The sequence below is a fragment of the Oryza brachyantha genome, chromosome 3, assembly GCF_000231095.2.
Source record: "Oryza brachyantha chromosome 3, ObraRS2, whole genome shotgun sequence".
Classification (NCBI taxonomy): Eukaryota; Viridiplantae; Streptophyta; class Magnoliopsida; order Poales; family Poaceae; genus Oryza; species Oryza brachyantha.
In genome coordinates, this window is record NC_023165.2 from 17,881,487 (window position 1) to 17,943,064 (window position 61,578).

Consider the following 61,578-nt stretch of genomic DNA (forward strand, 5'->3'; position numbering starts at 1 on the left):
CGGCCCGGGGCGGGAGAGAGGGGAGGAGGGAGAAGAAGTGGAGACAGGGCGACAGCTGGGCCTGCGGCCTGCTGGCCAGGAGGAGAGGGAAAAGGAGAGGTGAGCCGAAGGAGGCGATGGAGACTTCGAGCGCGGGTTGGGCGGCAGCTCGTGAAATTGCGAACAGAACGTGTACTCGCGAAACAGAACTAAAACATGCGCGAATATAGATTCGCACGACGAATTAGATCTGAAACGCGAAACCGTGCACTGTTAGCGAAACAACGACGGGAATTAACGACCCGTTAAATTGAGATTTAACGACTCGCTAAACTAGAAACTAAACGACTTTAACGTAAAACCATTCTACGTGTACGAAATTAAAGTCCGCACTGTAGATCAATCTCACGTTAGCTAATAGATTGGAAACCCTAAGCAATTACACGGTAGATCAAAAATAGATTGATTCGCATGAGTAAAACGTATACGAACCTGAGATTTGGTGGTGAGATCGACGATGGATTGCTGCTGTTCCTCGTTGTTCGGCTAGAAAACCTAAACAAATAAACGGTAGATAAGTTTGGATTGATTCGCAAGAATAAAATATATGCGAACCTGAAGATCGGGGGAAGGAAACCGGCGGACGGCTGCACTGCTGCTGGACAGGAGGTGGCAGGAGGTGCACGAGAGAGGGAGACGGGGAAAAGAGGCAAGGCTATAGGGGGGTATTTATAGGGAGGAGCTAGAGATAAATCTAGTTATCCATCCCCTATTAAAAAGGAATAGATAAGGTTTCAAAGGGATAAAAATTGTAGTCCTAATAATTGGAATTAGTTTTGAGAGAGGTGGAGATCGGCTCACGGCTGGAAGGAGGAGTTGGGGTGATCGCACAGGGAGGAGGGCAGGGAGGGAGTACGATAGGGGGAGGTGGAGGTGGAGTTCGGCCAGGGAGGGGGAAAAGAAAAGAGAAAAAGAAAAGGGAAAAGGGGAAAAAGGGAGAAGGGAAAAAGAAAAGAAAAAGGAAGGAGGGGAAAAAAAGAAATTGCCTCCAATTTTGCTGATTGTTATTAAGTTTATTTAAGCAAATTTTATTGACTGCAATTCAAATTTAAATCCTGTTAATGATTTAAAATGCTTTTCGGGACGTTTTAGAACATTCCGAAAAGCTTCCAATTAAATTAAATTAATTTATTACACTGGGTTTTCTCCTGAATATTAATTAACAAATTATTTTTAATGCATTGTTTTATTGAGTTTTAGCTAGAGTAAAACTCAGGGCGTGACAATTTATCCCCAAGATCTCTTTGCTAGCTTGTTACTTTTGGTGGTTGAGGACACCTAGACAGCTAGGCGTCGTTCCTCGAGCCACCGAAGCTCTTGTGGTGCGCTGGGAAAAGGTTTGTGAAGGTTGGATCTCACCTCCGAAAGGGAAGAGATACCTCGAATGAGGGAGAGTGCACGAGTGCAACCCCGAGGAAAGGGTTGTGGAACCCGGCTCAAGTTTGAGCTCCTCAACAGAGAGTACAATCCCCTCAAGGATTGGAACTTCGGTAAAAAGTCTCCGTCTACACTTGTGTTGAAATCTCTCTAACTTGTGATTTAAGCTTTGCTTTTGGTTGCCGCGCGTACTCTAATTGCTGTTTGTGCAAAGCTTGGAGGTGGTTTGCTTATTTTAGGTTTGGTTGGCTAGATCTACTCCTTTCTCGTTCTAGATCTGGTGCTGTCGGAAGTTCTGAAGATCAACGGAACTTCCGAAGGCCGGAAGTTCCGAAGCCACTGACCGGAACTTCCGAAAGTCTCAGCTTCCGTTTTTTAGGTTTAATTTTTAAATCGCCTATTCACCCCCCTCTAGGCCTTGATATACTCTTTCAATTGGTATCAGAGCCTAATCTCCTTATTAGGCTTAACCGCTTGGAGAGATCATGTTGGGAGAGAGGAAGGGTGATGATGCGATTATTCCTCATGGCCGAAGCGGTGATTACTCCGCCGTCGGGCATAAATACTCTACATCTACATCATATTCCTCTTATAGCGGTAGAGCACCGTACTTAAATGGTACGGAGTATGCCGCTTGGAAGCATAGGATGAAGATGCAGTTAAAGTCTATTAACCCATATATTTGGAGGATATTCGAAATGACTATGTTTTGCAGAATCCAACTGCGCCCACCGAAGAAGATGACAAGAATGAGCATAAGAATGCTCAAGCCACCAATGCATTGCTTAGTGCATTGAGTTCAAGTGAGTTCAACCGGGTCGATGGGATCGAGAGCGCCAAGAAAATTTGGGACACCATCCGCAATGTCCATGAAGGCACCGACGGGGTGCGTGAATCCAAGGTGGAAATCTTGAAGGGACAATTGGAGAGGTTCGTGTTGAAGCCGGAGGAGACCCCAAGTGAGATGTACGACCGGTTGAGCAAGATCATCAACGAGATCAAGGGACTTGGGTGCAAGGACATGACGGATAGTTATGTTGTGAAGAAGATGCTCCGGGCCATCACACCAAGGAACTCAACCTTGGTAACTCTCATACGTGAGCTTGCCGACTTCAACACTTGACACCTCATGATGTGCTTGGGCGAATCCTCGCTCATGACTTGATGGAGCAAGAATCCAAGGATGCTTGCAACTTCATCTCTCAAGGCTCAACACCGAAGAAACAAGACATAGCCTTGAAAGCCGTCAAGCAGGCCGAGGTTGATGAAGAGTGTACTTCTCAAGCCGAGGATGACATGGCATTGTTCGTCCAGCGGCTTGGGAAGTACATGAGGAGAAGCGGCTTCTTCAAGGGAGGCGCCTCCAAGTCAAGCTTCGGTAAGTCAAGGGGAAAGCACTCATCACGTAAGTGTTTCGAGTGTGGTGAAACCAGGCACTTCATCACCGAGTGCCCTAAGCTCGATGATGACAAGAAGAAGAAGAAGGAGAGGCACTTCAAGAAGAACAAGGGCACGCATGGGAAGGAGGAAAGGGGGCAAGCTCATATCGGTGATGAGTGGACCTCTGACTCCGAGAGCAACTCAATCTCAAGTGATGAAGATGGAATGGCAATTGTCGCCATCAAGTCTTCACCACCACTGCCAGCAATCCTCTTCAACTATGATAGCGATAATGACGCTCCTCTTTGTCTTATGGCAAAAGAGCGCAAGGTATCACCTTTCTCAAAATTATTTAGTAATGACTTGATTGATGAAATTTGTGGGAGTGAAGATGATAAGGTTGAAGATGAGTTGGTCGATGAGCTAAGCAAGGAGTCCTTGCCAACCATGTGCGAATTGCTTGACACTATTGAGGGTCAAGAGTCCCTTCTTGAGAAGCAAGAGGATATGCTCATTCATGAGAAAGAGCGTAACCTTGAACTCAAGAGTGAGCTCACTAAGGAGAGAAAGAGATATGAGACACTTGTGCATCTTTACAAAGACACCAATGACTCATGCTCACTACTTGAGAAGTCAAATGCGAAGCTTCTAGAGAAGGTGGAAAGCTTGAAAAAGGCATACCACTCTCTAGAGGATAAGCTTGACACACTCAACAAGTGCTCTCCCTCCCTTAGTGAGATATCTAAAAACTCAAAGGAGTCAAGCAATGAGCCATGTGTTAAATGCAAGGACCATGACCTTGATGCTTGCACCTCAAACGCCAAGGCCATGAAAGCCTTGACCGCTCAAAATGAGAAGCTCATGGGGTTACTCAAAAACGGACTTCTCAAGTACCACATGGGTAGTAATGCCCTAAAGGAGTACCTCGGGTGCCAACGTGACAACCACAACTGTGAAGGCCTTGGATACATTCCTCCACCTAAGGGAAGAGTTGATAGGAGTGTGATGATCAAGAAGATCAAAGGGCTTGACAACTTTGTCAAGACCAAAAGTATCCTCCCTATTACTCATATGCCTCATTGTTCATTTGACACATCCTATGTTCTTAAGAGGAATGCCAATAGTCGTGTTGTGGCTCGCTATGTTGGTCCTCGAGGCAAACATATTTCTATCAAGAGAGCTATTTGGGTGCCAAAAGCACTTGTCACTAACATGAAAGGACCCATGCAAGTGTGGGTACCTAAAGCAAGAAGTTGAACTCTTGTAGGAATATGTCTCTGGTGGAAGGAGTTGGGTGATCGATAGCCGTTGCACCAACCACATGACCGGAGAAAAGTCGATGTTCTCATCTCTTGATGAAAATGGATCCTCTCAAGAGAACATCGTCTTTGGAGACAATGGTAAGGGAAAGGTCGTTGGATCGGGTAAGATTGCAATTTCCAGTGACCTCTCTATCTCAAACGTTCTTTTAGTAAAATCTCTAAGTACAATCTTTTTTTCGTTTCTCAATTATGCAAGCTTGGATATAATTGTCTATTTACCGATGTGGATGTGACCGTTTTTAGAAGGAATGATTCCTCCGTGGCTTTTAGAGGTGTTCTCAAGGGCAAGCTTTATCTTGTGACTTCTCTTCAAAATAAGCGAACCTTGAGACATGTCTAGTGGCCAAGTCCAACATGGGGTGGTTACGACATCGGAGACTAGCCCATGTTGGAATGAGGAATCTTCACAAACTTCTAAAAGGGGATCACATTGAAGGACTAACAATTGTATATTTTGAGAAAGATAGGGTGTGTAGTGCATGTCAAGCCGGGAAACAAGTTGGAACGTGACACCCCGTCAATAATGTGATGACCACCACAAGACTTTTGAAGCTTCTACACATGGACCTCTTCAGACGGATTGCTTACATAAGCATCGGAGGTAACAAATATGACCTTGTAGTGGTAGATGATTTTTCACGTTACACTTGGGTTTTCTTTTTGCATGACAAGAGTGAGACACAAGAAATATTCAAGAAGTTTGCAAGAAGAGCCCAAAATGAGTTTGATGTCAAGATCAAGCAAATCCGAAGTGACAATGGTGATGAATTTAAAAACACCAACATTGAAGAATATCTTGATCATGAAGGCATCAAGCATGAGTTCTCTGCTCCCTACTCCCCACAACAAAATGGTGTAGTAGAGCGGAAGAATATAACACTTATAGAGATGGCAAGGACCATGTTAAATGAGTACAAGACGTCGGATCGGTTTTGGGCCAAAGCCGTCAACACCGCGTGTCACGCCATCAACCGGTTGTATCTCCATCGCCTTGTAAAGAAGACTTCCTATGAGCTTCTTACCGGTAACAAACCGAACATCTCATACTTTCGAGTTTTCGGTAATAAGTGTTTTATTCTTAACAAGAAGGCAAGAGCATCCAAATTTGCGCCTAAAGTGGATGAGGGGTTCTTGCTTGGCTACGCGTCAAATTCGTGTGCATACCGTGTTTTCAACAAGACCTCTGGTGTTGTTGAGATCGCGCGTGATGTGACGTTTGACGAAACTAATGGCTCCCCAGAGAAGCAAGTTGATTCTCATGTGCTAGATGAAAAGAAATACCCTACGAAGCTATATGGAGGATGGCTATTGGGGATGTACGTCCTCAAGTGTCAAATAGAGATGACCCTTCTTCATCAACACATGTTGAGCCATCAACATCACAAGTGCAAGAACCACCGTCATCAACAATCCATGAGCAAGATGAAGAAAGCCGTGAAGATGTACCACAAGTACCACATCCAAGAGTTCATCAAAGCATCCATCGTGACCACCCCACCGACAACATCCTTGGTGATATAAATAAAGGGGTAACAACTCAATCTCGTGTCGCAATTTTTTGTGAACATTACTCGTTTGTTTCCTCTATTGAGCCACTTAGGGTGGAAGAGGCACTTGAAGACACCGATTGGGTGATGGCCATGCAAGAAGAACTCAACAACTTCACGCGCAATCAAGTGTGGTCGCTAGTAGAACAACCACAACAAAACGTGATTGGTACAAAATGGGTCTTCCGCAACAAACAAGATGAAAACGGCGTTGTTACATGAAATAAGGCAAGGTTAGTGGCGCAAGGTTTCACACAAATCGAGGGACTCGATTTTGGTGAAACTTTCACGCCGGTTGCTAGACTTGAGTCAATTCGGATATTACTTGCTTATGCAACTAACCATGACTTCAAGCTATACCACATGGATGTGAAGAATGCCTTTCTTAATGGGCTTATTAATGAGTTGGTATATGTAGAATAACCGCCGGGCTTTAATGACCCCAAGTACCCAAATCACGTGTACAAGCTTCACAAGGTGCTCTATGGGCTTAAGCAAGCTCCTAGAGCATGGTATGAATGCCTTCGTGATTTCTTGTGAAAAATGGCTTTGAAATAGGCAAAACCGACACTACTCTCTTTACTAAAGACATGGGAAAGATTTGTTTGTGTGCCAAATATATGTCGATGACATTATATTTGGTTCTACTAACCAAGCTTTTAGTGATGAGTTTAGTAGGATGATGACTAAGCATTTTGAGATGTCCATGATGGGCGAATTGAAGTTCTTCCTCGGTCTTCAAATCAAGCAATTAAAGGAGAGAACATTCATTTGCCAAACCAAATATGCTAAGGACATGCTCAAGAAGTTTGACATGGAGAATGCCAAACCGGCCCGTACACCCATGCCTTCAAATGGGCATCTTGACCTCAACGAGCAAGGTAAAGACGTCGACCAAAAGGTATACCGTTCCATCATTGGATCCTTGCTTTATCTTTGTGCATCTAGACCGGACATTATGCTTAGCATATGTATGTGTGCAAGATTTCAAGCCGCTCCCAAGGAATATCACCTTGTGGCCGTTAAGAGAATCCTTAGGTATATAGTTCATACTCCTAATCTTGGTCTTTGGTATCCTAAGGGCGCACGGTTTAATCTCATTGGTTATTCCGATGTGGATTATGCCGGGTGCAAGGTGGATAGGAAGAGCACATCGGAAACTTGCCAATTCTTGGGTCCCTTGTTTCTTGGTCTTCCAAGAAGCAAAACTCCGTCGCCCTATCCACTGCCGAGGCGGAATACGTTTCGGCGGGCAGTTGTTGTGCTCAATTGCTTTCGATAAAACAAACTTTGCAAGACTACGGCCTAAATGTGAGCAAAGTGGCCCTTCTATGTGACAATGAGAGTGCCATCAAAATTGCCAACAATCCCATCCAGCACTCTCGCACAAAACACATAGATATCCGCCACCACTTCCTAAGAGATCACTCTACCAAGGGCGGACATAGAAATTTCTCATGTGGGAACCGAAAAACAATTGGCGGATATTTTTACCAAGCCCTTAGATGAAAATAGGTTTTGTGCCTTAAGGGGTAAGCTAAATATCTTGGATTCTCAAAATGTGGCTTGATATGTTGCATGCATGCATAGCACATTGTGACAAATTGCTTATTCAATTCATGAATGATCACTAGTCACTCTTGTGTGCATAAATTGAATCTATGTGCTTTTGGAGCTTCACTTTGTGTAAATGTTGGTTCTAGCACAATTTATATGGATTCATACATGCCCTTCCTAGGAAGGGTAATATGCATGTGCATATTTTATCTCAGGCTTCAATATGATAAATTGCAACTTGATATAAATGTTTGTGGTTTAGCTAGTTGCATTCTCATAATGGATCAATGTGTTTCAATCTTACTCATCCAAGTCATCAAAATGTCTTTGGTTGAGTCTTCCTTTTGAAAAATAAGTTTTTAGAGTCCTCCTGGAATCTTCAGAAGTTCCAGTCAGGATGACCGGAAGTTCCGGAGATCTTACCGAATGGAATTCCACTTCATCGAAAGTTCCGGTCAGCCTGACCAGAAGTTCCGAAGCCTCCAAATTTGGTTCTGTACCTTTGACGGAAGTTCCGGTGAAGGGGAACGGAACTTCCGAAGGGGCCTCCAAGTATATAAAGGGGGAGGCCGTGGGGAGGGTAAAAGTTTTTCACTTTTTACCTCTCCCCCATGGTTCTAACCCTAGTTCTTGACCCTTCACCAAAAACTAGGACTAGATCCAAGTTCTTTGGAGGCTTCCTTCACTCCACGTGGTGTGGAGGCGGATTTGAGGCCTTCAAGGGACGATCCCCATCAAGTTCTTCACAAGTTCATCGTCTCAAGGTATTTTCTTCTATTTTTCTTTGGTTCTTCCTCAGATCTACATGCCTTGGGAAAATGCCTTTGGATTTCGCTTGGTAGAACCATAGATCCGTGGTTATAGAGTACTTTTCTAGAGTTTATTCACAGTTTCCACGGTTGAATCATGCAAATCTTGGGTTTTGGGGTTCGGGTTTGAACTTCTTCGGAAGTTCCGAAGGGCTGATCGGAACTTCCGGTCATCGGAAGTTCCGACGGCTGCTTCGGAAGTTCCGAAGAGGATTCAACCCCGAGCACCATCCCATGCTTTGCATTCCTAGAGTCCTCCAATCCTTATTTTGTTGTTCTTGTTTGTGTGAAAGGATCATGGCTCCAACAAAGAAGTTTTCCAGCAGGCAATAGGGAAAGAGGGTTCGCACTCCCACCTCATCCTCAGAGAATGCCACTAACAGTGATTGGTCTCCCAACGACCATGAGCACGTCCCTCAAACAGAGAGGGTGAATCTTGGAGGAAGGTTGCCAGAAAGAAGGGCCACAGACAAGGTGCCAGCAGGGTGCTTTGATCCAGCGAGACATGGTTTTTGTACTGGGGACGTGGTTGGTCCCCTGTACATTCATAGGCCAGTTGGCAATAGAGGCAGTGTGACCAACTACAACAAGAAGGTGGAAGATCTTGTGAGGGCCAGATCTCAAAGTGGGCCAGATGCGACAAGGTCTGCCTCAGATAGTCGCTTCTGGACCAGGTTTCAGCAGGACTTCTATGAGATAGTGATCATGGCAAAGCAACACAAGACTGTCCCCATACAGTGGATAGACTAGGATGGTCTGCGCTAGCTAGATGTTCCCGTGGTCAATGAGATCATCAGCATCTGCAGGCGTATGTACCTCTTAGAGATCATGGAACTTGAGCATGATTGGTGTGAGGAAATAATAGCTCAGTTCTATGCCACAGTGTACTTTGGAGGACCTGAGGGGAACACCATGTTCTGGATGACACAGGGAAGGTGGTACAATATCACCTACAATAACTTTGTGGTCCTGTTCGGCTTTGATAAGTACACTGTCAATATCTACAACAAAGTACATAGCGAAGATGTTCTTCCTGATGGGATGTTGTCCCGCATGTATATTCCTGGAGGCAGTCCAGACTTGGGGCAGTAAAAGGACTCAAGCCTACCTTTGTCTATCTCAACAGGATGTTGAGGAAGACCATTACTCCCAAGGATGGTGATGCTAGCCACACCAACTCCTACACTCGCAACATTCCTCGCAGGATGAGGCTCCGAGATCCCTTCAATGTGCCTAGGTTCATTTGGGATGAAATATGCAATACCTCTGTCTCTCACAGAAAGGGTCTAGGCTACTCTCCTTACATCATGCTTATAATTGAGACTGTCATTGGGACCACCTTTGTCAAGGAAGTCAAGCACACCAAACTTGGTCTTCGCCTAGATCAACCAATCTATGAGTCTGGAGGAGAAGGGGAGCAAAGAGGCACCAGTCGAGCTGGTGGTTCTAGCCAGGCTAGCGCATCCCGACAGCGTGACATTCCTAGTTCTTCCCAGGGTCACGCTAGAGCTTCGAGTCAGCAGAAGTCCTCCTCCCCAACCAAGTTCTTAAAGAAGATTTTCAACATCTGTTCCTCCAACCACAGCATTCTTATCAAAGAAAGGAATGCAGGAAAGAAAAACACTCAGAGGTTGAAGGAGATCCAGAAGCATCTCAACTTGCCACATTGTGACTCTAGATCTGATGGCCAAGTGAGTGAGCCAGAGGTGTGGCAGTGGGAGTCTGAAGAGGAGTTTGATCCCGACATGTCACGCCCAGAAATTTACACCAAATTTCTGAACAATAGCATGCATTAAATCTCGGTCCAGGAATCAGCCCGAGTACACACTATGACAAATTAATACACAGTTCCACGACTTAAAAACAAATAAAATAATTATCTATCGAAATGCAGTGGAAAGAAAAACAAGACTAGACCATCTAATCTTCAGCTTCAGCTAGCGATGACGGCTCCACACCACAGGCATTCTTGACGGCGGACTGAACCTCACTTCAACCTTAGGAACAACCTTCTTTCGACTTCTGACTCAGGCTCTGGCACTTGCTCTGGTGGGGGAAAAATTAAGCAAGGATGAGTACAAACCCCCGTACTCAACAAGTAACACCCAAGAGAGGAAGAATAATGAATACAATAGGGTATCAAGGATTGGCTAAGGTTAAATTACACAAAAGCAACAGTAATTTAGCAAAACAGGTAAATAAAATAGACCGAATAAAAAAGTAAAGTAAAGAGTTAAAATAACCATCCACTGTTCAACGTTACACCACGTTGCAACAAGCCCAGACGCTGTCGAATGTTACACCATGTAGCGACAGGGTCAACCCTCTACCCAACGTTACACCACGTTGCGATAGACCCAAACTACTGCCAACGTTACACCACGTTGACAAGGTCAAACCAGTTCCAAGATTAATAAAATTATTAAAGGGGTTCAACTAATCCCAATGAATCTGTCAGTTCGCCCAATAACCGCGAGCACGGCTATTCGAATAGTTTTACTCTGCAGAGGTGTACAACTTTACCCACAAGACATGGCTCCCAAGCATGTTACCATGCCCTAATGTATCACCACGATACCTCAGTACGGAAACTATGATAAGACCTTTCACCTAACCCTCTCTAGATAATCACACCACACTTGTGCCTTGGTGAATCCGGAAGCAGCAGAGGCTTTCGTTACACCACGATTGCCCGTCCATACTCCATCACGCTCACCCTTGCCTTGGTACGTCGAATAGGGACAAGCTAGATTACGAGTCTCACCGTTGCCCATTCTAGCTTGTGGTTAGTACGTGTAAGACTTCTAAGGTTTCCTGAGAACCGGTCCTTAATTGCTATAGGCATGACTCTCAAAACCATGCACCCACAGCCCACCATAAGCAATATTTTAGTTGTATTCAATCCACATCAGGAGATTAATAATGATTACAACCATTAAAGGTCTATCAAAGTGTAACAGTAATTAAATGATAATTGGTGAGCTAGTTGAACTAAGCATGGCTAAGCATTGCCTAACCCTAAGTCTAGTCAAATTAACCCTGGGATGACAATAATATTAAATGGGAATCAACGGGTATATAAAGGTATTGCTCAATAGGTAAATAAAGTAAATACCTTTGAATACAATGCATGTTTGAATGTAAAGCGGGGAATTTTATAATCATCGGTTCAATATGATCAAATAAGAGTGCCACTTGCCTTTCTAAGACCCACGAGGAACTTCGGCGACGACTTCAAGAACAAACGGCGCCGCGACGGGGTCAAAACCTACGACAAACAAGGCAAAACAAGAAAAACAAGCTATAAAACTACTGAAACAGAGAAAGGAACTATTTTTAATGGATTCTTGGCATTTTTCTGGATTTAATGAAACTTGAATGGACCTAAAGGGAGACTAGATGAATTAGCTATGAATTTTACAAGATTTATTGGTTTTTTAACTAAACAGAAAAGTCCTAAATCAATTATTGCGCAATTAATAGGACTACTGACGTCAGCGAGGAGAGAGGAGGCGCGCCGACAGGTGAGGTCCACCTGTCGATGAGGGAGAGAGGGGAGGAGAGGCTGACGGGTGGACCCGAGGAGAGAGAGAGGGAGAGAGCGATGGGTCGGCCGACCAGTGGGCCGGCCGAAAGGGAGAGAGGGAGGAGCTGGCGGGTGGGACCCGCTGGCCGGTGAGAGGGAAACAGAGAGGGGGAGGAGAGCGTGGCCGGCAGTGAGCGACTCGAGCGGCACGGCGGTGGTGGCGACAGCGCGATTCGACGGCATCCAGCGACGCGAGGGCGACAACGGCAACGGCGTCGGTCGGTGGCGGGAGGGCGACGACGACGACAGCGACGGCTGGCGCAAGGCGACGGGTGACGGCGCATGGTGCCAAGGGCGACGGCGACAGCACGCGGGAGGGAGAGACAACGGCGGCAACGGCAGCGGCGGCTTGGCGACCGCATGGCGACGACGACGTCGGGCGGAGATGCGGCGGCGAGCGCCGGCAACGCACGGCACCCGGCGACGGCGCGGGTGCGAGAGGACCCGGCGGCGATGGAGGGCGGCAGCAAATCGGCGAGGAGGAGGGACGGGTGACGGCGAACGGAGCGGAGGCAGCGACGACCGGGGCGCGGACGACGGCGCGTTGGCGACGACGTCAAGCGCGGCGGCGAAGAGGGCGAGGAGGTGACGAGGGCGCTCGGGTGTCCTCCGGCGGTGACGGGGGCGGCGGAAGGTTGGCGAGACGGCGGGACACGGGGTGATGGCCGGCGGCGAGGGTGGCGAGGCACAAGCGACGAGATCGACTGCAGCGGCGGAGGAGGACAGCGCGGCGGCGGTTCAGGCGAACGGGAAAAGGGTGGCGGCGGCGCTCGTGTGAGGGGGTTTTAAAGGGGGAGAGACGCCGGCTAGGGCGGGACGGCCGTTGGGGAGGAGACCGAGTCGGCGTCGGCCGGATTCGGTGGTGGCGGTTGCGGGCGGCGGGCGGAGTCCGGCTCAGTGGCGAGGAGGACTCGACGCGGCCGGTGCGGTGAGGCACGGCGGACTTCAGCGGCGTGAGCGGGCTGGCGCGGAGGCTGGGCCAAGGCGGCCCGGCCGGGAGGAGGGGAGGGCGCGCGGGAGAAGGGCGGCCGGGAGGAAGGTGGGCCGGCTCGGCTAGGCCGGCCTGGGAAGGAGGAGAGGAAAAAGAAAAAGGAAAAAGAAAAGGTAGGGGAGGCAAATTGGACTTCGGCCTAATTTGGGAAGGAAGGGAAAAAGAAAGAAAAAAAGGAGGGAAAAAGAAAAGCCCCACTTTTGCCGAGTTTTAAATTAATTTGTTTGGCCAAATTTTATACTTCTTCAATTTGAGTTTAAATCCAGTTAATCGATTTGCGTACCTCGATTTAATTAAATTAATTTCTTTTAGAGGGATTTTTCCTGAGTTGATTAAGCTAATTATTATTTACGAATTTCTTTTACGAATTTAGGCTTGGGATAAACTCCGGGTGTGACACGACACACATGCATGCCACAACTGAGTTCTCACCATGTTCCTTCACTTTTTCTATTTTTGGTGTCTTGATGCCAAAGGGGGAGAAGTGGTCTATCTTCTTTAGTGTCGAGTTGGTTGGAACACTTGAACTATTTGCATTGCATAGCATTCATCGAACCATCTGCATCACATGTTTAACTTGCATTGTCTACGTAGTGGAACACTTGCTAGTTTCTATTCGTCTAAGACTATGTGATGTGATGTAATATCATTTGTGAGCTTGCTATTTCTATTGCTATATCTATGCTTGTTCACATTTGTGCTTACTGTGAGATGCAAGGTGTAAGGGGGAGTTATTCTATGCGTATAATGCATACCTTAAGGGGGAGCTCAATCTTTACCTTGTGTCAAAATGTCGTCAAATTTATTCAAATATCTCTTGTGAATCAAATGGTTGTCATCAATCACCAAAAAGGGGGAGATTGAAAGTGCATCTAGGCCCCTAATTTGTTTTGGTGATTGATGACAATCAAATGATGAGGACTAATGACGTGTGTGAGAATGTGAAGGTATAAATAGTCCTCATGAAAAAGTTGTTATTGTGCCGCCCACGTGAAAAGAGAAGTAAAGTCAGTATATTCGTGTTAGCGTGTGTATTTACTTTGAATTTGAGTCAACTAGGAATGTCGTACTATAAAGAGGGGTGTGCAAATGAAATCTAGGAATGAATCCGGTGCTCGGAAATATTTTTGAAGTGCATCTTTTGCTATCTTTTTGAAGTTGTACTGGAATTTACGGAAGTTCCGAAGGTACTGTCGGAACTTCCGAAGGGGTCAGAATCGGTTCTGTATGTTTGGCGGAAGTTCCGAAGGAGACCTTCGGACGTTCCGAAGGAGCCAAAATCGGTTCTGTATGTTTGGCGGAAGTTCCGAAGGAGCCAAAATCGGTTCTGTAAGATTCACGGAAGTTCCGAAGGTCTTGACCGGAACTTCCGTTGACTTGACTTTTCGCAGTTGACTTTAAATTTTCTAAGTGTTGGGGGCTGCTATTTTGAACTGACCGGAAGTTTCAAAGGAGACCTCCGAAAGTTCCGAAGAAGGAATCTTTTGCCCCCAACGGGCAGAAATTGAGAGGGGTGTATAAATACCCCCCAACCCCTCAAGCTAGGGTTGCTGCTTCACTTGTTCATCTCTATGCCCTTGGCTTGCATTTCTTGAGATTCACTTTGAGCCTTGCTTTCTCACTTCCTCCTCTCCACGGATCTAAGTGATTTGGATTTTGTGTGTGTGAGAGTTGGTTGGTTTGAGTGCTTGGTGTTGACTTCGTGAAAAATTTCGTAAGCACTAGATTCATCCTCAAGATCTCTTTGCTAGCTTGTTACTCTTGGTGGTTGAGGACAGCTAGACGGCTAGGCGTCGTTCCTCAAGCCACCGAAGCTCTTGTGGCGCGCCGGGAAAAGGTTTGTGAAGGTTGGATCTCACCTCCAAAAGGGAAGAGATACCTTGAGTGAGGGGGAGTGCACGAGTGCAACCCTGAGGAAAGGGTTGTGGAACCCAGCTCAAGTTTGAGCTCCTCAACGGAGAGTACAATCCCCTCAAGGATTGGAACTTCGGTAAAAAGTTTTCGTCTACACTTGTGGTGAAATCTCTCTAACTTGTGATTTAAGCTTTGCTTTTGGTTGCCGCGCTAGTTGTTGTTTGTGCAAAGCTTGGAGGTGGTTTGCTTATTTGAGGTTTGGTTGGCTAGATCTACTCCTTTCTCGTTCTAGATCTGGTGCTGTCGGAAGTTCCGAAGATCAACGGAACTTCCGAAGGCCGAAAGTTCCGAAGCCACTGACCGGAACTTTCGAAAGTCTCAGCTTCCGCTTTTTATGTTTAATTTTTAAATCGCCTATTCACCCCCCTCTAGGCCTGGATATACTCTTTCACGGACCACACAAACTCCTCGTCGGTGTCTCCTCCTCCTGGTGGTGGTTCCTCTCTTCGGTAGCTGCTTCGGCTTTGATGACTCGTCCTCCTGCTGGCCCTCCTCCCGTGACCGTGAGTGGCGAGCCGGCGAGCTTGCTCCGACTCTAGTGGCTGCTCCGACTCCAGTGGCTTGTCCTCCTGCTCCTCCTCCCGCAAGTGGTGCCCATAGATGGTGCCTACTAATGAAGGTGGTTCTGCTCCTAAAACGAGGACCAAGGGCAAGACTCCGGCGTGTCTAATGCCTCGCACGTGCTCCGGCAAGCCTGCCCTGCCCGTCCTTCAGCTTGGCGAGGCATTGCTCGTGGAGGTCAGCGACGCACCCGGTCGCCGGGCACCTCGACGCCGACGCCACTCTAGCACCTCCGGCAGGTTGTACCATTCACCACACTCACGTCAACGTAGTTTCCAGCCGCTATTTATTTCTAGACAGCGTAAGAAAAAAAGGATGAGTACATGTGGATCGGTGGTGGATCGTCGGAGGAGGCAGAGTGGTTTTCGCCAAAGCAGGTCGTCGTGACGAGGGAGAAGTCAGAGTGGTCCGGGAAAGTGAAAGTCCAAAGAAAGGCTCTAATACAACTTGTGAAAGTCCAGCCACAGAAGCATCAGTGGTAATGCCTTCTGTTCCAATTCCAAGTCATGGCACTAGTAGTGGTGCTGGTGCACCAGCGACAACTACAACAGCAGCCCCACAGATTGATGTCGAAGATGATGACTAAGTGGCTGATAAGGATGAAGATCAGACTCATCATGTTGGCAAGAGGTTTAAGAAATGCACATCAAAAGCCTGGGTGTATTTCACCAAGAAAACAGAGACTATAGAGGTGGATGGAAAGCAATACGATCAGAAGTGGGGATACTGCAATTTCCCTAATTACAAACAGAAGTACATAGCTGAGGGCACATGTGGGACAATTGCATTCAAGAACCATCTCAAGTCAAAGCATAGTGTTGTGGTGGGACTACAACTACTTAATGTTGGTAACAACCCTAGTATTGAAGTTGCTATTGTTCAGCCTTACAAATATGACCAAAAAATTAGCTTGAAGAAACTGAATTTGGCAATAATCATGCATGAATATCCATTAAATATAGTTGAGCATGAGTATTTTCTTGATTTCATAAAGTCTCTCCATCCTACCTTTCCCATAAAGTCACGTGTCACTGTTAGGAAAGAAATAATGGACATATATCTTGAAGAAAATGAGACTTTGTACGAACACTTGAAAACTTTCAAATGGCGCTTTAGTGCAGCAATGGATATGTGGACCTCATGCCAAAATAAAGGATACATATGTGTTACTATTCATTGGATAGATGATAATTGGCATATGAAAAAAAGAAATATTGGTTTCTTCAATGTAAAATGAAGGCATACCGGTGCAAAGTTGTCTGAGACATTCAGTGAAGTTATGGTTAAATGGTACATTGAGAATACGTTGTTTGCTTTGACTTTGGATAATGCTAGTTCAAATGAAGTGGTTGTCCATGATATAATTTCAAATCTGAAAGAGAATGGTAATGGTTCCCTTGTTTGTGATGGGACATTTTTTCATGTTAGATGTGCTTGTCATATTCTCAAATTGGTTGCTAGAGATGAGCTGAAACTAATTTCAGCAAAAATTAGTAAAGTCAAAAAACTTGTTCTAGTTGTGAAAGGGTCTTCATTGTAGTGGGAAGAGCTTATGAAGTGTGCCAATGAAGCTAGGTTGGACACAAAGAGGGATATCTTGATGGATGTTTCAACCAGGTGGAATTCTACCTACCTAATGCTAAGAGATGTATTGTACTAGAAGGATGTATTTATTAGGTTGAAGTCTTCAAATCGTCGTAAGTATGCCAAGATTTTTCCATCTCCTAATAAATGGCAGAATGCATCGACAATTTATAGTTGCTTGAAAAAAATTATGATCTCACTGAAATTCTCTCTAGCACTTCATATCCTACTACAAACTTATTTTATAGAGCTTTCTGGGATATAAAGCTCTTGCTAGATGATTGGTGTTGGAGTGAATGAGAAATTTGAGAAATATTGGAACCAATCAAACATTGCTCTAGTTGTAGCCTGTGTTTCTTGATCCTAGGTATAAGAAAAGGCTCATAGAGTACTACATGAAGAAGTTCTATGTTAATCATTACCAATCTGAACTTGATGAGTTTGTTAGTGTGGTAAAGAAATTGTACAACTTCTATGTTAGCTCTGCTCCAGCACCAACAAAGATAAATAGTAAAGAAGCTTCACTTGGACCTAGTAGCACTGCTGATATATTAATGGGAAATGTAGACCATGACCTTGAAGATTTATCATATGACTAGCAATGTGCCCGTGCTAATGCTACGGTGTCAACTATATCAATTGTTAAATTTATTATCATATAAAATACAATCATGCTTAAAATCGATCCAAGTTATATATATATATATATATATCAAATATTACAATGTAAAGTGTAAACAATATGATGTGCATATATAAATATTAAAATGTAAAGTAATTGACTCTATGAACAAAATATTCACCTTATAAACCATAATCTACTCCCAGTTTCACCTCAAAGAATTTTTGGATCTAGAGATACCAAGAGTCAAGAATTCTTGGAGCTCTACTAATCAAACTCTCAATGGAAGAAAAGTATAAAACTGGAAATGTAAGATCTGCAAAATGCAGTCAGAACAAAAACGAATGAAAGATAAGTAGGAAATACAATGCTCAACCCATAAACCAGAATAGTACTCCGCACTCCCAATTTAAACCAGAAAAGGCAAGCACAAAAACTCCCCCTCCACATCAACAAAAATCCGAAAAAACCAAACTGTACAAAATCTAAAAAAACCAAACTGTACTACATACTCCAGGTAAATATCTCGTATTAGTAGTACAGACTACTACATACTCCAGGTAAATCATGGTTATTGGACGGTAACCGCAGTTTGCGAACCCTACCCATAGGCCTAGAGTAGTTGTTGCTGGTGGCCTTGTCGGGCCTGAGGCTGAGCACTGAGCAACATGGTTCATATTACCGAAATTCCCTCCCATGCCACGGTACCACGGGAGCACCGTGGATGTCACAAAAAACATGATGAATTTGAAAATAAAAATTTGAATTCAAACCTTGCCGGTAAATTGGGTAACCGAGCGGTTTCTCGCGGTAACCACGGTTCTCGTAGCCGAAACCGCACGGTTTCGCACGGTAACCGCGGCTAATGCGTGCTGAAACAACGCATGAGAACGGCGGAAAGCGTGCAAAACCGCGTGGTTTCGGCTGCGAAAACCGCGGTTACCGCAAGAAACCGCGGAGAGAAGAATATTTAAAACCAAGAAAATTTGTGAGATGTTAAATAAAAAACTTTAAAAAATCTGAAAAAATACAGAAAAATAACAAAAAATATTTTGTGACTATATCTGTAACATTTAGGACATGTTATAGGAAAAACAAGAAAATTTTAGCATGACATTTTCTAAATTCTTGACATTGCGTCACAAATGTATTTTAATGAGTAACAACAACTTCATTTTAATGAATTTTTGTGTCACAAATATACCTACTACCCATTATTATGTGGAACAAAACTATTATGTATGTACTAACATGCACATATAATTTTCCTCCATGCATATTTTCCCTATATCCATTATTGTATATTTGTATTTCAACGTTATATACCACGTGTGTCTAGTATAAATTAATAATGACTCAACAACAAAATATTATTAACCATCTTCTTACGAAATATTATTTGTAATAGGCTATTTTTTATTTTTTTCCTCCGAAATTTTTTGTTATGATTTTTAATTGCGCTGAAAATACACTTTTTTTATGAATTTTTTTAATAAAACTATATTATATATCAACCTATATAACATATATTTTTTCATTAAATTTTCTTAAAAATTTTAAATACTCCTTAAATTTAAACTCAAAACCGCGTTACAGCCTCCACGGACGGCCGGTACCCGGCTGAGCAGTCTCACTCTCGAATGGTCAACAAAACCCGGCACCAGCTTCACGCCTTGCCGGGTCTGAGTGCATTTAGGCGAGAGAAAAGAGCCCTTCGAAACCGGAGAGATCTCCGGAGAAAATGGAGCAGCTGGTGGGAGTTCACCACCACCACCACCACCACCACCATTCTTCTTCCTCCTCCTCCCTGTCCCCGAGGACCCCGACCCACCCGCACCCGCACCTCCTGCGCCTCCCCTCCAACCGCCTCCGGCCGCCGGATCACCACCCCCACACCCACCCCCACGCCGCCGTCTCCAAGGTCCTCCGCGTCACCCCTCCCTTCTTCCTCGTCCTCCTCGCCGCCGTCTACCTCCTCGCCTCCTTCACCATCTTCTCCTCGCCGGCGGCCTCGCTCCGCCCCTCCTCCAGGAGCCGCGCCAAGCTCCTCCTCCCGATGCACCACCAGCCGTCGCCCCCGGTTTCGTCGTCCTCGTCCCCCGCTTCTCCCGAGCTGTTTGAGCTCGACGGTGGCGGGATCCGGGCCTGGATCAGCAATGTCGGCGCCACCGTCACGTCGCTCCTGGTCCCGGACAAGAATGGTGCGTGTGCGTGTGCGTGTGCGCTGCGTTGGCTGGCTCTCTGGGTAGTTGCTGTTGCGTTCTTTGTTGCGGTTCTTGGGATTTGTCTGACTGTGTTGTTTGTGTTTTTGTCAGGGGTTCTTGGTGATGTGGTGCTTGGATTCGACTCTCTGGATCCTTATCTGGTGAGTGCTTGATGCATATGCTTGGATTCCAATCTGTTTATTAGCGTGCTCAAGGCATACGTTTTGAGATTCCAATCTGTTTATTAGCGTGCTCAAGGCATACGTTTTGAGATCTTTGTGGTAGATGACTGTGAAGACTAGGGTGGTGTTTGTTTCAAAGCCCCTAGTCATATCGGGTGTTTGAACACTTGTTATAAATAGTAAACGTAGACTATTAATAAAACCCATCTATAATCTTGGGCTAATTCACGAGACGAATCTAATGAGCCTAATTAATCCATGATTACCTTATGTGATGCTATAGTAAATATTTGTTAATTATGGATTAATTAGGCTTAAAAAATTCATCTCGTGGATTAGCTCTCATTTATGAAATTAGTTTTTTTATTAGTCTATGTTTAGTCTTCAAATTAGTGTCCAAACATCCGAGGTGACATGGGGCTAAAAAGTTTAGCCCCATCTAAACAACCCCTAGATTGGACATATTTCTCCTCTGACATGTGGATACCTAGTGGAAGTAACAGTAATCATAGGGTACATGAGATTTTGCAGTAGAAATGCATCTCATTTAATGATGCATGTCTGCATAACTCTCAGCTGGTTAGTAATTACTGTTGGACATAGAGTAATTTACTTTCCAATATTGCCACCAGTAGTTTTCTGATGAAATTTTATTTTTTCAGATAACTGAAGCTTTATTGAAACTCAGCCAATTACATCAAGATGACGATGAAATTATATTTTTATTAGCTTTATTGGCGTCTTTGTTTTCTTTTCATTCAAAGCTATTTTGTGTGTGTTTTTTTGGCTGTGTGCAGCTTAGTTGTGCAGAGGTCAGGAGTATTCTCCGTATGGGTGTATCACCTTAATGTAATTGGCTGAGAGTTCAATAAAGCTTCCATTATCTAAGAAAATGACAGTAGCACTTGTACCAGTCTGCTGTAAATAATCTAGTAAAAAAATAGACATGATGATATTAATCAAAAACCATTATCTTTTGTTCCTTCAAATAAACTTCAAACTTCCCACTACAGTTTTGAGTGTCAGTAGTGTGGTTTATTCTACTTGTTGGAACTTTTAAATCGTCCATAAGTATTCAAAGTATCAATAAACTATACAAAATTTATTGAATAATTTAAGCATCCAATGAATCAGTCCCTTCATATCTGTTTTGTATCCCTCTACTCTATAACTTATCTATAGTATGATAATTAGGCACTTCTAAGAAATTCCCTTGTTAATTGGAGAAAGGATGAATAAATCTGGCGATTGAATCATAGGACTTAGTTGTAACTTGTAACAACTTAGATCTAATCCCCTCATAGTAATTATTTTTTTCAAGCTGCATGCTTTCCCATATTACACATTGTCAAAAAAGGAAATTTGGTCAAGACTCAGGACTGCTCATTTGGGTTCAGCTACCTAAAGAAATCCCAAACATATATTGGTTTAGGATGCATTAAATGCACTAACTTATCAACTTTACCTCTCTTTTAATTTAATTTTTCCCTCTCTTTTGTAATAATCTTGAATCAGGAAGAAGTAAACATCCATCCCATATAGGTTGGATGACTTCAACTTGAAGTAGAGTGGCGCTAGGTGAAGGAGGGCACCAATTGGGGAAGGAATTGATCTAGAGTAGCTGGCCATGGGAGAGACCAGCACTACTTCTGATCCTTATATAGAAGGGTGGGGTGGGGTGTGGGGTTCCTTAAACTTCAAGAAGCAAATCTCCAAAATAAAGGAAACAAATAACATTTGCAATCTTATCTCTAAAATAAAGAAACTAATATTATGCTACAGTGAACTTTGGTTACGGTTTACCCACATGGACAATGCACATGACACCTTTCTTTCCTTTCTTGCAAGCAGCTCTTGTTAGAAAGGTTGATTTTGGTTGTTGCTAACCCTGGGTCATTAGGCTGTCAAAAATTAGTTTTGGTTGTGTGTTGTCTCATGTGGTGCTTCTTGTGAAGGGTTTGTGGGCCCTTGGTTGCATGGATGTTGATTTGTTCTTCTTAATGAAATTAAGTACAGGTCTTCTGCATTTTCAAAAAAAAAAATGGTTGGTGTGGTTCACATTCACATGCGAAATTGCCATATAGGAAAATGTGCGATTCCTTTTCATGTTATTCATATTGGCTTCTTTATGGCTGTTCTAGTGGACAACTGGAATCATATGGTTTAAAGTGATGCTTCTTTCTCCTTTATTATCCCATCTAATCAATCAATAATTATATCACGGCATGGATTAGCGTTTACTACATCAGAAGGGTTTAGCATCATCATGATGTTCACATCATTGAGCTCCTAACTGCCAAATTCTGCCTTTTAAGAAACTACAGTATTGTTCTGCTACACTATGTATTGGCATCATAAATTTGCATCCTAGTCGCATTACACTTAATCTAGAAATTAACATTCAAATGATACAACACCCATTGAGTTTCTCTAGCATTATTTTGTGGTCACTAATTTCTAGGTCACCAAAAGACCAAACTGTTAGATTTCTGTATGGATTTTTATGAAGGGTTTTACTCTATCATTACTTAATGCAGAATGAGATGGTGTTCCGGCACTTGTTTTATAAATAGTTAGTAAAATTCTGGCGACGCTACATGTTTCACATCAAATTTTTATAAGTTGCCACCTAATAAAATATCAGGTGAGCAAACACCAATTTCATTTTACCTAATTGCCCTATGGTGGCCAGCTGTTACTGCAAATAAGCATGTATAATTTATTATACCTGGTACAGAAGTCAAGCGTTTTTATTTGCTTGATGATGGAAACCAGGAAAGAGCATATTGTGCTGATGGACCTAAACTCCTTGAGTTTGTCCTGTCTTTTTCATGTACCTGAAACTGACCTCACAAGTCCACTTTTGTGAATGTCCCCTTTTGTTCTTTTCAGATGTTCTCATTGAATTAGAGTGCTAGGTCTGCTACACATATATCTTTCTCATCCAGAGTTAACACTGAATGATTGGCAAGTGCTATAGTATTGTTTTATTGGATGCTTGGATCCTTATGTGGTGACGGGCGGTCATTAATTCAATTATTGTGAGAGCAGTGCAATGCAGCCTGCTGGTGTTCATATTGTTGGTTTTCCTTTATTGAAGAAAGCTTAAGATGCCGCTTTGATGTCATTTGTTTGCAATGTGGTTGTCGTTTGTTCATGTTGATTATTGAGAACCAACATGAACATTTTGCTAGTTTATTGTTGAATCCCCTACGAATATTATATTGATCTATGTTTTTTGTCTACATTTGTATGATATCCCTTTTAGAACAACTGGTGGAACTTGTTAAAACAAGAATGAAAGGTACAAACTTGAAATATTCCAAAACTTCCTGAAATTTCTGGGAACCTTCTCCGAATGAGTGGTTTCGGTCAGGATTCTGCCCTGTTTTTGTACTTATTTTTCCTACTTAATGGAGTGACACAAGCTATCCTGCATTGTTTTTTTTTTAAAAAAAAAAACTCCTGTGGAACTTGAAGCTGTTGTCTGAAAACTTACTGAAACATGCTTGATACTTGAATTTTAGAATCTAAGACAAGCTTGATTCTTCAATCCCAATGGAACTTTGCTAAGACCATCTGAAACATTTCATACCATTAGATTGATAGATTGATGCTTCTTTTCTTATACTTATATAAGTTTTGATTTGGCCCTGATGGTTTTGAGTTTCCTATGATCAGAATGGCACTTCACCTTATTTTGGCTGCATTGTTGGGCGAGTTTCAAATAGGATCAAGGATGGGAAGTTTACTTTAAATAATATGCAGTATAGTCTGGCCATCAACAACCCACCAAACACTCTTCATGGTAAGCATAAGGTGCTCTGCATAACTTCATTATTTTGTGCATATTTCAGGCATACATGCATAAGTAATACTGAGCTATTGCCTTGAACCATCCGTTACTGATCAGGAGTATATGATATTGATATTTCTGCTGGATTTACTTAATATCTGTTCTATTTGGTATCTCCTAATATGGGAATGCCACAGGAATTGTCCCATTAATACTGAGCTAATGGGATTACTAGATCCACCCTTGAGAAAACTAAACCTACTTGTTGCGTGATGGTTCTTTATATTACGACACAGCATGGATATTTACCTTGTTGAACCATCAGTCTGATCTATTTTCTGTAACAGTTTGTAGCTGCTTCCTTTGGAAATTATTATTGTTCAGTTCTGTTTCCATGAATCAAGCAAGTTCTGTTATCATAGATTCACAGTTCATACATTCTATCCCTGCTTCCTTCTGTTGGTTCTACATTTGAAATGAAAATTGTGAGTTATGAGGCCAATAATATAGGCACTAACACCAAATACTAGCACCGCAATAACAAACAAACAACAATATAACATTAGCAGTCTCACATTATCCTGATGAACAGTTGGCATGCTGTCGTGAAGATGACTCACCTAATTAGGTACCTATATTGATTTTTTTGAATTTATATCCTTTAGATCCAAGCATAGTCTTATCTTTGTAGGCTTGATATTAACTATAAGAGAAATTGAAATGTTGGACTTGGATCTGGCTGAGAGTTTCCCTGATACTTTTATACTGCATGCAAGAAACAACCAAACATTCTACATATTTGGTGAGAGTGAGGGGAGTCCCTCACCTCTTCAGCTAGCTTTTGGGGTGATTTCTTCCTGGTTGGGCTGGCTGCTTCCGTCTTGGACCAACAAATTATTCGAAGCTTGGTCCAGAATCTTGACCCGTGCACACTCAGGTGGTGTAGGCCTAAAATCCCAGTGGATCATGGGTGCCTGTGAGAGGCCGGTCCATGTTGAGGGACACCAATGAGTGATAGGGGAGAGAATGGGCCTATGAGCCTAAGAGAGGCCGGTCAGTGTTGACTGCTGAGGGGCACCAATGTGTGACTGGAGAGATTGTTGGAATAGTTCCGCATTAGAAATTAAGGCGGGAGTTGCACCACCTTAAGAGTGGAGGAAGTCTCTCACTTCTTGAGCTAGCTTTTAAGGTTTAATAAGGATTTCTCTATGGTTGGGCCGGTTGCTCCCATCTTGGGCCAACAATGGAGGGCGCAAGTTCGTACATTCTCCACCATAACTATTTGTAGCAGTTCCGTTTCTCAACAAGAAACAGCCAAAGATTGAATATTTGCTTTCAATCTTTCATGATGGACTTTTTTTTTCATGTTTTGGCCCTAATCTAACTTCACATATATGCATGCATAGAGGAGAAACAATCTAAGCTACTGCAGCTATTTGGTATTGTTGTTTTATAAACTAATGCCACTTAATGTGGGATTACAGGTGGATTTAAAGGTTTTGACAAAATCATCTGGGAAGTTGCTGAATATATCAAAGGGGAGAACCCATCAATCACTTTCAAATATTACAGTAAAGATGGAGACGAAGGTATTTTAAAGACTTCTGAAAAGCAATAAACTACATGAGTGCCATGACTGATTTTAATTTATCACAAAACAGGTTTCCCAGGTGATGTTTCTGTCACCGCCAGATACTCTATTCTGGCAAGTACTACACTGAAGCTAGAGATGGAGGCTATTCCTTTGAATAAGGCCACACCCATCAGTTTAGCACAGCACACCTACTGGAACTTGGCAGGACACAGCTCAGGAGATGTGCTCGCGCACACTGTCCAGATATGGGGATCTCAGATAACGCCTGTGGATGAAACCTCAATACCTACCGGTGAGATGATGCCAGTGAGTGGCACACCCTTCGATTTTCTAAGGGAGGCCACAATTGGCAGCAGGATCGATCAAGTCCCCGGTGGCTATGATCACAACTTTGTTCTTGACAGTGGTGAAGTGAAGTCTGGTTTGCGCCATGCAGCGAAAGTGACCGACCCTTCAAGCTCGAGGGTCCTTGACATCTGGGCAGATGCTCCTGGAGTGCAGTTCTACACTGGTAATTTCCTGAATGGCATTGTGGGCAAAGGAGGTGCAGTCTATGGGAAGCATGCCGGCCTCTGTCTTGAGACCCAAGGCTTCCCAAACGCTGTGAACCAACCTAATTTTCCCTCAATGACCGTTCACCCTGGTGAGAAGTATAGTCATACGATGCTGTTCGAGTTCTCCACAAAATGACCCAGTTCTTGTAGATATACGTTCTTTGTCTTTCAGCCAGTTTGTTTTGTTTCTTTTTTTCATGAGGTTGATGCAGTAGTTATATTGATTGCAAATAGGGTTGTTAGATAACAGAGTGTAGCAAAGTTAGGGAGCTTAGGCAAGACCTACACAAGATTTCCTTGTGTCTGCTGATTGTTGTAAATTCAGATTAGCAGTGTCACGTGGAGCAGATTCTACAAATGTTCCATTAGAAGCACTGAAGGGGAATGCAAAAGGAATATTCTTCTCTTTTCCAACAAAATTCCATATCTGCTGGGTTGATAATACTCATGGATAGGAGAAAACCACTTCACATACTTGAAAATCACATGTCAGCACTACTATGGCCTACATGCCTTAATGATAATAAGCTTACTTAATTTTAGAATTAGTTTAGTTTTCTTAATTGTTTTAATTTTTAACCTTGACTTTTAAATTTGCTGCTCTAATAATATTTTTTAAAAGCTTTGGTCACATGGTCGTAAAAACACCTTCCAATCAGACCGTATGCACCGCCAGATGCCATTCTGTTATCGTTTAAATCAACGGTGGTAGTGATTACAAAACCACTATAGGAAGTATTTGATCTGATTTGCATATAATACTGAACAGTTGCCTTGTCTCATGGTTGCTAAGTTCAACCTTGCCCTTTTGGCCTTGTTATTTTAGCTGCCATGCCAAATCTTGTTTCAGATTCTTGATTTCTTTCGATAACATGGGGGTGCTTGTTTGGCTTTTTAATGTAAAAAACAAACCGATAAATTTGTAAATAAAAAATAATTTATGAATACAAATTTTATATACATATTTTTAGCGAATCAACAGCCAAGTCTAAAAAATAAACTTCGGTGAAAAAACTCCCGTGATGAATTCATCCATTAGGGGATAATGATGGTTGAGATATGCTACACACGGGAAATCAAATGGGCTCAATTTAATCCCTGTCGGGGATGGAGGGGACGGTCGCAGTGACCCATTTACACTGTGAAGAGATGTAGTTTAGACTTTAGATATGGATTGACCTAAAAAGTAAAGCCCATAAGACATAGTATATAAACCTAACTCAGCTAACCCTAACCCTACTTGCCTAGCTCCCCACCCCCCAACTCCCCACCCCTCGGCCATCGCCACGGCGCCTGCTCGCGGCGTCGGCGTGCCGCCCGTCCCGTCGGACCACCGCTAGAGCGGCTCCTGCACCTCTCCCCCCCTCCCCCCCGCCGGCACGTCGCCCGTACGCCGACACACATTCTCTTCGCTTGATTGCCGCCTCGCCAAGGCTCTGACTCCCGCTGTACCACCCTCTTCACCCGCGCGCCCAACTCCCCGCCGATGCGCCGCTCTTCTCCACCCGTTCGCCGAACAGCTTTGGGCCGTCGTCCGTCGGCACCCCACTTCCTCTTCACATGACTGCCGACCCGCCGACGCGTTGCCACCCACCTCCTCATGCCGCCCTCTCCCTCTCCTCCCGTCCGCCGACGGTCGACGCATCGTCTCACGGGGCGGGGAAAACCATAGTGAAAAAATCACCGCGGTGATCGGGGATGGGTTAACTATAAGCCCCGTGGGAGTTGGTGGGACGGGGATGGAAAATTTTTTCACCACAGGGACAGGGACGCAGTAGCGATCCTCGATGGTGAATTCCCCGTTGCCATCTCTAGACGGAAGTGTGTAGATCTAAAAAAAAAAAAAGGAAAGTTAGCTTGTTTTCTTGGCCTTGTATCTGCAGCTAACTTTGCGTGCCATTACAGAAATTTGCAACTTGGTGATAATTTCAGTAATGGCATGCATCTATCAGTATTCTTTTCCTAGAACAAAATAATCCACGTCCAAGAGAAGTCTGGTATCGTTGTACAGTACCATCCCACTCTGTAGGAATGAATATAATTCTAAATTAATTGCCACTCTCCCTCGGTTTAAGCACACAGAAATACAGAATCTGTTATCTATCCGAAGAGCTGCCGTCTGATACCTGATTTGAAATCATCATGTAGGCTGATTAGATAATTGACAAACAGCATATACTAAGAAGTTTAAGCGCTAATTTTTTTTAGCAAAGATGTTTGTCGTAGCCATAGATACTCTTCAAGTCGCAAAATAAATTTATCTTACGAGCTTAGTTTAGGATAGAGAAAATATCCAGATACATCCACATCACAGTTAATTCACACATTGTCACCAATAAATTAATGTTCCTTCCGATCAACACATCATATCAAATCCCAAAATGCTCGCTACATGTCATGTCATTACACTGTTTTGACACTGAACAAATGAAACAAAGAAGGGCGAAAGATGGATGAGAGAGACCAGGATGAAACATGGTTGATGCATCAGTACCCTGACATATATTCTGCTCTTCTCCAGATCTGATCCGATGCGAATGTCTGCACGAAAATACTACTACTCCGTAACGCGTATTTTTATTGAGGAAGAGAGTCGCCGTCGTCTTGGCCCAGATGCCGGTACCTGACCCTGGCGGCGCCGGCGGCCTCCGCCACCTCCGCCGACGAGCAGATGCTAGGCAAGAAGTAGGCCCCGCCGCCGGCGCCCCCCTTCTTCCACGGCGACCGGACCTTGCTCCTGGGGCTCCCCATGACGCTGGCGCCGGCAGCCTGCTTGCTGCTGTTACTGCTGCTGCTGCTCCTGATCTTGCCGTGGCCGTGGCTGACGACGCCGACCTGATCCACCCTCCTGAAGTACTCGATCTCGCGGCACACCAGCGAGCCGATGGTGCCCCGCGCGCCGACCTCCACCGGCGGCGACGCCGCCATGCCCAGAGGAGAGGGTGGCGGTGGGTAGTAGCAGCAATGTGCTAGCTAGCTAGCTGTGGGCCTTGGTGCTAGGTTGCTCGCTACGACGCCATTGTCGTCAGCTCGGCTGGGAGATCTGAGTGGATAAATAAGGTGGTGTTTAGGGTGCGAAAATTTTTAGGAGAAACATCACGTTAAATATTTGATCTAAATATTTGATCGGACGTTGGAAGATATTTTCGGACACGAATAAAAAAACGAATTTCACGTCTAGCCTAGAAACTGCGAGACGAATCTTTTGAGCCTAATTAATCCATCATTAGTACATGTTAGTTATTATATCACTTATGGCTAATTATGGACTAATTAGCCTCAAAAGATTCGTCTAAAAGATTTCTTTCGTAACAGTGAAATTAGTTTTTTGGTTTATCTATGTTTAATACTCTATTTAGATGTCTAAAGATTCGATATGACGTTTTTTTAAAAAAATTTTGGAAACTAAACGAGGCCTAAGGCAGCTTTTATATTACAGAAATTTTTGTAAGGGATGTCACGTCATATGTTTGACTAGATGTCAAAAGTAGTTTTCGGAAATAAATGAAAAAAATTACAGATTTTGCCAACAAACTACGAGACGAATTTTTTGAGCCTAATTAATCCGTCATTAGCACATGTTGGTTACGGTAGCACTTATGGCTAATCATGGCCTAATTAGGGTTAAAAGATTCGTCTCACGATTTTCTCTCATAATTGTATAATTAGTTTTTATTTCATCTATATTTAGAACTCTATTTATATGTCTAAAGAATCGATGTGATGTTTTTGAAAAAAAAAAACTGAACAGGGCCTAACCTGTGTTGTTTTGTGCGGTTGCCTGACTGAACTGTGAGCGGAAGCAGAGCGCTACTAGTAAAATGGTAAAAAATGGAGCTACGGATGAGAGTGATGAGCAGTTGAGGCTGAGAGCGCACGCTGTGGCTATATCTATATAGTACTTGTGTCCTGGCGCATCTGTTTAGATCAACTTTTTCGGTGCACAAGTTTACCCGCTAAATTAAACCGTGGTATGGATTTGCTGTCTAACCCAAGTGGTTAATTCATGGCATGTACTACGTATGCACTGTGGTACGGTCAACTTTCCTGGTGGGTAGCTTACTACGCGGTATGATCTATGAAAGCAACTCCTGCGAATATGCGCCATCAGTTTCTTTATTTGATAAATAAACAGCTAATCAGATTATGTTTGATTGATTGTTCGTCTTTTTTTTAAAAAAATTATGTAAATATAAAAATTTATAAGTTAGACCTAAAGTTTTTTTATCAGTAGACAGTTAGAGTTAGATTTAAAGTTACTTTAATAATAAATCAAACCATAACAAAATAACTAATAATTACATATTTTTTAACAAAACGAATGTTCAAACTATTAATGTCAAATGTGATCTGACGTGTCACACACGAAGGCTTGGGAGTCATTTCCCAGAATGCTCCAGTCCAGGATCTAAATTTTTAGAAGGTGCGCAGGCGTGCCAGTCAGTTTGATCCTACAAAGTAGTAGTATTTAGCCGATAGGATGAACGATCGGCTGTAAAAAATTTGGATCGGCTACAAACTTGATAGACTTGAATTAAATATTAGACCAACGTAATCCGCCAAGTTACTCGTTAATCTTAGTCAATCGGACGACTATAACCAGATCGAACCAAACATACATACATCGGACTTAACCAAGACAATATGCAGTCGAACACGATATAATTATAGGAAACATGAAGATCGATAATACTAATAAATAAACCGATAAATTAATTGGAATAATTAACTCAACAATGAATGTTTTGTTACGATTGGCTAAATCCAACTTGCATGTAATCTTCACAAGCCGATGCAACACAAAATAAATACCGATCTAACTAAATCAAATCGATTGGTGTAAAAATAATGCAGCAAGGAAATCGATTACTCTGTTGATATAAATATGATGAACATGTAGATCAGCAAATATCATCGGCTATAAACGACTGACAAACGACCAAGATCTATAAAATATCTAGCCCAAATTGCTAAGAATAATCATAGAAGATCGGACCCAACTGAGATAGTTCAAGATTACGCATAGAAATGACAGGATAGGTACTAAACAGATCTAGATTGCTATCAAGCTGATGAGCCGATCAGTGATAACTTATAGGCTGGTAATCCGATAAAACAATGAACAAAATACATTGATTTGATATAAACTATCTGATAAACGCAATCTACTATATCAGACCTAACCGAGACAATATTACATTGAATATGTCAAATAGCAAATATCAGACTAACGTAGATCGCCCAAAGTGGTCGACCAGATCAACTCAAGACACTAAAATAACTCAAGCTAAACTGATACGATAATTAACAATCACACAACCAGATTAGAAAATCGACTGAACCAAGACAGTTCTAATCTAGCCGATACGATTAGCTTGGCCCGGTGGAACGTATGACTTACCTCTTCGTCGGAGATCGAGACGATGCAACCCCGCATCAGGTGCAAGTTCCGCTAGTTAACCTAAATTGTGATATAGATGATTTGCAAAATACATAGCAGGTGTTTAGGTAATAGTTCGTTTCGGCTCACACGAGACAATTCATGCATTGGTGTTAGATGGTTTGGGACCAGGATTCTTCGTAGCGCTGCTTCTGCGGCAGACGAGAGACATATTTTCCTTCTTTTCTGTCTCAAGGAGAGGAAAAACAAGTTTTCTGTGAAAGTTTTTTTTTAACTTTTTTATGACTTACAATATAAACTTTTATAATTTTATATTTAATTTTTTTTGATAGCATTCAGTATTTTTTTTGTTATAATCTCCATTGCAAAATTTTAATAAATTTCAATACAGATTTTTTATAACCTTTAATCTTTTTCAACTTTCTATTAGGAATCACATTCAAAAAATAAAAATTATAAAAATAATTTTAGCCTAAAAAGGTCCTACCTCCGTCCTATAATTTTTCAGTTTTTAGACACAATATTTTGACTCTATCTTATTTTTTGGATTAATATTTTTATTATTACTAGATAAAATATGGTATGACTAGAAATCGAAAAATCATATTACTATAGAATGGCTGTAGTACTGTGTAGGCCTAGATGCTCACTTCAACTGGCGCGTAGGCACGGTGCTCGCAGGTCACCCGATCGAGTAAAAAGAAGAAAATCGCAGAGCCAAGGGGAATCGAGCACGTGGCTGTCGAGTGTTTCAGCCTCATGTTTAACTCATAACAAGTATAAACAATTAAAGAATTATTTATGAAAAAACTGTTATATTTTTAGAGCCAAGGAAAATTAAAAGTTTATTCAAATCTTGGTGTAGATGACATATTTTTGACTCCGAACGAGTATACTCCCTTTATGTCTGAATGTTTGATGCCATTGACTTTTTTATATACGTTTGCCTACTCGTCTTATTCAAAAAATTTACGTAATTATTAATTATTTTTATATCATTTGATTTATTATTAAATATACTTTTATGTATATATATAGTTTTACATATTTGACAAAAAATTTTAAATAAAACGAATAGTCAAACGTATATAAAAAAAATCAACGGCGTTAAAGGACAGAGGCAGTATGTTTTAACGTCGTTCTAAAAGTAAATTCAAAAAATAAACGATGATAAGATAACTCCAACATTAACTACTATAATTCAGATTGACATATGTTAATCTGATGTTGTCAAAACGATAAAGCATTTTGCCCATAACAAGGACAAAGCAACTGCGGGAAGGACAGTCAAAAAAGGATCAGAGGACATCACATACACGTACGTAAGCAGTTAAATCTTTATTTCTTTTACATTGTTCAGACATCAGAAGTACAATCTAAAGAATTACAGGCGAAAAAAAGACTTTGCTGATTACTGGACATACATTTAAACTCCACAATACAATCTGTCGTAGTCTTAGAGTATGACAAAACATACTTTACAAGAAACGCCTGGTTCACTCTTTCTTTGGTGGGATATGGTTGCCACCAGTTGCAATTTTGAATAGGTAGAATGCAGACATCAAAGCACTGCAACAACGTAAAAAATAGCTTTATAATGAATACATACCGTATTTCCAATAGGAATACAGTGACATATCTGCAAACTCAGAAATTTTCAGAATACAGTGATTGGTATAATAGTCTATAATACAGTTGGGAGAGGGTTACCTTAAGCCAGCAACGACACCAGCTGGCATTATCTTCGAAGTCTCAAGGTATCTCTGCCCCATAACATAAGTCAAAGCCAGTGCACATACTGTTTGATAGAACAAAAAATTACAGTTAATATAGATAAGAAGACAAAGCAATGAGGTAAAGTGCAGGAAAAAGGTGGATATAAGATAAGACAAAGAAATGGGATAAAGTGCAGGAGAAGGTGGATATATTGTCACACAAAGTTAGTACTCTGGAATGATTTCCTTCTTTAGCTCTTTTAATCAAAACTTATGTTTATTAGCTTACAGCGAGGTTCATTAGCTTAAATGAATAATGATCTAACAATTAGCATAAACAAATAATACTGAGTCGCTCAGCTCCTCCTCCTAATACTACTAGAAGCAACACTGCAATAACTAAATATTGTTTAAAGTTAGATCTGATGATATGGTCCAAGCATTACAGTTCAATGTGTAAGCAAATTCTGATCTGACTAAAAAGGTGCATAGACGATCTCTCTAGCAACAGACTTTATACTGAAAATAACAAAAACAAGAGTAAATACGTGTAACAGAGATCCAAATGGCATATACTTCTTTATACTAACTAGAGGCCCTCCAAGGTCCCCATGTGTAATCCTAATCCTAGACTAGTAATAAAAAGGCCAGAAACTCCTACATTAATCACACATATCTAGTCGAGAAAAAGAGAAAAACCCCAACATATAATCCATTTAACTCATAGATCCTACGGATTGGATCAGTCTCTTCAACTGTGACATTATACAGATGTACCCAATTAATATGCTGGCTTCTGTTCAAATTCTATGTGAGTGTCAAGACTCGGGTCCCCAACATGACAAAACAAGAAAATAGTCAAAACCACCATGACCATGTGCACATATTTAGATGGAATCCAAGTTGATCATAGAAGTTATTTGATGAAAGCTTAAACTATCTGGAATGCATGGTTAGAATCTAACTTTCATCAGATATATGTCTGATCAAATATGCAAACCCAATGCAAACATTCTAGAAAAAAAATCAATATCTGATATACCTATTGTGAAACATGTTGCCCATGCCCAGGTTGACTAGTAATATTAAAATTTGCAGAGAACCAATGAAAATGAGCTAGCATGTACATTCAATAAGGCACTGAGAATTACTGGAAATTTGCAGGCAATATTCTGTTAGAGAATAACTGTGAAGTAATTAAGAGCGATTAGTGAGTATCCAGACAATGGGGACAAATTCTCCAATGAGAGCATTCATTCAGTTGGCTATGATCAATCCCCATTCAGTTAACCTGGTCAAAATAATGCTCATTCAGTAAAATCTGTAAATTGTAGCAATTGCACCAATGCGATGAATTGCCATCAGAAGGGAGCAATTTTAGATAGTGCTAAATCCTGATATAAGTTATAACCACGCAAAAATATTGCCATGTCAGCAACTAACAACCTTTATGGCACTGTCGCATATGATAAAGATGGATCATAAGACAAACACTTATTGGCATATTTGCTCCTTGCTGGAGACTGGGGAGTTTCAGGCACTTGGTATACTCCTTCTGTTTCACAATATAATACTTTCTAGCATTGCCTAGATTCGCGTGGATGGTAATGAATCTAGACACATATATAAATTATATACATTCATCAATAAATGAATTTAGACAAGGCTAGAAAGTCTTATAACATGAAACAGAGATACTACTGACTACCAGAGTTGTAAAAGATCTTTGCTGTTTGTCTCATCCATACGGATGCAGGACTACCACATAAGGACAGATTCGGTGCCCCACTGCCCCTCCCTTGGAAGCATCAAAGCAGGACCCTGGTATGCGTTTCCCAGATATTTGCAGCAATCTGAAACGGGAATTCACAAGAATTCCCAACTGCCTATTACCACTGAGCACATCCCTGCTCCCCAACCGATTTCCCAAACACATCTATTTATACGTCCATAATTAGTGCAATAGAAAAATCATAACCTTGCTAATTTGCCATCTACCATTCCATTTCACCACTGAAACTACACATCCCGGCATGGTAGAACACCCAAGATGCCCAAGCCCTCTTTTTTGATGTAAAATTGTGCAGCCGTCCACCACCCAGTTGCAGCGAGGAGGAATAAATGAGCAGGCAGTCGATCGAGGTGTGAAAGGGGAGGGAAGGGGAGGGAGGAAGGAGCGTACGGGTCTCGAGGGCGAAGGCGAGGTAGGAGTTGCGGCGCTTCTCGAAGGCCTTGAGGCTGACGAAGCCGGCGAGGAGGAGGAGCGCGCCGGCGCCGGCGCCGCCGGCCAGGGAGGCGGTGCTGCCGCGGCGGGCGTAGCCCAGCACGCCGCCGACCAGGACGGCGAAGCCGTAGGGGAGCGTGAAGCAGAAGTCGTGCATCTCTCTCTCCTCTTCTTCAGATCTCCGTCCCTCTCGCCGGCGAGATCTCGAGAGCCGCTTCTTCTTCTTCTGTCTCTCTCTTTTTCGGAGTATTATATATTTTTGGTTCGTGGCGTGGGAGGAACAAGTCGCCGCCGAGTGGAGGGAGGGAGGTCTCGCGTTTATGCGCGTGGTGGTCTGAAAGTCTGAAGCGGGAGGGGCGGTTTCGTCATCTCCACGGCTAGACATGACCGGAGGAAAAGCATGCCACTACCCTGCGCTCTTTTTACGATAAAAGATAAAAGTTTATCTGCCGAGTATTTTTATGACTACTTAATAATATAAATGATAAAATTAATTATTATAAGATTGATAAAATTAGGATTATGAACTTTTATTAAGAAATTTAAAAAAAGTGTGTAAAACCAAGAAAATAATCTTCCACCAGTCGTAGCGGTAAGTTAAAAATAATATTACATTACAAACAATTCATGTTACTATATTTTTCTAAAATTATTATACTATACCTAAATTGATAAAGTAGCACCAATGGCGTATACAAGCCTATAGGATACCTTTTGAACAAACTACGAATGGAGCACATTGAAAATCCAGGTATTCGTAGAAATTAAAGGGGATCACACAAAAATGTTTCAAATCCGCCGAAACGATTCAATGATTGTTCACTTTGTTCTTCTATACCGTAAACACCTCATAGGGGCTTATACTGTAAATATGAATGCTTGTATAGGTCTGAGGGTATGCAAAATTCCCCTTTCGTCACATGTTTTCATTCAAGCTTATACATATAATCAAAATTTAAATCTTTAGTTTATATTTAAAGTTAATTTAGAGTTTTTATCATAGTTTATTTTTTAGCCCTCACTTGTAGATCCTACGTATCTAAAAGTTTTATTTCTAAAATATTTTTTGTTTCCAAAAATGCACAATCACCGCCCATGTTATTCTTCTATAATTTATTAGATATGATTTTTTTCTATACTTCATTATTACGAAAAACCAACAATATAAGTAGAATTTTCCTTCGGAACCGAACGACACAAGTTGAAATTAATGTTCATTAATCCATGGCTCCAACATTTTTGCTTTTTTTTAAAAAAATAAAACTTGTTTTTAAATAATTTATGTATGGAATTTTTATACGTATATCTTAGTACAAATTCTATAAACATAAATTATAATAAAAGGCACAAAAAATTAAAATTAAAATCAAGGTGCGAAAGCGAAACGAGCAGAACCAATTCATTTTTTTTCCAAGCTGAACAAGCCTAAAACCCTAGAAATGGACCAAACCCTACGCTCACCGTTTCGCTCCCCTAGTCCCCTCGCTCACCTGGCCGGCCGCCCCATCCCGTCCACCCAAACCCATGGCGGCGAACCAGGGCGAGGGCGAGGGCGAGGCGGCCCCGCATCACCGGGAGCCCGGCCAGCGCCGCCCGATGTGCGGCGTCTGCACCAAGCCCCTCCGCCTCTGCCTCTGCGGCCGCCTCCGCCGCCCGCCGCTCGACACCACCGTCGGCGTCACCGTCCTGCAGCACGTGATGGAGGCCAGCCACCCGCTCAACTCCACCCGCGTCGCCCGCCTCGGCCTCCGCAACCTCGCCGTCGCGCAGGTCAGCGACGTCAACCACCGAGCCAGCTTCCACCTCCGGACGCTCGACGGCGCCGCAGCATCGGGTCGCGGCCACGCCGCCGCCGCCGGAAATCGTGGCCGTTCCGACGTGCCTGGGGAGATTCACGTGCCGGAGGACGGAAGAGGCGGCGTTGCTGGTCCTGAGCCATGCGAAGGTGAAATATTAGACTCTGCAATACGCCCTGCCGGAATTTCTGGCGAATTAGATGGAGAAATTAGTTGTGCAGGATGTGATTTTGTGATGAAGGGAATCAATGCTTCTGGTGATTTGGATATGAAAGATGCGAATCTTGGAGGTTCTAGCGATAGCGGTACTGAAAGATTGGATCTTGTGGATGTGCCTGACAGGATTGGGTGTGATTTGGATGGAGAGGTTTGTGGTGTTCAGAGTGACTTGAGTGGCAATGAAGGTTTCAGCTTCCAGAATATGAAGGGTAATGGGCATTGCTCGGATTCTGAAAGACTGGGCTCTTCAGCAAACCAGATAGGAACCTATTCTGTTAATGCCATCAATGGTGAAATTCATCATAGTATGGATAAGGGGATGGCACACAAGCTAAATGGAGATTTTCCTCGTCAATTGGTGGAAAATGTCTTAGAGTTTCAGGTGGCAGCTGTCCAGAATTGCAATGGTGTATGCAGAGAAGATGCTTTCATTGGTGCTGCTATTCGGCAAGGTTGGACTATGAAAAACATGGATAAGTGCTCTATTTCCTACACAGAGAAAGAACTCAAGATTGATATTGAGCGTGGTGTGAAGCCCAAAATCAGATGGTTGTCAAGAGGTCCACTTGGTCAGTCAGCTGTCTCAAATGGTTTTACCGTGACGAAAATACAAATGAAGAAGTCAAAACTAACTGGGGAAGTTTCAGTGTTTGAAGAATTCTCAATCACCATACCACCAAAGTCAGCTCTTCTATTCCCATGCCAGAGGGCAATCAGCATTGATGCTTCAGATTGTCAGGTACAGCATTTGATTGTGTTGGATGGAACTTGGGCAAAGGCGCAACGTATGTACCATGAGAATCCATGGCTACAACTTCTGCCACATGTGAAGCTAGAATCAGGTGGTGTTAGCTTGTATAGCGAGGTGAGGCATGAGCCAAGGGCTGGGTGCTTGTCTACCATTGAGAGCATAGCTGTTGCCATGCGGAAACTTGGAGAAGATAAAAAGGGGCTAGATGATCTGCTGTGTGTTTTCGAGTCAATGATTGCTGATCAACGGAGATGCAAGGATGAGAATTGGAAACAAAAACTTGAGGCCAAGACATAAGATGACCGTTGTTTTTTTCTTGTCTGATTCTGTTGATGATATCTGGATGCATTTTTCTTTCCAGATTTCATCTATCATGATTTATACTGGTGATTTTAGTTAAGCTGAAACTAGTCTTGAGACAGTGTACTTCTGCTCTCACCATTTTCTGAATTGTAATTTGTAAGGGCAAAGCTGATCATCCCCTCCCAGCCAAAAAAAAAAAAAAGCTGATCATCCCCCAGCTTACAAATACTATTTTGTATCGGATGCAACCTTTTTCTTGGAATAATACAGCAATTCCTGCTATTATGATCTTACTGGTTTATAGTCTTCTTAGGTATTCGGTCATACTGTAATTACCTATAACTTCCTTTTCTTAATGAAAAATCACTGCTAGGCAAAGTCCTGGCAGTTTTCTGGTCAAAAAAGTACATCCCTAACCTACTAAGCTAATATAATGAATGAGTTCGTTGAACGTAGTGATGTACGCTAATACGGGATTTCTTGATTCTTTTATGTCGATATAGATATACTACCTCTTATCCATCCTTAATATTTAAGGTCGTTGGCTTTTTGACATATGTTTGACCATTGGTCTTATTTAAAATTTTTTGTAAAATATGTAAAGTTATATATATGCATAAAAGTATATTTAACAATAAATGAAATGATATAAAAATAATTAATAATGATGTAAATTTTTGAATAGGACGAATAGTTAAACGTATATAAAAAAGTTAATAAAGTCAAAAATTCAGAGACATTGGGAGTATAATATAATGCGATCTATTATGAACTCTTAAGCCGTCTCTATGCCATGGCTCTCTCGAAGCATGAAAGCAACTACCGTCAGTACAATGGTTCTATTGAATTTCACTTTACAGATACTGGCAAAATCAGCTGTAAACATTACTGAATGTCATTCACTTTGCGACAACCTTGTCGCATACATACAGAAATATCTCGCACAAGCTACAGTATCTTCAGATTAGCCAATGCTCAAATACGGTTATAAGCTTCTTACACTTTGTTTCAGCATGTCGTACACATATATACAATACATTATACATGGCATGAACTTCTCAGAATTTTCAAGGGGACATCAGAATTTTCCTGTACTCATGGCTACCATCCTGGATGCACCCAGAACCTGCCAGTGAGTTTATCCACGCATCATCCGTTCTCACTGGTTCTTCGTCATCATTCCTGTGCCAAGTCCAGTGGGCATGTGTAGCATTGACTATCTTTAGCTCACCATGCCCAAAACTTGCTTCCCGGAAGACTGACCAGGTTGGTTTTGGATTTCGGTACCTGAACATACCGAAAAGGTGTATATAACTAGGGACAAAAGTGATTAAATTCAGAACTCTAACCATGTTATGATAATGGTACCTGTGGGCCAAGCCTTCTCGGTTTCCCCCATCCCCAATTGTTATGTGAACAGCCCCACAAGGATCAATCCCCCCCTTGTAGACTCGCTTCTGCACGAACAACGAAATCATCAAATGGAATTCTAAAATACATGGACAGTGGTGCAGCTAAGGGGTCTGAAAGGAGTCATACCGCTCGTTCATAAGCATGCACATGACCTGCGATTACAATATCCACATGAGCAGCATAGAGCAAAGGCTCCATTGCAGCCATCATACTGTCACCTTCGCCCTGATGGGCCCAATTGCTATTATACCATGGTGCATGCAACAATATGATGACCCATGGCGTTCTCTTCCTATCTATCTTAGCTAGATCAGCCTGAAAAGCAGCCAAGATAATCCAGGGAAAGGGTAATTTGCTGTCAGCAATAGAGTCAGGTTGATTTCAAAGTTCAGAACATCCTCTTTAAGAGAAACATAAAGAAATATGCCAGCTAAGAATAACTAAGAGCTAAGTTACCCCACGGAAAAAATCAAGTAGAATTTGAGACCACTTCAATTCTAGGTGCAACTGTAAACAGGAGTGCACATGAACATGAGACTACTTCCATGATTACATCATTAGAAGGCAAATTAGTAACCACCATAATGCAGAATGTATTGGTGTATGACCCAATATGATGTCTAAGTGAAGCACACTAGAGTAAATCTGTTGACAAATACTTATAAAGAAATGCAAAATATCATATCAGATGTACAAAATTCATAGAAAAGCTAATGCTGTAGCATAGTCCAAACAAATACAAGACCTTTTGGAGATTAAAAAAAGTCAGTAATATCCCTAAGGATCATCATGCCTTCTGAGCATCGAAAAGTAACAGATGATCCAAAATTTTCAGAAGACAGTGATGTACTTTTGAACATTTAGAACCATATGTTTACTATATTTTATTTAATTTATAAAAATAAATTGTTGCCTGCTAGATACTATGAAATTCTTTTCTAGTTGCCAATTTTATTAGAACAATACCCAAAGATATTGAAAGCTGATTTAAATAAAGTCAAAATGATCATGTCATGCTAACTGATGAAACATGTGATGCTTTCTGACGGAATCTTCCGAGTTCCTTTTGCAATAGTAGTGACAAATTCACTCAGAGTGAAGAGAGATAATTGTAGCTCTATACATGGAGCATTAAGACATAATCAACAACTAATAGTAGAAGAGCAAATTAAGAATCAAGATAGAAGTATTTCTGCTATTTGAAGATAGAAACAGTTTTTGCTACTTAAAGATAGAGACAGTTTTGAATTTTTTTTAGAAATAACATTATTTTAATGAAAAATCGCAAGATTAAAGGCCATCCATGAAAATTCGCAATTTTAGGAGCCTGTCAAACTTCCATAGTTCGACAGGCCCCCTATCGAACGGCAAGTGTGTTTGACAGGCCTGTTGAACAAGGCAGTTCAACAGGCCCTGGTTGCTGTGCCTGCTCCATGCAGCCATCAATCCCAGCAGCTGCAGCTGCAGCAGAAAAAGATGCATGGTCTGACCAAAAGCAAGAAAGTTGGCAACCTGCCACAGCTACGGGGAAAGAGGGGGAGGGAATGAGCAGCCTATACTACCTCCACCAAACGACACGCAAAGCAAGCAAACATCAATCAATATGTATACACACGTCGCAGTGAGTACAAATGCATGCATGGGGGGGGGGGGGGGGGGGGCTGTGGACCATCGGTAGTTCGACAGGCCTCTCGGCGCCAGGTGTTGGGCCCTGTCGAACGGTGGGTGTTCGATAGGGTCTCCTGTCGAACAACAGCAGTTTGACAGGGCTCAATCGAACACACACCGTTCGACACGGTGCTAAAATTGCAATTTTACATAGATGATCTCTAATCTTGCGATTTTCCATTAAAATAATATTATTTCTAAAAAAAATCGACGGTTTTCACATGACATTAGGAGATAGAGTAGTCTCTGTGTGATAAGTAAGTGAAAAGAGAGAGAGAGGATGAACACAAGGTTGCAGATGAATTGCATGTTTATACTGAATTCATTGACCGTTAACCAAAGCTTAGATTGAAGAAAGAAGGTCCCTTAGCGGGGCCTTATGTAGTTGATCAGTTTGCATTCCCCTGCTGTATGGGCCTGGTTGTGAATATTTATCATTTATCTTTCTAGTAGATACTCTAATGGAATTAATTAATTAATAATATTTTTATTCCAAATAAATAGCAGTGTTGTTATGTCAGAAGTGAGCAGCTGCAAATATGACATGGACATAAGAGGCAATAAGTAATATACCTTGAGCCAAGCGTACTGATCTGAACTTTCATCGTAATCTGTATAAGAACCTAGCATTATAGCATGCACCCCTGCAACTTCAAAGGAGTAGTAGAGGTTTGATGTGGATCCACTTTCTTCATAAGGCATCTTCCATCGTGCATTGTATGATTGAAATCCAGACTTAAAAAACAGTATATTTTCCTTCTCATGGTTTCCTTCTGTTACCATCCAGGGCCTGGTGCTAGCAAGTGGTTCCACCAACGTACCAAAAGAGTCCCACAAATGTTGCATATAATCAGCATAGGAGAGATCACCAGGGAGTAAAAGCATATCATGTTCACACTGTTTAATATGATTAAGTGTTGAAGTTGTCCAACTGGTCTGCCCCAGATCACCTACAACAGCCAATGACAAGGGAAATTGGGAGGGTGGTGTCTTAAATTGGAACTCCGGACCATGCCCTCCACATTGATAGTAGTAAACTGTGTTGTCATTAAGAGGTCCAATAACAACATGGTGGATCTTTCCTGAGCTATACATTAAATAGCTGTATGATGTGCTTTCTCCTTGAGATGTTGATGTGTATGTGCCTGCTTCAGTTCCATAGTCTACAACTGAGGGGACAGAGTTATCATCAGTGATAAATGTAACTCTCATGTGCTTTGCTCCAGCTAGTGAAATGTGCACCTGTAAAACATATTACATATAGTTCTGTAATTTTAGTGGTTGATTATATTTTACGGAAAAGCCTCAAAACAGACGCATGAATAAAAATCTAAATCATGACTATGTTGTACTCCAGGATGGCACAAAGGATCAGGAAACATTGCAAAATTTTCTCAGATTTTTTATGCACATTTGGTTGTACTTTTGTGCTAGTCCAGGATACAGTCCCCATCCCCCACAAAGATCTTTATCTAAAAAAATTCCCCCACAAAGATGGAATAGCTAAGCAAAGCTACACCAAATAGGAGTTGCTTCTCATTGTTTGCTTGTTGCTTATCAGCTGCAGCCAAAATTTGAATTTTAACACTTAATTTTAGAGTTGATTTTGATGTTTTCTCATTTTAGTTTATTTCCAGCATTGCCTTTGAATCACTAAGAACACAAACATAAAATCTGTATCCATCAATTTTTTTTGGTTGCTTTGCTTATTTTTCCACAGTTTATAAGCCATATAGAAAATGATGATGGTAAACTGAAACTGTGGAAACAAGGGAGCAAGTATCAGCATAAATTGATGTTAACTTCACAGATCACCATTTGAATCCAACTCATCATGCACATCAATAGGAGAAATATTTATAACTAACCAAGGTGGTGATTGTTTGGCTTTTTCATGGAAATAGCCAAAACGGTATATTTACAAACAAAAATTAATTTATAAATAAAACTTTTATATACGTATTCTGAGCGATCTAAAAGCCAAGGTTGAAAAATAAACTTCGGTGAAAAAACCTCCAAAATTAACTCTAAATTTAAGGTTGAAAATTCAAATTTTAGCTTACAAGCATAAGCGGAAGCGAAAAGATAAGCGTGCAAGTAATCGTAGCTCATTCTAATGAGTAAAGTGATGCACTCAAATTCAAACCATGGTGTTGGAGGCCAAGTACCAGCCCGTTAAGAGCCTGTCCCCTGCTAAGGCCTATGCCAAAAAAGCAGCCCATCAAGCCATCAGCCCAGTGAGCCTTTGGCAAGGGAGACCTTCAACCAAGGAAGACTTACTAGGATGGCCAACAGCCGACTACGCCTTCATCCAGGAGGGCCTTCGGCTAGGTGAGCCTTCGATAGGAGAAGGCTTTGGCGAACCTGAGCTTCGGCCCAGGAAGATGGTGGCAGCCCATCAAGTCCCATAGAATAGGTTGTTAGTGGGCTTGGCCCAGGAAAGCTTAGATCTATTTTGAGAATAGGACATAAGTCCTGCAAAACTTTCCAAGTCGGAAATCCCACATTCAATACAATTATCTATTTTGAGAACACATGGAATGAGGCTCAAATATTTCCCACTGGTCAACAGCCTCTTGAGTCCTTTACATGAACACATAGCACTGCATGTCATGTAAATGAGCCAGTGTCTGCAAACCATTAGAATTATGATTGGTGGAGTTGCAAAGCCACACAAGCAAAGCTGAAAGGGGGTTAATAATATACTTGGCTTCTCAGCTTACACCAACAGCTTGATTTGGTCTACAAATATGTAAATTTGGCCAAACTTGTTGCAAATTTATACAATTTGCTCATTCCCATCATCGCAGCCACATGCAGTTATGTCAACAGACAAAGTTAGGGGACTTGTTTTTCCATCTTAATAGTAGAGAGGACCAAAACTAAGCCACTGGCAATAGCTGACGATCAAATGTACCATTAAACAAAAAGTAAGATCACCAACTATTGTGCTGAATTTACCTCCTGAGCAGCACGGGTGGCTGCCTGGGCTTCACAGAGTTGATGCGTTGAGCTGCGCAATGTTCTGTGTTGTAAAACAGCCATAGATTTGGTTAGTTCCTGGGCAAGTGGCAAGGCTGAGTCCTGATGACTGGCGGCCTGCCATCCTGCTGCATGCAGCCATCCATTTGAGGCTTGTTTCTTGCCATCATGTTGATGTGCAAGTTCACAAAGGGCAAACGAAGCAGCTGTGGACACCGCGCCAGGTGCTGCCGTGGTGTGCCACAGTGGCCCCTGGAGTCTCGATTTCCAACGTCTTGGTCCATTGCTCCAACCAAAAATACACAGTACTGAAATAATCCAAACTTATCCATGTTCTTCAGTGCTTGGCACTGAGCCCTTCTTAGTCAGTTAGGTACTTCAATTGAGTTATTGGTCTTATAATTTTAGGAACAAGAGGATATCTACTTTGTCAACATATCTTTGTTCAAAAATCATCAAAACATTAGAAGTGTCGAGGTGAGGTACTTGGGCTTTCTTCATAGTACTTTCTATTTCTTTATAATACGGAATATGCACAGACACTAGCACCCGCGAACACGCCCCTAATAACATTGAAAGGGGTGGGTACCACCAACCAGCAAATCCTTGACCTCGCTAAATTCCTATTGATAGCAAAACTGCATGTGCGTAATATTTATGGGCACCAAGATTTGAATCTAATGGATATAATCATGCACTCATGAATCCACCACCACACAACTGGATGAAAATATGAGCTTATAAGCCAACAAGCACTCATGAGTCCACCACAGCGCCCAATAGATTTATGAAAAAACTGTTTTTCCTATTAACTTTGATAATAGTATGAGCTTATAAGCATGTTTGTGTACTATGGTTTTTTCAAACTGTACGATGGGTTTAGTTTATCCCATCCAGGCTTCCTAAAATTTCTGGCTCTGCCACTGACCAACTAAGATGCAAAGAATTCAACATGACGTCCAATATGCTCACTTCATCTGCTATAAGGTACAATTTAAATAGCAAAAAAAAAAACACAGCTATAGATAACATACCACATCGAATACAGAACGGATGAGCTAAATAACTATAGAGCAGAGCAAGTAAATGCACAAGCAACGAATTGCAGGAGCAGACCACTAGAGCACAAGTAAATTGGCTACGGCAATCGAACACAGAATAAATGAACCAGTTCGAATTTAACCCCAAAGCTGTACACAATAGGGAGGACGGTTACCAAGCGACGGCCACAGGCAGCACCAAATCGATCAATCCCGAGCCGATTCACGCGTATTCTAATCAACAAAAGGCCGTTCCTGCGATTCCCAAACCGACGCAACTTGACCTATACTCGAAGCAACCGGCGCACAAATTTGGGAGCAAAGCAACCGAGGCCGCGGAAAGAAATCCAAGATCCCAAGAGAGATAGAGATAGAGAGAGGCTCACCTGCTGCGGATCGGAGGCCGAAGAGGAGGCCTTCTTCTTGCTCCAAGGGAAGAGGCTGAGGAGGGCCTTCCTGTGGACGCCGCAGCGCCGGGGCGCCGGCGGAGGCCGGACGTAGTCCTCGCCCAACACGGGAGCCCCGGAGGCGGCAGAGGAGCATGCGGAGAGCAGGAGGAGGAGGAGCAGGGCCATGGGAGGGCTCCTGCTGCGCCTGCGCGCTCCGGCTCGCTCCTCCATTGGGGGCGGTGGTGGGCGGCGTGTGCGGAGCTCGCTCTCGTCCCGTGGGGTTTGGATGATTTGGCATCCCCGGATAACCGTATTCCCAGATATCAATTTTTTCGTTAATTTTAACTATTTGTAGTATTATTTCTATCTAGTTTTTATAGAATTATAGCTATATAGAATCTTTTATCTTGATAATAATTATTTTCTAATTATTAATTTGAATTTAAAATTTTATAATTATATTTTTACATGAAAACCATTTACCTATATTCTAAATTGTACTCGTTCATAAACTTTTTTCTACATAATATTTAATTTATAATTCAAATTCCAGATACTTCTAAATTGTATTATATATTAAAAATTATTACAAATAAAATAATTAATATTAAAATTAATATTGAAGGAAGAGTCCATCTATAAATACAATTTGTAAACAACTAAAATTTCAGTGAATCGGATTAGAAATACAATTTAAGATTTAAAAATAAAAAAGGTCCATGAGTAAATTAAGAGAAAAGGTCAATATATAAATACAATTTAGAAGTATCTAGAATTTAAATTATAAATTAAATATTATGTAGAAAAGACTTTATGAACAAGTATAATTTAGAATATAGGTAAATGAGTTCCATGTAAAAACATAATTTAGAAAATTTAAAATTCAAATTAACAATTAAAAAATTATTATTATCAAGATAAAAGATCATGTATAGCTATAATTCTATAAAACTAGGCAAAAGTGGCATTGAATCAACGAAACCTATAAGACCAGTGGTAAATAGTTAAAGTTTACGGAAAAAAGTAAGATTTGAAAATACGCCTCCCGGGAGGATGGCAAATCATCCAAAGTCCCCGTCCCAGGGGAGTGGGATGGGGTCAACAGCATGCTTTCTGGGCGTAGTACACTTCAACGCGGCATGTTGTCAGTGGGTCATTAAATTTTTTGCCACTCATATGGATTGATAATAACACATTTGGCATTCACTCTATTTGACATATGGATCCATTGGCAAATTTATTATCCCCATTAAGTAGTAAAAGTTTAATTATTTCCATTATTAGTTGTTACTATTCGGTTTGATTTTTATTTAAGTTTGATTATTTGATTTATTTTTAAAAAATTGTAAATATGTAAATTATAAGTTATATTTAAGTAATAAATCAAATTATAATAAAATAATTAATAATTATGTAATTTTTTTAATAAGACAAATATTAATAAAAGTCAACGGCGACAAATAAAAAAATAGAGGAAGTATATTGCTACCATTTGAAATATCTAATTCTTTTTATTAAATGTATCTTATTAATAATAGTTTTAAACATATACCATTTCAGAAATTATTTTAAAAACTACATTTTTTAGTCACACTAGGCCTACTCGGGGGAATTTAACGATTTGTCACTTTTACGTTTGGCTATTGTCTATATATCACTCCTATATTTGAACATATAAATTTGCCTAGGGTGAGAAAAAAATTTCTAATTATTTGCCTTTTTTTCACAAGGTGGGGATTGCCAGCATGGAGGACATGAAAAGACCAAATTACCCCTTGTATCCTACCTAGCAAAGTACAAAAAACCAGACCGTACCGGCGGTTCAACTGGAAAAATTGGAATTGGCATCCTCATGACTCGATTCCGCTCAAAGACCATCCCCGCAATTGACCTGGTAAAAAACTAGTGAACCAACTGGTTTTTTTAGTGAATTGCCTGGTTTTTTAGAAACATACGGGTTTTTTAGAATTTGACCGGTTTTTTAATTTGTCTTATGACAGTACTCCATTATGAATTTATTAGGTTACATGCTATAATTATTTTTTTATGTTGTAGCCATATAATAATATATATATTGGTTTATTTACCCATATTAGTATTTTACTACTTTTTATGGTTGTATATTAAAAAATAATAAAAATTTGATATAATAATAAAAAAAACTAGCGGTTCAGAACACCATCGGCCCTGGCATCGAATTTGATTCCCATCGCTGGCCCAAATTGAAATCCGGGGGAAACTCGGTCCCACCCCCATCCCTGCCGAACAGGCTCCTGAATTCCCAAATTTCCCCAATGCACATAGGAGCAGCACAAATGGAACACACAAATTGGTGTCGGGCAGAGACAGGTGCGTCGAGGCAAAGCCGCAGAGGAGGCTGTCGGCATCGAGCGCACCGGTCTCAGCGTTGGGCAGATGCGGGGCGGCATGACCGACTTTATTGTGGTAACACCAAAATTTTCTGGCTAGCCCGGTTAAAGAAATACCTAATTAGCATATCAAAATCAAGTCACGCCAGTGTAAATTTATCTATTAGTTAAAGTTAGGTTAGATTTTTTCTTTATCTCTAAGAGAATTAGAGTTTGATGGGACTTGTGTGTTAGAGATAGAATTTACATAGAAGTTTGTTATTTCTTTTTATCTATTAGAAGTCGTATGCCGTGTTCAATATGGACTAGTGTCTATCCGAGGGTATAAATATGTATGCCCAGTGTCATTGTTATTGTAAACCATCTACATTATAAATCAGATCAAATACACAATTTTGGCGCATCGTCAATCATCGGCTTATGAGATTTACATGTTAGTTGGTTTTAGCCGATCGCAACAGAGCATTCATTGTTTGTTTAATCATTCCAAGTAATTCATTGGTTTATTTATTAGCCTTATCGATATTCATGTTTCGTATAATCATATCGTGCTCGACTACATACTGTCTTGGTTAAGTCCGATCTATGTATATTTGGTTCAATCTGGTTATAGGGGCTCATCCGATCGACTAAGATTAATAATTAACTTGGTGGATTACGTTGGTCTAATATTTAATTCAAGTCTATTTCTATTCGATCCAAGCTTTTTACAGCCGATCGTTCATCCTATCGGCTAACCGTTGTAGCAACAACATCCGATCGGCTAGATTATTAGTTACCTTTCGGCTCGATAGCCGATTGACTTGTTTTACCGTTCATCTTATCAATTACAGGATCAAATTAACTAGCACGCTCGCGCATTCTAAGAATTTAGGTCCTGCACTGGAGCATTCTGAGAAACAACTACTAGGCCTTCGTGTGTAACACATCAGATCATATTTTGACGTCAACACAGTGTCAGGGAGATGGACGACGGTGTTGGGCGAACAATAGAGGGTGTGTTAACGCCGGGCGTCGGACAACGAGGTGCAGTGGATGGAGGGCGGCGATCCGACACAATAGACGAAGGAGCCGACGCCAAGACTGAGGGGACTCAGGGGAGGCAAAGGGGTGTTATTGGATGACGAGCGGCAAGCGGAGGACGACGGTCTGGCGGTGGCGGGCGGGCGGAGGAACCGACTATTCAGACGGTGGGGGATGGCTTGATGGGGCCACGAGGGGAGAAGAGGAGAACTGGAGAAGCTAGGGTTTTGCTGGTTTGCTTTTTTGTTAGGCTAAAAAAGCAACTGGAGAAGCTAGGGGCCACGAGGGGAGAAGAGGAGAATTGGAGAACCGACTATTCAGACGGCGGGGGATGGCTTGATATGGCCTTCTTTTTTTATTTTGGGGGACCCTGTTGGGATCCCTATAGCCCCCAACCTTGATTTTCCGTGGGACCAAAATCATCCCCAACCATAGCCCCATGGGGCGGGTTCCTGCTTGGGCCCTGCCTTCGATGGGGAATTTGTCAACCCTACTAGCGTGGTTAAATAGAGCCGCTGTGTCACCTCTTGTTGGTTAACTCGCTACTGTCAAATACTACATCTGTTTCATATTATAAGACTTTCTAGTCTTATATAAATTTATCAATTGATGAATGTATATAATTTATATATATGTATAAATTTATTAGAATTTATATGAATTTAAGAAAGACTACGAAGTATTATATTGTGAAACCGAGGGAGTAGTAATTATAAATAGTGCATTCGACCTTACTCTCATGTATTTACTTATGTAATCAATAGATTCTTCTAGGACTTCTATACCATAAAAGAATCTTTAAAAATTATATTTGGCATTTCCAATTGATCATTCTCTATTTATTTCTGTCATGCTTCTCTCAACTCTACCCCAATAGTTATTTATAGATTCTTAAAACTTTCTTTCTATGAGTACGTAAACACGTTTTGTTACCATTATATTTTCCACCTCTATAACATTGAGAATCATTGTAGTAACTCTATTTCATGGTGTAAGACTTTTTCTTAAGATTTAATATGGATGATAATATCTACTTAATAATGATTCTTCTAGGAAGTTGATCCATCTCTTGCGAGCGGGCCACGGTGCGTCTGTCTATACGCACAGTTCTGATTTTTTTTTCTTTTTATATGCAATACAAATCTACATTTACAATCATGTTTATTTTTTCACTGTTACCTGCCGGCAACAATGCAATTTTGGTTTATTTTTGTCTTTTATATCTAATAAAAATCTATAATCGATAAAATAAGAACGAATTTACCTTTATTTTTAAAAAAAGAGTCAAACAAGAAATGTAATTAATAATAAAAAATAAAATTGCAATAACGTTAGGATTATGTTTTTATTTTTTAAAAACAAGAAGATGTTTCACTTGAGTAGGATGTGAAATTCATGTTCAATTCCCATTTTAGTCCCAACCTGACATCACCACCACCACTTGCAAGTGACTTTTAGACATATATTTAAATATTCATTTTATTCAAAAAATTATATAGCTACAATTTATTTGGTTATAAATGGAATTATTGTTAAGGTAATTTTAGCATAATTTATATTTTTATATATTTGTATAAGTTTTATAAATAAGACAACGTCACGAAAAGTAAAAGCATTATTTATTAAAAACCAAAGGTAGCAGTATTAATAGTAGTTAGAAGTTAAAAAAAAAGAGAGAGAATAAAAGACAGTACTGCCTCCGTACCTCCGTTTCATATATAATTTAAGATGCTTCTTGACTTTAGTAGTAATAATAGTAGTTAGAAGTTAAAAAAAAAGAGAAAATAAAAGGCAGTACTAATTCTGTGCCTCCGTTTTATAATATAAGATGCTCGATTTTTTTGTTTACAACGTTTGACCATACAAAAATAAAAAATAACAAGCCGTGTTTAAAGTTCTTTTGATAATAAAGTAAGTCACAAGCAAAAGTAAATAATATTTCTATAATTTTTTAAATAAGACAAATGATTAAATATTGTAAGAAAAAAATCGACCAGGAGTGCTATTCGGCATCATGATTCGTGAACAACCGCTGCGCGAACTGTAGAACTAGAACTGAAAAGGGGCTGGGCCTACAGGTTTTGAACTTTGGGTGCTTTTTATGGATCAGACTTTCCATTTTTCAATAGAATAAACTCAAAGAACAAATTGTCCGTGGTAAGTACCTTGCCCCTCTAAATTTTGCTCATATTTTCACAATATTTTCATGAGTAATCAATATAGTTGCACACATTGTGTTGCATTTCTGGAGATAGTTGGTACCGGAAGTTCAGACCAGCAAAAGCCACTCTTGAATTCTGGAACCTGCCAGATACAAATTTGTCAAGATCACAATGGACAACTAGTACTAAAGAAATGACGCACCGCCAGAAAGCAGATGCAATCTGCACCAACAAATCCAATCCACTTTGCAGCCACCATCTCTTTTTCCATATAGCGGCAAACCGAAAGCATGAATACAATGGTGGGTAATGATACTTCACAATGGATAAAAGAAAGTGGACCATCATGCACCCACAAAACTACAACATTTTAAATCTCATAGATTACAGTCCTAGATATTGATATGTTTAACAGCTATATGGAAACAGTCCTAGATATTGATATGAAATGGGAGCTAAAAGCAAGAAATAAGACTGTTAAAAGGCCCCACACGAGAAAGGAGGAAAGATTTGCCATTTTGATCTTTTCCTTTCACTGATCTAAACTGAAGAGAAACCTAGGTTGCTTACGGCTTCTAGCTACCTGTGGAAACAGGAGAGTTCGTTTGATCAATGAAAACTGACGATGGAAATTAATATGAGCAAAAGGGATCCAATAATTACATGTTTTTTTCTCTTTTACAGCACTGCTCAGGAATTACTGGGCATGCTTCTTTTTAAGAACTTCCCTTCCCACGTATACATCCAAGTAACCCTGCAACACAAAATTACAGCTCATTTAAAATGCACTAAATCACCGTTCATCGGAATGGAATGGAAGAAACCAAATAAATTGATAGAGCATTTTCATAATACCTGAACGAGTTTCTCTAGACTCTGAGATTCATCTAACAAAAATCTACATGTAGCTATTTCTGTCAGAGGGACCTTTGCGGCCAACACGGTGATCACCTTGTCCACAGCCTTTCTCGCTATAATTTTGTGGACTTCCCGGGATAAAAGCCCATCTTCCCACAAAGGCTTCATGATATTCTTGATGAATTCACAGAGGACAATCTTGAATGCATCAATTGACATGCTATTTTCTTCAACTATGCTTTGCTGAGATGGCCCACTATGTGAATTAGGTGAGTGAAACCTGTTTGCACATTCCCTTTCGCAAATTCCTTGAGTAAGTTCATTAGCTTCACGTTGCTTAAACTGTTCTTTCTGCAGAGTGGGCTCACAAGAGGAAGCTGAAAGACTCTTAATATCATTCTGGGTATCTGTACCTTCCCCATCAACCTGAAAAGTTACTTTCTCAAATGGCCTTCGTTCTTCATCTGCATTCGTACTAGGCAAGCAATTTAGGTCTGGTATCGAGGAAAATGAATTCCAATCAGCTTGTCTAGTAGTACAAGGATTCTCTGGGTCAGAAACGAACTGGTGGGGTATCTGTTTGTTTGATGCGACTTTAAGAGCTTGAGATGGTCCCTCCTCACTCTCTTTATGATGCATGTCATGCTCAGAGTCTGCATGTTGTGAATGCTCTTGTTTGATTCTCAAAATGTTGTAATCCTTACCATCCCATTGGATGTCTCTGCAGTCACTTCCCATGGAAAGAGTAACAGGCTTCTCTAGAAGCGTATCTGTCGTTCCTTTATCCAATTTTGTCGCACTGAATTGAGAAATTTCACTGTCCTGATTTGAACACTCTGAGACATTTACCTTCAAACTGTCATCATGCATTGAGCAAAGAGCAACAACTTTTTTGTCCAGCAATTCTGGAATAGCTGACAAACTGGTTATTCGCTCACCTAATTGGGCACAATCAGCTACTAGTGTCTTCTCAGTTCCATAGCCAACAATCAATTCGTTTTTACTATTTGCATCCAAATGATCAGTAATCTCCCCATGCTGAGAAACCTTCTGACACACACTACTTTCAGGATGAGAAGCATCAGCTATTATATATTTGGGGCTTTTCATGTAGTTGTTGCCACGAAGTGATTGGAAGGGTTGCTCTGACTCTCTCCCAGCTCTTTCTTTACTGCACTTTTGTAATTCACAAGATGACATTACACCTCTACATCGTTTGGAGTTGTCAGATGGACTATTACTTTCATCATCGCTTTCTGAGCTAACATAAGCACTCCTTGATGTGCTGCTGTTTTCATCATCAATTCCTGAGTTGGTAGGTCTTTGATTTCCCAGTCTTCCGCTGAAAGATATCTTGCTTGTTTTCACTGACCCATTTGTATTGGTTTGTATGATATTTTCAGCTTCCGCACAATTGTCTTTCTTTAATCTTCTCCATATAATCAAACATTCACGAAGTAGTTCAGACGGAGAAGTATTCTCTGATTCTTTCATGAGCACACCTTTCTCCACATGGGTGACTGAAGCTTGATGTAGTTTACTATCGAAAACCTCCTTGCTCTTAATGCCATCTAGGTTTTTTGTGCAAACAACCAAACTAGGCTTCTTATCAGACTCTAACTTTATGTTGTTACTTCCTTCACTTTGTTTGGGTCCATTTGATGACACAATGGTTTTGTTTCTACATTTAGGATTTAACATACCTGAACCTGAATTCTCATTAGACTCTGAACCACTACATACAGCAGTTGTTATAATACCTTTTTTTGGATGATAATTTCCTTTTTCTCCAATTTGACCTCCTTTCTTGATCTTTTTGGTCTGTCCCTCCTGATTATCATTTCTTAGTGCATCAGAACCACTATGGCGTTCATCAACATGAGAATAAGATTGCCAATCCTTCATCTTCGGATAGCATAATTCTTTAGACAGATCCTCAGAAGGCATATTCCTCTTAACTCTCTGTCCATCCAAATGATCACCATGCCTTTTCCGGTTACTGTTTCTCCCATGCCTGCCAACAAAAGTGGAATTTGAGTTCTTTTTCTGGAGATCCTGTTTTGCACATTGCTTTCTTGACATCTTGCATTTATGAGTACTCCTGCAACTTCGACTGCTACCCATGTGGTCCCTGAAATTATCACGTGGAGATTGATGAAATTGTTCATGATGGGTGGCAAATTCATCGAATCCCTTCCTGGTGTGAGCTCTCCCTACTTCAACCCTATGACATGTTCGACCAACTGAGGTGTGATCAGAAATATTAAACATCGGATCTTTTGAACAGTAGCCATCGCGCTTATCGTAAGTGTGGACATTTTCCATGTAAGATCGATGCCCTGCTTTATCTATCATTGGGAAGGGGACACTTGGGAAGTTAGCTTCAGCTGGCAGATGTCGACCTTCTTGATAATTTGTATTTTTAGAGCCACTCCCTTGATTAGCTGAAAAGAACTCCCCCTGTCTTTCTGTCGCACGCATATATCCATCTGCTCTTTTTGCAGAATCACACAAGTGATCAAGGGAAGGTTCTCCCTCAGTCCTAGATTAAGAAACAAGTGACTGAATCAGAAAGATATAAAAAGAAATGCATGGTGGCACTGGAAAATCTAGAAGTGCGCCCAGAAAAAAAATACCACTGACAACTTGTCTGAGCAAGACCAGGTGAAAGATTGTACTCGCCCTGTTTTGATGAATGGCGAGGACAAGCATGACCTTGACCATGATATCCACCAATCTTATTTCCAAAGGGATAACTGTAAGAACAGAAGATATATCATGACATGGTGCACATATTTTATTTTACACAAACAAAATAAATGAATAAAATTTGCAAAACCACATATAGCTTGGCAAAATTATAGCAAAACTACATATATTGCAAAACTACTCCCTTTGTATTTTATAATAGACGATGTCGTTAACTTTTTACCACATGTTTGAGCATTAGTTTTATCCAAAAAAACTTAGATAGCTATCATTTATTTTGTTTTGATTGGATTTATTGCTAAATGCATTTAAATTATACTTGCATTTTCACATATTTCACAATTTTTTTGAATAAGACAAGTGATGAAACATGTATCAATAAGTCAACGACATCATTTATTAAAATACGAAGGGAGTACATCTCTACCACAAAACTATAGATTTTAGATTTAGATTTTAGAATCTCCATCTGAGCAGTCACAACATAACAAGAGGACCCCACCTGCAGCCTCATGAAGCACCTTTGCACAAATGGAAGCAAAATAGAATAGAGCTTCCATGGTCTTTCCTCAAAGGTCTGTGGTGGCAAGAGCAATGATAGTCACAAGCATGATGGCCCTTGCCAGGAGAAAGTTGCTTGGAAAGTAAGTAGCAATATATGCAACCTTGCTTCCATTGATGAAACATGCTTCATGAGACTAGAGGCCAGGCCTTTTGTCATGTCAAAGTGGTACGGATGGATATTCTGATATCTAAATTTGTATTCTGTGATCATCTTTCTTAAATCTGTAGTTCTGTGATAACTTTACCAAATATTGTAGTTTGCAAAATTTACTCAGAATGAAACATATGGCAGGCATATCCGTATTTGTGAATGCCAAAAGTTCGGTGACATATCCACACATCTTCACACAATAGCTAGGGGAGGTGCTGCACCTATGTTGCTTTGACTCCAGGAGTCTAGTTGAATTGAGAGGTTGGTCGCATATCACAAAGTTCTTCTCAGTTTCAGCATTGCCGTGTGAAAAGGCCACCAAATCCTTCATTTCTGTCTCCGTATAAGAATGGCTACAACTTCTATCATTGCAAGTTTCGCCATTACTATGCAAATCATGTCCTCTAACCTGAGGTGGAATTTCTATAGCCGCCACAGATTCTTCTACCCTGTTTCTCCATCATAAATTGTATTAGTGAAACTAGTACTACTAAATAGAGAAACTAACAACATAACAACCATAAATTGATGCAAACCTGTGATATGCATGCAGAGGGTATTTCATGGCTGAACCAATGTGGGGTTGCTCCCTTGTTGCTTGTTCTCTTTGACGAAGAGCTAAATGTTGCCATTCGTACTGCTCAGTGTATCTATATCCTCCTGATGCTTGTTTTCTACCAACAGAAAGTCCAAATGGCAAGCTGTCCGAAGTCATTTAATCCTCAATAGTTGACACAAGATAACATTCACAATTCCTGTTCCTATATGATGTAGATGAGACTGATCTGGGGCATACATCAACTTCTGGTACAGAGCTGACACATGATGATAAAATATTCAGATCAAATTTACCAACAGTATTATACAGCATGGCAAAACTTTGGAACGACAAGTCTGTTACTCTGTTAAATACTCATTTGTTAATAATTTGTAATTTGAAGTTTTGCAACTCTAAAAATCTTAGGAGTTAAGAGAATGCAAAATGATTGTACTAGATTGCTTTTCTGCAACATAGCATATTGAGCAAATTCACTAGAAAGATAACCAAATCAACCCAATGTTGTTTCTCACGTATTACATTTGATAGATAGATCAAGTTCACCACAAGGAAATTGATAATGTGAACTTATATGACAACCACTTTACAAATGCAAGGATATAGCTAACCGGAACAAGCTGGTATTGGGGGACACTTCTTGTGAAACCTTGAGTTTACTAAGATATTTATATCACAAGAATCTGAGTAGCATTCCATCACACATGTCCATGTACAAGCATTTCTCAAGTTCAAAGGCAATGCGCCAAAACCAAAGACTCAAATCCAAGTCAGATTGAACACCGCACATCCATGCTGGAATGATAGTGGTGGAAATCATGCCAGTTTCAAGCCTCGTGTCAAAAAGAAAAAAAAGAGTGCAAAGCCCACAGTATTACAACATTCCTTTCTTAACTATGGAGCTTCAAAAGGCATCAACTAGTACAAGCTTGGGGTAGTCGCCATATTGAATTGTGCAACTATAAGTAGCAAAACACACCAAGCACTTAAGGGTGTGTTTGGCTGGCTGGACTTTCCTGGATGAGAGATGGCCGCCTAATATTTTGATGTGTTTGGTTCACGGACGAAGCTGGATAGGATGGCCCAGGAGAGGAATATTCCATGAAGATGCTGCATGGGTGTATCTGGACAAATTGGCTGGATGAGCTCATCCAGCTTCACTAACGATGTTCATTAGTGATTATTTAGTGATAATTAGCGTGTTTTGTTATTAATTAGTAATTAACAAGTTTAAATTAGTGTTAATTAGTGGTGATAGATATATTTTATTGTTAAGTTGTACTAATTAGGATAATATTTATGTTGATTAATTAATATTATTATTTATTAGCAATTAAATATGCTCGTCCTATCCATTCTCTTCCCTCCAACCAAACAAAACATTGGATTGTCCCATCCATCCAACCAAATATAAATCTGGATCACCATATCCCTAAAAATATGGATGACCATATCTCATCCCACCTTGACCACCAACCAAACGCACCCTAAAGCAAGTATTTCACCGGCCATGCTTGATGCCTAAGACATGCTCTTGGTGTGCCCAGTGCCGTCAAATGCACAATGGAATTTCAATGTTATCATAAGGATTAGGGCTTTCACGATGCAATAAGTAGGATTGTATCCATAAAATTAAATGAATTGTCACGTAGGATAGAAAATAATGTGACAAAATGAAATAAATGAAGAAAAAGAAGGAAATCATGCTTTGCATGAGATGTGGTTTCTACTCAGTATCCAAGACATGATGATAGCCAGTGGCGAACCCAGAACAAAAATTACCAGGGGTCCAATATGTATGAATTATCTAACTTTTATACTTGTACACTAATTAATAAGATATAATTTAGTAAGAATTGAATAATTTACCTGGGTCCGAGGACTCCGGGAGACTGTATGTAGAATCGCCATTGATGATAGCCGAGTATCATTAAATTTAAATATAAATTAATAATGTTTGTATTATAAGAGTGCTGTCTAGTACTAGTTTCTTTGTGACGTAGAAGATATAGAAATTATGACTAGCGCCATGCATTAGTAATAGCGATTTTCATATAGAACACTTCCGTATAGCTGAGGGAAGTGGCCCCAGCCACAAACACGTCATCTAAGCAGCAGAAAAAGGGTGAACCTTGCAGAAAGGCGAACCATTCGACCGTGTATATGTAACTTCGAAATGGAGCTCAAACAAGTAAGAAAAGACCTGATAACTTACTTCCTTTTTTTTCTAATTCTGATGAAGAGGACTTTATTTTTTTTCTCTATGAAGATGACCTAATTGCTGAGTTAATTCATGTAGTAGGATTCTATGTAGAGAAATTATTAAGAGTAGGTGCACGGTGAGAAACGCGTTGCTTGCTTGCTCTTACCCCCAGGCAGCACTAGATGATGATCAGCGTGCTTGAATTGTAAGCTTCCCCTGGCACCCGTCACAAATCAACCTGAAATTCATGAAAGAAAAAGAACTTAAAAAATGATCATTGTTCACGTGGAAGAGAACTAGACCGGATAATTAATGAGAATTAAAGAGAAAAGGGAAAATAGATTGAAGTAACACGATGATGTATAATCTTTACAAAATACTGATAGATGATGAGAAGGGAACTCTCGCAATAATATAGAAAAACAGAATTACCAAAAAGGGTCAGTCATGAAAGAAAAAGAAGGAGCAATTAATTCTGAAATAATAGGCGGGAGAAGAAGAAAGAACGCCTAGTCAAATACCCTAGTACATAGGCCGCTTCTTAGGTGGATTTTATAAAAACGTATCGGCCGATTAATATATAATTAATTAATTGTTGGCTTAAAAACTTAAAATACAAACTGATATAATTTTTTAATCAATTTTTTATATAAAATATTTGTAAAATACACACACGATTAGGAAACTGTGTGAATAAAAAAACAAGGAATATGAATCGGATAACTTGGGTTAAGAACAGTGTACTAGCCAAATAATAGATTAGTAGATGATTAATAATAATTAGTTATAAGAAATAAAAATAATAGATTAATATGATTTTAAAGCAACTTTTATATAACTTTTTTTAAAAAACCAAGCTGTTTAGTTGTTTAGCGAACGTGCGAAAAAACGAAAGAATCTCGATTAGCAGAAGTGGGCTAGTAGGAGGGTTTCAAGAACGGGGCCTTTGCAGTATTAATAACGGAAGAACAAGTTGAATAATAACAGAAGAACAAAAAACAATTTCAATAAAAAAACACAGAATGATCGGGGGCCAAAAGAGATCTACGCCAACCAACCAGCCGAGATACCAGAGAGCCCAAGAACAGAAGCGACACGAACACGATCTCTCGAAGGACGGCGGCAGCGGCAGCGGCGCGTGTTACCCCGGGTTGCGGCGCCCCGTCGACGACGACGGCCCAATGCGCGTTCCCCCCCGCGCGAGCGGAGGCAGCAAAGCAGCCGGCGAGATCGAGGCGAGGCAGAGCAGAGTAGACCGCTAGCACTAGGGGCGGGCGGGCGTGCGCGCGGCGGCTTCTCGTGGACGCGGCGGAAGGGGAGGAGAACGAGAGAGAGAAAAAATAAAACGGAATTTTCACCGGAACCTGGGCTTGGGGTTGGGGGGTAGAAGTAGATTACAACGAGGCGGAGAGAGAGAGCGCGCGCGCCCGCCGGCATCGAGATTCGCGCTCCCTCCCACTCCAGCGCCCGATGAGAAGCGCTCGCTCGGCTCCTCCTGGGTCTCGGCTTCAATGGGTCGCGTGACTACGTGGTTTTGCCCTGTCGCCGCATTCACAGGCCACCTGACACACGGTGGTTGAAGGGCAAGCGCAATTGAGGCTACGTGTAGTTCTAAAATTTTTTTCTAAAAATATCAAATTTTTTGACACCTAGATAAAAGATTAAATATACATGAATATTAAAATTAATTACACAGTTATGGAGAAAATCGTGAGACGAATTTTTTAAGTATAATTAGAATGTGATTAGCCATAAGTGCTACAGTAACCAACATATGATAATAATGGATTAATTAGACTCAAAAGATTCGTCTCACGGTTTCTATGCGAAATCTAAAAATTGTTTTATAATTAGATTACATTTAATACTTCAAATATATGTTTAAAAATTTGATGTAATGTTTTTTAAAAAAATTTGCAAACTAAACGAGTCCTGATTTTTAGGGTAACCAGGGCGCAAGTGTATGGATAAAGGTAGATATAACAGTGAGATATAGTAATATAGTAATAATTATCTATATATGTTAACTTCGGATTAAATATTATACGTGACATCGTTAATTCATGAAAATTTTATATGTTATCTCTTACTTTTTTTTACTGCTCGAACAAGAAAAATTTTATGCATTGATTCTATGCAACAAATACAACGCATAAAAACTAATGTATTAAATATTTTACGCACAGCCAAGACAACTCATTATATACATATCCTAACCATCGCAAGGGAAGCTGTGAAATATGCATTTACTCTACGCTCGTGTTAAACATGTTTTCATTATCTTACTATTTAAATATATGAGTAATTTACATGGTATATAAATTATAAGACAAGCGAATTTACGTAAACTTATAAAATACCTAGGTTGCATTTATTGACCATATTTTTCCTCAACTTTTACATGTACGCTCCTCAGCCGCTAAATTGTGTATTTTTTACAAAAATATCCTATATAAACGTTCATTATCGGATCAAACGTGACCAAACAAACCTACCAAAGGGCTACATCCGGTAACACCTCAAATGTGCCACTAATCAGACCGTTGAGACCCAGAAAAACACTGGTAAATAAAAATAGAAGATTTAGATTGAACTATCTCGTCTTTATTTTATCAACTAGTAATTATAAAGTGCACCAAAAACACTACTATCAAAACTTTCGAGTCTAAACCATTAATTTTCTCTCATCTAAATCATAATCTCAAAAAAACACACTAAGAACATACATTGAAATCTATTTATACCAAAAAGTTAATTCCCAACCACGACTCCACGAGTACGACTCCACGAGTACGACTCCTTGCCGTGGCAGGACTCATCTCACAGATCTATTCCCACACAATGTTCTTCTATTATATATCAACTTGATCCTAACTGGTATCCTTGACCGTCTAGGCTTCGATTTCTTCCTAAATTAAACCTAGCTCTGGTCTCACCATTGACCAATGTTTAACTCAAAGTCATCTGCATACATAGAAATAAAACCAACTACTCCTGAGCACAAATATTGTAACTGGCACACATTAGTCACACGCACTCACATCAACACCACAAATATTTCTAAACCAATTTATATTAATAAATCAATTTACAAGCTAATTATTTATTATAAAATATTAATCATGACTATGATCTTACACATCTTACCTTTCTAGAGTAGATTTTAACCTTTTATTGAGTAATTTAATTATTTATATAATTAAATAACTATCACAAAATTAAATAATCTTTCTTTTTTAACAATTAAAAAATGCGTCCTTATTTCACTATATAAATCGTAGTGCATGAGAGAGCCCAGCCCAACTATACACCATGGTAATCCGGGACACTCAAAAGTACGGTACATAGACATGCACATAAACTTAACAGCACAAATATAACACTAACAAATTAAATTCACCCCTTCGTGACAAATTACATCCTACAAACCAATACAATTCCTAAATTGATATCACTCCATACA

General features: G+C 40.8%; 6 protein-coding genes across 10 annotated transcripts; 2 read left to right on the plus strand and 4 right to left on the minus strand.

The window, feature by feature from the left end:
- The first annotated feature begins 18,995 nt into the window (after positions 1-18,995).
- On the plus strand, positions 18,996-26,164 carry LOC102719852 (galactose mutarotase-like). Its single transcript, XM_015834984.2, has 5 exons — positions 18,996-19,490; positions 19,605-19,654; positions 23,357-23,483; positions 24,956-25,060; positions 25,133-26,164. Exons 1-5 carry the CDS (start codon positions 19,031-19,033, stop codon positions 25,753-25,755), a joined length of 1,365 nt encoding a protein of 454 aa, XP_015690470.2. The 5' UTR covers positions 18,996-19,030; the 3' UTR covers positions 25,756-26,164.
- Positions 26,165-27,898: 1,734 nt separating this feature from the next.
- Positions 27,899-28,659, minus strand: LOC102716580. The gene is given in 3 exon segments (XM_015835145.2): positions 27,899-28,310; positions 28,312-28,383; positions 28,386-28,659. Coding segments are annotated over 3 exon segments (348 nt in total). The 5' UTR covers positions 28,548-28,659; the 3' UTR covers positions 27,899-28,196.
- A 3,651-nt stretch (positions 28,660-32,310) lies between these two features.
- Positions 32,311-35,272, minus strand: LOC102720132 (protein FATTY ACID EXPORT 5-like). Its single transcript, XM_040522834.1, has 3 exons — positions 34,918-35,272; positions 32,731-32,818; positions 32,311-32,589 (listed from the first exon to the last, which is right to left on the minus strand). Exons 1-3 carry the CDS (start codon positions 35,114-35,116, stop codon positions 32,517-32,519), a joined length of 360 nt encoding a protein of 119 aa, XP_040378768.1. The 5' UTR covers positions 35,117-35,272; the 3' UTR covers positions 32,311-32,516.
- Positions 35,273-36,414: 1,142 nt separating this feature from the next.
- LOC102716855 lies at positions 36,415-38,321 on the plus strand. Its single transcript, XM_006650199.3, has one exon. The coding sequence runs from the start codon at positions 36,484-36,486 to the stop codon at positions 38,020-38,022; it is 1,539 nt and encodes a 512-aa protein (XP_006650262.2). The 5' UTR covers positions 36,415-36,483; the 3' UTR covers positions 38,023-38,321.
- Positions 38,322-38,892: 571 nt separating this feature from the next.
- On the minus strand, positions 38,893-45,802 carry LOC102717138 (purple acid phosphatase 18). Its single transcript, XM_006650200.3, has 5 exons — positions 45,518-45,802; positions 41,683-42,351; positions 39,568-39,756; positions 39,397-39,485; positions 38,893-39,315 (listed from the first exon to the last, which is right to left on the minus strand). Exons 1-5 carry the CDS (start codon positions 45,749-45,751, stop codon positions 39,096-39,098), a joined length of 1,401 nt encoding a protein of 466 aa, XP_006650263.1. The 5' UTR covers positions 45,752-45,802; the 3' UTR covers positions 38,893-39,095.
- A 5,221-nt stretch (positions 45,803-51,023) lies between these two features.
- On the minus strand, positions 51,024-59,594 carry LOC102720418. Of its 5 annotated transcripts, none has more exons than XM_015834979.1 (8): positions 59,261-59,319; positions 58,282-58,353; positions 55,893-56,171; positions 55,578-55,805; positions 54,569-54,688; positions 51,930-54,474; positions 51,738-51,828; positions 51,024-51,216 (listed from the first exon to the last, which is right to left on the minus strand). In XM_015834979.1, exons 3-7 carry the CDS (start codon positions 56,069-56,071, stop codon positions 51,772-51,774), a joined length of 3,129 nt encoding a protein of 1,042 aa, XP_015690465.1. In that variant the 5' UTR covers positions 56,072-56,171; positions 58,282-58,353; positions 59,261-59,319; the 3' UTR covers positions 51,024-51,216; positions 51,738-51,771. The 5 variants fall into 5 exon arrangements, with proteins under 5 accessions (XP_015690465.1, XP_015690464.1, XP_015690463.1 ...); XM_015834978.1 differs by lacking the exon at positions 51,024-51,216 and adding an exon at positions 51,225-51,657; XM_015834977.1 differs by lacking the exons at positions 51,024-51,216; positions 59,261-59,319 and adding an exon at positions 59,514-59,594 and having other exon boundaries at positions 51,225-51,828.
- Between the last annotated feature and the right edge of the window lie 1,984 nt (positions 59,595-61,578).

Coding starts and splice junctions, on each gene's coding strand:
- LOC102719852 (XM_015834984.2), top strand. CDS start 19,031: ATGGAGCAGCTGGTGGGAGTTCACCACCACCACCACCACCACCACCAT. Junction 19,491..19,604: donor CCTGGTCCCGGACAAGAATG/GTGCGTGTGCGT, acceptor TGTTTTTGTCAG/GGGTTCTTGGTGATGTGGTG. Junction 25,061..25,132: donor CAGTAAAGATGGAGACGAAG/GTATTTTAAAGA, acceptor ATCACAAAACAG/GTTTCCCAGGTGATGTTTCT.
- LOC102720132 (XM_040522834.1), bottom strand. CDS start 35,116: ATGCACGACTTCTGCTTCACGCTCCCCTACGGCTTCGCCGTCCTGGTC. Junction 32,819..34,917: donor CGCCTTCGCCCTCGAGACCC/GTACGCTCCTTC, acceptor TCTATCAAACAG/TATGTGCACTGGCTTTGACT. Junction 32,590..32,730: donor GGTGTCGTTGCTGGCTTAAG/GTAACCCTCTCC, acceptor ACGTTGTTGCAG/TGCTTTGATGTCTGCATTCT.
- LOC102716855 (XM_006650199.3), top strand. CDS start 36,484: ATGGCGGCGAACCAGGGCGAGGGCGAGGGCGAGGCGGCCCCGCATCAC.
- LOC102717138 (XM_006650200.3), bottom strand. CDS start 45,751: ATGGAGGAGCGAGCCGGAGCGCGCAGGCGCAGCAGGAGCCCTCCCATG. Junction 42,352..45,517: donor CGGCCTCCGATCCGCAGCAG/GTGAGCCTCTCT, acceptor TATGTTTTACAG/GTGCACATTTCACTAGCTGG. Junction 39,486..39,567: donor TGCATGCTTATGAACGAGCG/GTATGACTCCTT, acceptor TTGTTCGTGCAG/AAGCGAGTCTACAAGGGGGG.
- LOC102720418 (XM_015834979.1), bottom strand. CDS start 56,071: ATGACTTCGGACAGCTTGCCATTTGGACTTTCTGTTGGTAGAAAACAA. Junction 55,806..55,892: donor CCTCTGCATGCATATCACAG/GTTTGCATCAAT, acceptor ATGGAGAAACAG/GGTAGAAGAATCTGTGGCGG. Junction 54,689..55,577: donor CTGGAGTCAAAGCAACATAG/GTGCAGCACCTC, acceptor CTGTTCTTACAG/TTATCCCTTTGGAAATAAGA.